At 44.9% G+C, this 63,919-nt stretch overlaps 1 protein-coding gene across 1 annotated transcript; it reads left to right on the top strand.

Moving 5' to 3' along the window:
• The first annotated feature begins 12,969 nt into the window (after positions 1-12,969).
• Positions 12,970-60,179, top strand: LOC147897232 (NAD(P)-binding Rossmann-fold superfamily protein). Its single transcript, XM_087380018.1, has 7 exons — positions 12,970-13,068; positions 13,263-13,337; positions 34,890-34,988; positions 35,155-35,362; positions 43,122-43,338; positions 51,451-51,557; positions 59,659-60,179. The coding sequence occupies exons 3-7, from the start codon at positions 34,900-34,902 to the stop codon at positions 59,845-59,847; spliced, it is 810 nt and encodes a 269-aa protein (XP_087236144.1). The 5' UTR covers positions 12,970-13,068; positions 13,263-13,337; positions 34,890-34,899; the 3' UTR covers positions 59,848-60,179.
• The last annotated feature ends 3,740 nt before the right edge of the window (positions 60,180-63,919 follow it).

Below are 63,919 nucleotides of genomic sequence, written 5' to 3'. Positions count from 1 at the left end.
TATTATCTAGTGTAAGTAGTTTGTCTTGATGTTTTAGAATGAATGCTCTTTTTCCCTTATCATTCATGTTAATGAATTGGAAATCTCTAGTTGATCTGTACAAAGGTAGAGATAAAGTGATGAATGCTACAAGTTGTGCACACATTTGTAGGGCATGCAGAAATGCATTTCTCATTCTCCTTATTCTCTCTTGTGTGGGATTTTTCTCTTGTATACATGTTCTCATTGTATCACGCATTGATTGTGTAATTGTGTTATCCATTTTTGTGATTTATGAAGTACATTATGAGGTAGCAGCACATAGGTCCATTATAAACTGTATGTCCATGTTGGATTGCCATAGGAACCTCATCTTCTTGTTGAATGCATTTGTGAATACATCCTTGGGATGATGTTTGAGGAATAATTTTGATTTTGTTATTGATGCTGTTAATGACAGAATGTATGTTTCTAAGTCTAGTTGCATGAATTGAAACCATTAGAGAAAGGAAGAGCTTGTTGTTGTTTTGGGCTTCAGCATTTCTTGTTGAATTTCAATGAAAACTTCTTTGTATTTTCCCCATGTTTGGATTTAACAAATTCTTGTCGCATGTTATATGTTCATCTATGAATGCTATCACTTCATCGTCACTCTTGGAACTATATTTTGGTGCTCCTTCAACCCATAAGATTCCATGTTTGTGTTGACTTCCACGGCTTTGGAATTCTGTGACAAAGACATAAACAACAACACCATCGAATAAGGAGCTGTCTTTGAGTAGTAGCAAAAGCATGTTTTGTACTTTATGAGTGTCATATTAGGCACATAATGTAGGGTTCTTTCGAACCAATTCAATGATATCTAGTTCTTCTCATGCAAGCAAAGTGGGAACACTCTTTTGGTTGTATGTTCTCTTGAGGGCACTAACCAGAGGATCGTACATTCGTTCCACACACGAGAAAGTAATAAAGAAGGTAGGGGGCCTCAATTGCCACATCATTGCAAATGCCTCTTTACGTAGTCTCTCCTTGTAGTTGGGTGAAGTATATAGGTTCTCAAAGTCCCTATAACTTGATCTAAGTATCTGCTCAATGTTGGTGTGGTTTTTAACATCCTTCGCACACAACAATATGTTTGTAAGCATGCCTTTCCTTAGGCGCACCCAAACAGATTGCATCACTATGGCTTCTATAGCTTTCAAAAAAGGATTTGTAATATTATGAGCGAGTTTTAGTGATTTGTGCATTATTTCCCACTTCATTATATCCATATACGTTGGTCTAGTATTCCCAATTGCTCATGGAGAGCCAAAATATAGTGTTGGAAATTAGAGTTCCTCACTGTGCATCGTCTTTTAAAATACCTAGCAATCTTTGATACTTTGGAGGAGCCACATACATAGCTTGTGTTTCAAAATCTATGACTTGCTCGATGCTCACCAAATTATGTATCAGTATGTCACTCTCGATTTCATCTCATCTATGAGATTGTCATTGTTTTTGTATTCTTATTGATGGGAATTCATTCATTGTGCGCTTGTTTTGAGTATATGTTTGTGCCCGTTTGTGTTTATAGTAACATTGCTAGCTTTGTAGAACGGTGTATCCACTAGTATCTTGAACACTTTCATGAGAGTGTACGACCGAACCTTCCCAATTGCAAAAGTTGATTTGTATTGTGTTTGCCTTTTGATTCCAACAATTATGGTGTGATCATCATCAATGAAGCGTGGTAACACACATTGTATCTTGTTCATGTCGGCCAATATGTTAACAATGCTCCTAGTGATGCCTAGTTGCCCATTGAAAGTCATTTCTCTGATTTGTGTGAAAGTGAGCCTAGGTGCCACCAAGCACTCCTCCATGTCAGTTAGCATGCATATATGAAATAATAGAGCATTTAATTATATGTTTATTGGTACAAAGTATTTAGGGACAACATTCCCTTTGATTGCTTTGTTGCATTTGTGGTGGCAAATTCTATGGCATTTTTTGATGAATTCAACGTTTGAATCTTCTCTTTTGCTTTGCACCCATTCAAATGTTCTCTTGCTGACATAGGCAATTTGTTTCTTGAAAATCATTCTTTCGCATGAAAAGCAATCATATGACGGTGTGTCTCTAATGTCTTTTATATATTTTTCACCTCGTGCGCGCAACTTCCAAACATTTGCAAAAATTTGGTGGAGGTAATGTCGCTATTAATGGAAATCATCTCTTTTTGCATCTTTTGAATGATAGTTGTTGAAGAGGAACATTGTAGATGTAAACTCTCTAAATCTTCATTGCTTTTGCCATTCATGACATTTGTGGTTTGCTTTATTTTTAGCACCTTCCTTTTGATGTTGGAAACAAAAAAATGTTGCATGAAGGGTAGGTTCACAGCATAGATTCTATAGTAGTGGTAGCTTTTGTTTCTCCTCATTCCAGCACAACCTTTTGCAAGCACTCCTCCATGTTTATTGACTACCTTCTCCTTTTGTTCGTGTGTTCCATAAAATTAAATGAATAAACAATCATATTCAAACATTAGATAAAAATCACCATGGTTAAATTCCTTCTGTTAAAATTTCCACACTCATATACTATATACCTTCGGTCATTGTTCTCAATAAGTAATTCAAGTCTAAATGCATATGTTATGACTAATGCGGATAGCATGAATGAGTTGAAAGGACTCGACACAAAATTTGCATCTTCTATGCAGTGAAGGTAGCTTTCAAAATTTAGGATTCGCGCGTAGATGCTCTCGAGCATTGGATTGCTAAAACTATTCTTCCATTCGATGAAGCTCACACTTTTTGATGCTATTACATCCTTTACTTTCTTCGAAGTGCAAGCTTTGAAAGAGTGAGTAGATATATAAAAGTAGAGAGAATATGATATACACAATCAAATACACTTGTTCCGTAAAAATGTTTCTAGGAACTTAGTATCCATGCAAGCATCATATTTTGCTATTATATCTTACATGGCCTTGTGGAAGGACCATCAAAGTGGGAAGAATTAACACAAGGTGCACTCAAAGGAAGTTAATGAGAGATTACACTGTTTTGGAACATAGTTGACTTTGTAGCCAGCTTCAAATCACAAAAGTAAGCACTCAAGGGAGGTATTTATTTAGCAAGTGAGCGGTTTACAAAGTAGTTTTTTGTAAGCACATTTGTCATTGCATTGGAGAAGTAGACTTCTGATTACATAAAGTGAGCGGTTCACTTTGCATCCTCATTCGTAGTAATAAAGCCAAACGTGTTTGTCAAGAACTAACCTTCGACCTTCTTGTCGAACATATAAGATTTCATCAAGGATGTGTTGCCATGAAGCAAATCTATGAATGGTTGAGGTAGCTTAAGAACTTTGTCAACAATTGCATCCTTCAAAATCATATCAATCATTCCCTCCTCAGCTGTTATTATGAGGGCCTTCACTTTTGGAATCTTGATAAGAGAAGATGTTTTGTCGCAAGCCAAGCAAAAGGCATTGTCTACATCTCTTGATATTTTGTTACCCTTACATATGGCACATGCATTTATTATACAATGCTGAGTTGACACTAGTCACTATTAGAGTACCAATCACCTACAAAGTATTTCAATGGTATTAGCGACGTTCCTTCGTTTGCTCGATTGTAAAACTATCAAGCTTACATGTTTTACATCAACCGAAAAACTTGATTGCCATAGCTGATGTGCTGGATGTGGGCATTAAACACATGCAAGCGATAGGCTCCGAGCGATGAGTCTTTGATGGGCACAATTGTGGTGGTGTCGATCATGTTTAACACAATAGGTTGTGTGTTCTTCTTACAACCAATGTTGTGCAGTTTGAATTGAGCTTCTCAAATACCTTAACTTTATCGGCGGCTATCTTAACAAATCGGAGCATCAATTGCTCTAGAACATGGGCTGCACGTGCAAGTTTGAAAAGGTGACAACATGATCTACATGGGGCTCAGGAATGAAGAAGTAATAGGACTCGGATCCAAATGAAATATAGATGTCTTACTATTATGAGATCTTTAGGAAGGTCCCCATCTTCGATGATGACTTGTCACCCTGCTTATAGGAAGCCCCCAACTTTATGATGGTTATGGCTAGTGTGACTAAAATTGATTTTCCTCACCTTTGTTTATTAGGTTCTTGCACCTCTCCTTGTATTAGCAGATGGTTCCTTGGGGGTAAAGCTCACATACTACATTAAATGGCTCTATTCCCTCCACCTTAGTTGAAGTGGTCCTTGGGTTTTTTGAGCAAACAAAGAAGTTACTTATCCTAATACAATCACCCATGTTCAAAAACTTCACAAAATCTCCGTAATAGAGCTCATCAATATGCAAAGTTATGAAACCGAGGTCAACTTTGAGACATTTTTTATAGTTCACATTGGACAACCATGTAGGTTCCATATTTGTTTAAAACTCTCCCATCAAAGACACAATTCTTCATTGCGAGATCGATTTCGGAAACTTGCAGGACTTTGAGCACTAGCTCTATTTCTGAGCCACACCAATTGTACGCTTCATGCAAGGCAAGCACATTGATATTCTCTAAACATGGGGGGTACTCTTTTACTTCAACTGCTTTAGCATTTCTCTCATTGGAAGGATCTGTTTCACAAAGCTTCCTCATAGGGAATTCTTTCATAGTCATGGGTGCTTTCACAATGAGGGGTGGTGAACAATACAAAAGGGATGCAACCCCACCTATAAGAGAAGGACTAGCGATATGAACACTCAAGGGAGAGATGTCAGTGATGGTGAGGATGTTATCTGTCTTTGCTCAAGGAGTAACAACATCTCTTACATCAAAATTTAGTGTGTTAGAGTTTGGTGTCACTATGTGCAAACCATTACAAATCAAACATCTTGCAACTCAATGAAATATTCAAAGCAAACTAATCGAATCTAGTAAGAAATATGTTCCTGCTTATGATCCTTTCTTCTTTGCCTGTAGGGGGCTCAAAAGGAAATTTCAAAAACCATGGTTCTACATTCTTGTCTTTTTTTAATTGCAACACCATTTCTTGGTTTTTTTGGGGGGTTGTTTCAACTCCTATTTCAAGCATTTTTCACAAATTTTTAATCGTGGCAAAAAAGTCATATATCAGAGGTTCATGTAAAGAAAAACTATGGGGGCTTATACTATATGCAAATGCATTCATTCCAAAACCAAAACATATCATGGAGCCATGTTGTTTTTCTGCTCATGGAATTCTTATAAATTCATTTCATTTACAAGAAGTATAACAGTCCATGATATAATTCTTTCACATCCGATTTGTCTTTGCTCATCAAATTCCATTTTCATTTGTCGTTCATTTTTTCACACTCGGTATAACTTTCAAAAATCGCAACAATTCATGGCACATTTCGTTTGTGTTTTCTTTAAAATAATTAAAATGTGGGGGATATATAACCTATATGCCAGTCCAATCACCACAATCTCACACATACAATGACATAGCAAATCATTAAACTTCTGATAGCGTGAAATAAATTTAAGGTCACAATAGATTCTTCTTTCCAAGACCTTTCAAACAAGTACCCATGCTATATAGTTCCAATTAATCTTAACCATGAAATTTTCTTAACAAGAATCTTGCTTTAAGTATCATTCTCACTGCTCTCCCTTAAGTTAAACCATTAAAATTACACATTCCAACTTCTTTCTCTTCTTAAAAGTCCTTAAAGTACCTATTTTAAATTTACAAACATTTTTAACTGGCCAGTTAGGAGATTTAACTTAACCACATTCTAACAAGGTGAATTTCTTCATTCGAACATATAAGAGGGAAATACATCGATTCAAACTGATGTCTCTGTATGGAGTAGCATGTGGTCAGACCAATACGTGGATGTCCATCCTGTGTGTGTGTCGATAGTATTGTTGTTGCACCAAATGTGGTCTATTCCGGAGCTGTAGATTGTCATAGGTCCTTTATTGAGTAGGCACATGTTGGAGGAGCAGGTCATGTCAACGTCACCGAGTGCAAATGTAGTTGCAAAGTGTGGGAGGAGTTGCATGAGGCTGTGCATGATTTGCATCAGCGTCTATAATTTTATTTTAGGTGACTTGTACGTGTTTAGTATTTTGATTGTTTCTTTTTCATGGCTTTTGAGCATCACAAGCAGGATTTGGCACTTGTCAACCTAGACGTGAGTCTCTCCGTGGATAAGTTGTAGATTTGGTTTATAGTAAGTTGCAATGCCCACCCCTTCATGTCTATGTATACCTAAAAGTGGCAGCAATGATGCTGTCTCTGAAGTCGTTGTTCGGGTCTCTTGTAGGCATAGGATTGCCGTGCGCTCTATGATGCCCAAGCTCGAAATGTCTTGTGCATGATGAACGAGGGACCTTGTGTCGAGTGTTAGAAGCAGCCCACTCGTACTCTTCGCATTGGATAGGTTGTTCTCATCAAATGGCCACCAGCAGGTCTCTCTCATTCTTGAAAGTTCTTCTTTTACCAATGGGTTGCTTGTGCTCTAGCCTCGATAGAAGGAATAGGTTGGAGGGCTCATGGGTATGCGCGATAGTGCAGTATAAACTAGACCGTGGCGTGTATGTTTTTTGGGTCGAAGGTGACTAACTACATTGTAAACCCTTGTGATCGATGCATTGTTCTTGCTGCCGTAGACTATATGGGGAATTGTTTCCATGTTATCATGTTGAAGTGTTCTTCCCTACCTAGAACTCGTGGATGACTTGCAGGATGGGTGTTCAATGTTTTAGAGTGTCGTCCTTGTAAAGATGTCAATTCTCTAAATGTGCTCTTAATCCATAGCATGGGTCATTGAAGCACATCCAAACGATGTATGGCTTGACCTTAGTGTTGCTGTCCATGAAGACTCCATCCACACCATTGACAATCGCATCTGCGACATCTAAGTTTCTCGAGCAAATTCTATAATCATCCCCCGTTTTAGCCGTAGCTCTGCAAGCAGCATGCAAGGGTCTATCTACAAGGTGTTGAAAATGAAATGTGGCTGTCCTTTATAGCATTTGTGTAGAAAAGGTGAGGAATTTTGTGCTTAGCCAGTGGGTTTTTGAGGTGTTCATTGTTTAAGAGCTTGAGGTCGGCATCTGTTTGGCATCCTATCTTGATCTTGTTGAGCAATGCAAGGAAACAGAGGTCTTTCTGGCACATGGGTGTTCGTAGCTCGGAGTAAAAGTTTGCATGTCCAAAAGGATCCTAGCATGGTCGAATGAGCATGTTTTGTGATTAGAAATCTAGAAGTCCTTGGTTGGGCTTGCTTGGTATAGGTCTCCACATAGCAGAACATCGACTCCATCGAAAAGCTATCGTGGTTGTGCTTGATTTCTCTCGTGTAGGAGTTTGTGGCAATGAAGGTATTGATGCCAACCAAGGATATCTCATCAATGACCAGTAGTTGCACTTGTTTGAATGCATCTGATAGTTGCTGTAATTTTTCTACTGAAAGGGGTGTATAGGTCGATGAAAGTAGTGGAGGGTGGAGCGTTCCATGTATAGTCATCCAACCAATAGCGTGAGCAGCTCTTCTAGTGTAAGTGAGAAAGATTTCCTTGGCCAAGTCTACATTTGATGTGCCTTTGTGCGAGTAGAAGCGGAGGAGTGCTTGCACTAACAACATGAGTGCGAAGGTTTTTCTTGTACTTGCCTCTCTAGAGAGCAGGTAATGGAATTGTTGGCCAAGATTGCTGATCTTCTTGAGCATGATGCCAGTGATGATTGATCGCTGGTCATTGCTAAGCTTTCTCAAAAGTGCATAGTATTGCTTATTTGGCATTGAAGCTTGTGAGGGTTGTCACCTTTGTCTCTTGCAGTTTCATTTCCAATCCCACGTCAAAATTTTCCTTGCTCATGCAGTTGTGGCTTGAACTATTGGTGCTTGTTGTAGACATTGATAGCTCATGCCTATTGTCCAATGCTCCGTATGTTGAGGTTTTGTCATATTGAGAGTGGTTGTTGTCGATGACCTCTACATTCTAGTGGTACATGTCGTGCCATGTTGGAAATTCATATGATATTGCATGCTCGCTATGAAGGAAAGGAAGGTATAGCAGAGGCATAGTTCTCTGTAGTGATTCTCTGGATCTTTGGTCCTACTATAGTTGTAGAAGCGCATTATTTTCCCTCTCTTCCTTGGTTGATTTTGGGTCGCTGGTATCGTGTGCTTGCTGGCAAACACATCGAGGAAAATGTCCATGTATCTCATGGCACAGTGCGTGTACTTTTTTATAACATCATTGAAGAAAATGTCCGTGCTAGAAGGGTCAATTGCTTGTAGCTAGGCACGCCTCTTAAGAAAGAGTGTCCTCTCCTCAGGAGGGCTCGTGTTAATGTAGTAGAAATCCCTAGTTGCACTTGTTAGAGGGAGTGACAAGAAAAGGTACGTAGCTTGTTGCAAGCTTATGTGTTGAGTATTGCGTTCCCAACATTTCTTATGCACTCGTTTGCGAGTGAGTCATCGGTCATGCTTGCCGTGAGAGCGCTCTTTACTACCTCCGTGGTAACCCTATTCATTTTCGTCATGTATGACATGCAATAAGATGCCGCTGCATGGGGGTTTAAGACAAATTGTATATCAGTGTTTGCACACGAAAGTTGTTTGTGAAGAAGTCCTTTGGCTCTCGCTTGACAAAAATTGTTGGTTGGTAGAGTTTGCTCCTCACCGCATTGATGTACTCATCATATGAGAATCCAAGTTTCTTGAAACTGAGTTGCAGGGAGCCTTCCTCTAGCATTAGGTTGGTAATCTTCTTCATGTTTGCTTTGGCTTACTGCATTTCATTGTCCTCTGGAAGAGGATACAAAATCATTGTTTCAATCATGGGTGGCCTTGGGAAACCAAACTTGCAAGCTTTACCCCATTGCCTGCATGTCTTTGTATGCTTGTGTGTTTGTATTTCTTTCTCTAGAAGTTCAAATAGCGAGAGATCTGTTGTGATGTATTTGTCAATGTATGCTGCGACCTCCTCATTTTAAGCACGGCTGAAAGCCGGGGCGCTTTCACACCATAGAAGTCTGTGGTCTAGCTACCTCTGTTTTGGAACTCTGTTATGAAGAAGAAGTCAATGACTACTCCTAAGATGGAGTGTCTTTCTTGAGTAAATTCTTGAGGGCCCTGAATTTGTGAATGTAGTACCTAGTCGTAGTGACAGGGTCATTGCGTATCATGTTGGGTATGCCATTCTTAGTTAGTTGTTGAAGCTCAAGCTATTGCAAGTTAGCAAGGCATTGCAGGAGGGGGCTCCACAATCATTCTGCAACCGATAAAGTGATGAAGAAAGTGGGTGGTCCAAGCTGGCACAACATGCCAAACAAGTTTTTCTTTAAGCGATGCTTGTAATCTGCCGAAGTGCAAAGGCATGTAAAGTCACGATACCCAATGTTGGAATGGAGCAATTTTTCTATGTTTGTATCAGTAAGCGAGTCTCTAGCTTGTAAAGTTCTACCTCTAAGTTGCCCTTTTTGCATTTGAACCAATGTGGACGAAAGAACCTGACATACAAGAACCTTCATTGTCTTGAAGAAAATATTATCTATGCAAGTTGCAAAGTGTCTATCTTGGTTTGTTAACTCCCACTTCACGATCCTTTGCTAACTCATACACTCAGGGAGTTTGTAAGAACGCGCATGGCCATAAAACAACCTAGGGAATGCCATCTCTTCGCAATGATTATCTTTGAAAATGCTAAGTGGAGAGAACCCTTCTAATGGGGCGATGGCTATTGGTTTGTCTTGGAAGTCCACTACATGTTGTGTTGTATGTATGCCATGTACGAGTGTGTCTCTCTTGATGTCATTCTCTTGGTAGGGTTGTTCTCCCATGGTTGTTGTGCTTTCAGAAGCTTGTGCGTCGCTTTGGATGCTCTCTATATGCTCCATCCAAGCAGGATTTATATTTACTCTGCTTTCTTTGTACAGTGGTGTCTATATGAGTTCCTGCATTGCCTGCATGGTCTTTGCTAGCCATACAAGGCTACTCATGTAGTTGTGTGTGTATTCCAACTTCCATTTAATTGCAACCAGCACTATTGCATTGTTTGTTAGGAACCTTGGTAGTACTTGTTGTGCCCTGACAGTGTCTACGAATACGTTCATGACACTCCCATGCAACCCATATTGGCCCTCATAGGACAGCAGCTCAGGAATCTGCACAAATGGCAGCCTTATAGCCACGAGAAGATTACCAAAAAAGCGAGCGAGGAAGAGTGAGGGAACCAAAAAAAGCGAGCAAGAAAAAGTGAGCGAGCCAAAAAAAACAATTAAAACAAAACAATAATAGATTGACAAATCCTTATTTTAGCAATTGTCTAAGTTCTTCAAAAGTCCATGAGAGAGTATTATAAGATGCACCCTATCTTTGTTCACTTTTACTCATTCAATTTTTTGTAATCCTCCATAATCAAGCTCTCTCTCTCCACCAACATAAGTGAGATCACCAATGAGATCTTCGACACAAGTCAAAAGTTTCATAGGACTTCTTGAATGGAATAGTCCACATTACATGCATGTGCAAATGCTTGGTTTTTGAAACTCTATTCACTCTTGGAACAAAACCCATGTTTTTCTGTTTGGAAAAAAACCCTCCCTAATGAATCACTCTTACATCCCACCAATCCAACAAAATCTAAAGAGTAAGTGCATTCCTTTATTTAAAATGAATTAAATTCCAAAGCAAATCAATCTTTGCTTATAGACTGGTGGACTTGCTAGACGTGAAGCCTAGTTCTAAGAAGGGTGCTTCATTCAATAAGTTGGTTGGCATGAAGAAGAAGAAAAAGTCATCATTGAGGAGACAGAGGCTTTGAAGCTTTCACTGTGAGAAGGCATACGTTGAGGGTAAGGTCGAGCGTTCTCATTACTTTCATGTTAGTAATCAATTCGAAAGATCCCTGCGAGCATGATTTTTGCAGTTCGAAGTTGCTTATAAAAGGCACGATGGAGTGTGCCATGAATATCTATGTTAGGCGTCTGAAGAAGAAACCACCCCAATGATTTCTGGCTCAAGTGTCATTGTGTAGTGTAGAGATCGAACGAGGGCTACAATTGTGGAGGGATAAAGGCTTCAATTTTCAAACGTGCATATGACTTTGTTGTTCCTACATTTTAATAAACACTCCCTCCATTCGCTGGATCAAGGATACCATCCCTTGTATCGTCACTCGCTGTGCATATTTTCAACACAGAACAAACCAAATTTGTATTATGGAAAGAAAAGGAAATGTACAAAGAAAAGAAAACAGCTGCAATTAATTGCTAACATGCTTTGTTCACGTCCATACAGTTGTCATTCATCAATGATCAGAGACCAACATTAATGCGTATCATCTAAGAATTCACAAGGAAACAATCTGGTGCAAGAAATTGGCAAATTTTTTATTAAACTCACATTTTGATGCGTGAAGTTTTACTAAATGGTGCAAAAGGTCATGATAATCATCTAAATCATGCCTTGCCATTTGTTTTGATATGTAACATGACCCCATTTGGATTTGTAAATCAAAAGATATAGGACGTCGAAATTCTCATCTTTTGGCCCAAAAGAGGGAGCGCATTCAAGGCATGATTTAGATGATTATCGTGATGTTTTGATGCATGAAATTTTGATGCGTGGGCCAAAAGATGAGAATTTCAACATCCTGTATCTTTTGATTTACAAATCCAAATGGGGTCATGTTACATATCAAAATGAATGGCAAGGCATGATTTAGATGATTATCGACCTTCTGCACCATTTAGTAAAACTTTAGGCATTAAAATGTGAATTTAATAAACAATTAGCCCATTTTTTACATCGAATCCAGAGGAAAGTTTACCTAATAGAGGAACCATGTCAATATGTTGTCTATTTTGGCTTCTACCATTGATTTCTATAAGTCTATTGTAGTGTGTGGTAGAGAAGAAGTGATCATGCATGTGGCGGAGCAGTTGACCAGCACTCTTGCTTCGTAGCGATCAAGCTTAGGAAGAGAGACTTCAACAAACATCACTGCTGTTCCGATGGAGGAGAGATGTGTGAGTACATGTATCTACTTTGGTGCCCACACAACCCTCCTGAACCTCGGATGAATCAACATCATCAGTGCAGCAGGACTCTCTGTTTGTGTCGTATTTCTTGAGTTCTAAAGATGCAAAGGAAAAACTGAGCGACTCAATCAAATTTGAATTCAGAATTCGAAATCACTGATGTAGTTCTGGAACAGGGCGGAAATACAAATGGGACTGAGGGAGATCGTGTGCGCATCGAAAAAATAAGAGCTAAGGAAGGGGGATCACAAAGGATGGAGGAGAACTAGAGGTTGAAAAGGGAGGTGAGGTGCACAATGTGCAAGTAGCGAATCGATGAAGAGTAGGAGGTCGAGTGCAAGATAGAGTAGGATCGACGAGTGTTTTCCATTGTCAAGTACCTCTTCCAAACGTTTCGCTCCTTGTATCCATAGACTCCATAGCTCCCTCCGTTCCAACCATTCGTAAGCTCAAAGATGCGCGCCAAAAAATGGAAAGCTCAATGCAACGAAGAACTATAAATCGCCAGGATGGTGGATGGCTATATACCGCAATGTGCCTCCACGTACGTAGGGTCCAAGTGATCGTTAGTAAAAGTAGACCCAAAGTCAACTGCGCCACACTGGACGTTCTCCAAAAGCAATACTCACTTGTCATGCACACTTGGGTTGATGTTTTGCCCCCTGCCAATAACAACACGCCACCAAAAAAAGGCTAATTAAAATAATGCCAAATGTGATTTCAATTGTTCTATGTTACTATGACCTACCCCCTACGAGGGCAGGCCAAAAATGCTAATGGGAATGCACACTAATGTGGACACTCCGTTAAGAGCCTTAACTAGTGCTCCCTAACTGCTGATGGGAATAGGCCCTAACTTAACTTTTCATAAAGAGCTTGACACCTAAGCATATTTTTACTTTTTCTGGCACTTCGACGAAATTCATGTAAAAAAGCGTGCAAAATGCGCCTTTTGCACTTGTCCCGAATATACAAGGATCTACGACTTCTTGTGCAGCTCGCTGTTCACGTATATGTACCATTTGTACTTCTTGTGCAGCTCGCTGCTCACGACTCCCTTCACCATCTCGCTCCAAGGTGCAATGAGCTCCCGCTTAACCCGTGATCTAGTTGGATGTAATCTAGCAACTAGACGGTTCCAAATTTTCCGCATCAGCTGCGTTTTCTATGCGAAGCCGATCGTAGCGTTCATTCCTATACCATCGCTTTGTACTTTAACAGCGCATGGGCTGGCGGTACCCCTCTACTTACTGTTTTTGTGTATCCTGTAGAAATTTCTTCTGAAGAGGGGCAACAAGCTTTTGCTGCGCAATCAACGGGAAAAATCGACTAATTGGTGTTCCAAGGTAACCATTTCTCTAGCATCGAAATTGATGCTATTCGCAACGAAAGAGGGGCCCGTCGGGGAGAGCGGGGACATATTTGCTTGATCTTTAGCTAAGGCACGATGCAAAGCTTCCTGCCCATTCCTTTTGTTCGGATCGCGTTTTCTTTCTTTTAACATCTTTCTCTTGTATCACAGCTCAACGCCTCAAAACCTTTGGGCCTCTCAACCTTTGAAGCTCATGTATCATCTTTCTTCTTACAATCTCAAGCCAGTCGGACTGACGGTATAGAGCTAATGGAGAAAATTCATTCTAGTGATTGCATCCATTCCGATTGTATGCAATATAAACTTCTTGAGACATTTTACGCTTAAATGTGAAACTGCATATGGAGGATATGCATAATGCTAGTATAGAAGGGAGTAAAGTTACATGAGCAGCTTAGTTTATGTGTATTTTGTGTTGGAGAATAGATGGTCACCTCCCCATTTGTAAGCACCCAAATGAGGAGTGCAAGGGGGACGTAGACCAGGGTAGATTGGTTGACATGTGGGTAGTGTTGAAGCCTGCCACATGGACATGACTAACAGTAAAAGCTAGACTGCCACATGGACAGCACATGGGCTGCCATGTGGGCAGCCAGCAAGCAAAGAAAACAAAGCAAACAGGGCTGCCACATGGGCAACACAGGGACGGCCATGTGGGCAGCCAGCAAGCAAAGAAAACAAAGCAAACAGGGCTGCCATATGGGCAACATAGGGGCTGCCATGTGGGCAGCACAAGCACAGATATACCTGGCAGTTTGGGAGCTGTCCTGGAGGTCTGTCTTTATATGTAATAGCTACGTGGCATGCAGCAGTATCACAAGGCAGTAGTACAAAGTCTGATAAAAGTCAGGGGGAAGTCTTGGTGCTGCCCCGAAGCTTGAAAGCAGAGTGCTAGAAGGCAAAGATGGTGGATTTATTGAAACCTCAGTATTGAAGACGGGCATTTATAAGATGACAGAGTGTGCTGAAGCCAGAGGAGTATTTGCTGGAGAGCTTTGTGGGAGCTCATGGTCAAGGTATTCTGGAGTTCTATTTGGATTGGACCTGTGTACCAGGATGGTTCTATTGTGGAGGATTGGACCTGGAGGAGGGGGAGCTGTTGGTTGAAGGACCAAGGAATGACAACTACCTCGTATTGTTCCATAGGGCTTCTTCATGGGAGCTGATGGAGTATTTACATAGACGACTTGGGAGGTGGCCATCTATTCTCCAACACCCCCTCGCCCTACCACATCATGGGCCAATCCCCATGTATGAGCCCCCAAATAAGGACTGCAAGGGGGAGGTGGACCAAGATAGGTTGGTTGACTTGTGGGCAGTGTTGAAGTCTGCTACATTGTAGCGGAATACTATCTAAACTGAGAGAATGATGCACTCAAAATACAAGTGATAGTGTGGTGTGAGTGTGAGAATCACAGGGAGAGAATATAGTGGGCCTTTGAAGTGGAAAAATAATAACTGAACAACGTCTAGCCCAGAGGGCTTAATACAACTGTAGAGAACAACTGTATGGAGGGAGGACCTTTGCTACAAAAGATAACTAAAGACTGCTGCACTGGACTGAACCGGGCTGAGGACTAACTGAAGAAGGGATGGAAGGGGCTGCTGGGTTGCTGCAGACTTCTCCTGTCCTGATCCTGGTCCCAAGGGTTGCTGCTTGGTGAGGCTAGAAGCTCTGAGAGGGGGATGAAGAATGACGCCAAATGGTTGGCCTTATATAGGCTTTTAGGGCAGATTGACCGACTTGTCGGCTGTGGTTGACGCTAACCGTTGACCAGGTCGATCAAAAGTCAAGTCAACGTATTGACTTTTTGACCAAAAAATCAACTCTGCATTTTTTGACTTGTGCTGTCTTTTGGGGCATGTTTGATGGTGATGCAGATTGTAGGTAGCATGCCATGGGCTGTGGATGCTTGTGACATCCCCACGGGCTGTGTATGGAGAGAGCCACCTGGGATACTGAAGGGCGAATGAACATTTACATGTTTTTGCCCATGTGTCCTCTCTTTAGGTTCCAAAAAATGCACGCGTGGTCTTTTAATCATGATAACCTGTGAATAGGACCTTTGCAACATCCGTATACCTGGCTCATGGATTTGATCTAATGGAACTGAATATCTGGTTCATGAATCCTGATCCGACTGAACTATTACAGGGTCTTCTGCTGACCTGTGGTAATACTTGTTGTGGTGTAAGATCCAGGAAGATGCTCAATTTGATTCTCCTTTGTGCATATTGGTGATAGGGATGGAGGAAGATTTGTCACGAGGGAGACATCTTGGTCTTGCTGTAGTACTATATCTTGCTGAGTCCTGACTCGAGCCCTCTGAATTACAAAGGTCGAGGCGGAACACCTCTAAGCCAACAAATGAACTTGGCCCCCTGGCTTGGGATCTTGACATCCAAGCCTTGGTTCCGATAATCTGCTCGGACTTGAACTGGTGCCATGACCGTGTCTCCAAGATGATGTCCTCTGCCTTCGTAGGTGCAACCCTGAGTGGCCGACAGTCTCCCACCCTGAGATCTTCAGAGTGGCTGAAGCTACCTGTTTGTCGCTCTCTATCTGTTGCTCTGAAAGTGCAACATTCAAGGCCATTGGTTCTGTTGGCGTAAGAGGCAATTGAGCCACTACTTTGGTGGAAATGATGTCCTTTGTGTTGAAGATGGAGCAAGAGGAGATGCAAGGGAGCAGAGATAAAAAACGTAGTGTGCAATAGATAAGATAGCAAACATACAAGTGTGGAGGTGGTTTTGTCTAAGTGACAAAACCACACTAACCCATTGGGAAAAACCTCTAGTGAGGGAAAAGTGCCCCTAACTCACTTATGGATTACATTGGTCACTGCCTAGAATATGCCAATAATTCTAACACCCCCTTGCTGTGCCAATGTGATGATGTACAAGGAAGTGATCAATCACCAAAAGGAGATAAGTTCAGGGCATTGCGAAATGGCTCAAACTTCTCACGTGGAATTGCTTTGGTGAAGATGTCTGCAACATTGTCATGTGTTGACACATAGATCATACTGATCTCCCCTACATGCAACTTCTCTCTGACATAATGATAATGAACCTCAATGTGCTTCGTGTGAGCATGAAACACATGATTCTTTGCCACTGCTATAGCACTCTGACTATCAGTGAGAATTGGAGAAGAACTACTCCAATAAGAGATGAAGATCAGCAAACAAACGACGCAGCCAAACACATTTAATTGTTGGTGTGAAAGCTGCCCTGTACTCAGCTTCACATGAGGAAGTAGCCACAGTAGATTGTTTCCTGCTTAGCCAAGAAATGCAAGCTTTGCCCAAAAAGAAAAAATTACCACTTGTGGACTGCCTAGTATCATAGTCTCCAGCCCAATCTGAGTCACTATAAGCATGCATTTGCAAGTCACCCCCCCTGGGAAACATCAAGCCATAAGACTTTTTGCAAGTAAGGGAAGACGCACTTTACAGTCTGCCAATGTGTTGTCTTTGGGCTGTGCATATACCTACTTGCTCACCTGAGATACTGCATACCAAATATCGGGCCGTGTATTGCACAAATAAATGAGGCATCCAACAACCTGAGTGTAAAGTGTGGCATCCACTGATTCACCTGCATCATACATAGTAAGCTTCAGCCCTGGCTCCATGGGAGCTGAAAGAGCCCCCCCTGCATTCCTTGCTGCACTTCCTGCTAGGCAAAGGTGCCTCAAGTCTACTCTCCCTGAGAGTCTGTAGCAACCAGTTCGGAACTGTTTTTGCTGCATGTATCTCTTGAATCTCTTGCCTGACAACATCATCCACTGCCTGTGGAGGAACAAAATCAGCATGTGGCTAAATCGGGGCATGTGGAGCAGGTGGAGGCTGCTGTAAATGCTGATTTTCAGCATGAGCATCAGCTGGGGAACTAAAAGAATAGGAAGCAACCTCTCAAAAACATCATATGAAGAAGCTGGAATGGTGATTCTTTGAAAAAATTACATCTCTACTCTCAAAAATCTTTTGTGTGGCAAGATTATAGAGACGATAGGCTTTGCTTTCTGCACTATACCCAACAAAGATACATTTGAGTGCCTTATTTGACAACTTATGTCGAAACTCCACAGCCACGTGGGCATATGCAACACATCCAAAAACACGAAAATGATCCACTGAAGGCTTTCTCCCATGCCAAGCCTCGTAGGGAGTGATTGTCTTCAAAGCCTTTGTGGGAGCCCGATTCAAAACATAATTGGCACACATGAGGCCTTCGAGCCAAAATTTGTGAGCCAAAAAAAAAAAAAAAAAACCATCTCCATGAGAGTTCTATTTTTCCTCTCAGCTTTGCCATTTTGCTGAGGGGTAAGCCTCACTGTAAGCTGATGTGTGATGCCTTTCTTCTTCAAAAATGCCTCAAATTCATGAGACATATACTCCCCCCCTTTGCGAGTGCGAAGTGTCTGCACCTTGAGTTCTGTCTCATTTTCAACCTTGGCGACAAAGTGTTTGAAATGCATAAACACATCTTCAAGCCATAGACCCAAGTGTAATTTGTGTAGTCATCTATAAATGTGACATAATACAGATAACCACCAAAAGCAGGTGTCCTCATAGGACCACAGACATCACTATGTATGAGCTATAATTTCCGGACAGCTTGTACTGCACCATCCTTTTTAAAGAGAAATCTATGCATCTTACCGAGGATGCATTATTCAGCAACTGAGCAATCCCCAATTTACGGGCCAATCAAATAGCTCACAGGCCAGCCAAAAGGCCAGCTCTCTCAGCCAAACAAATGGCCAGAAAGTCTAGCTGGTCTGGCCGACCAGATGGCAGGCCCACCGACCAGCTGGCAGGCCCAACTGACCAGCTGGCCGACCAGCTGGCAGGCCCACCGACCAGCTGGCCGACCAGCTAGGTCTGGCCTATAAAAGGCCTCTGCCCTCACACTTCCTGTGACAGGACAGGACCTGCAGCTGCTCCTCATCTCCTCCATCTTTTGCTGCAGGCGCGCCTGCTCCATCTACCTCTCCTCTCCACTTCTGCCTCCTCTGCTGCCTCCTCTTTTGCCTCTCCTTCCTGCCTCCTGGCTGCTCCATCCTCTCCTCCAGATCTGTCCCAACTTCTGCTCCTCTGCTCAGATCTGCTCCTATACTGCAGCTCAGCTCCTTCTGCTCCAGATCTGTCCCATCCTACTCCAGATCTGTCTCCTTCTGCTCCTCTACTTCAGCTCAGCTCCTTCTGCTCCAGATCTGTCCCATCCTACTCCAGATCTGTCTCCTTCTGCTCCTCTTCTCCAGATCAGCTCCTTCTGCTCCAGATCTGTCCCATCCTACTCCAGATCTGTCCCCTTCTGCTCCTCTGCTACAGATCAGCTCCTTTTGCCCCAGATCAGCTCCTTTTCTTCAACATATTGCTATTCCAGATAGCCTGAAGGTTCCTTCCTCAGAGCATGCTGGTTTCAGCCATTTCCTAGGGCAGCTCCAGCTCCCATCATCCTCGTCATCATTGAGCTACATGGAGGACTGCGTTACGCTCCCTCTGCTGCTATCTTTCCTACTGTCTCTCTACATGGAATCATCTTTCTGATTCACCTCAGCCACGGTCCTTCAGACACGACGGCTTGAGGTTCTTGTATTCAGTTTTTCATATTACCAACAGGCACTATGTTTTTTGAGTTCCGTTCTTCAGTTGTATCTGAGTATTGTCTATTTTCTGATCGCTCTACTGCAAACCGTATGGTTTCTCTATCGTTTCTCTATATGGTATCAGAGCCATGGTGATCTAAAGACCCCAGATCTCAGGTGATCTAAAGATCCTACTTCTTCCTGGAGGCCATAGGTACAGGGAGCATCACTCCTATGAACATATCAGTTTCCTCTTCATTCCGCTGCGCACTAAGGGAGAGAACTCCATCTTCTACTCCCATCCCTCCCTACCTTTCAGAACTCCATCTTCTACTGCCATCCCTCCCTCCCTTTCTTACCTCCATCTTCTACTCCCATCCCTCCCTCCCTTTCAGAACTCCATCTTCTACTGCCATCCCTCCCTCCCTTTCTTACCTCCATCTTCTACTACCATCCCTCCCTCCTTTTCTAGGTTTCTGGCTTGACACTCCCCATTCCTTCGAAAGAGGGGGCCATGACACTTCACCTCTACCTCCATCAGCATCGACTTCCAGGATCTCCAAGTTCTCCCTAGGCGGGACCCTTTCTGTTCACATGTGTCTTCGAATCTTCTACCTGCATGGAGGCGAGGATAGACTCCTCTCTCCCGAGGTCCAAGATTGGACACACACTGGCTCACTGTTCAGCTCCGACCTCTTTGGATTATCAGTACTGCTACGACAAATTTGTTCTTTCCCTTTGCACTTTCCTCCACCTTTTCGGCGGTGAGAGGGGGTGGCTTATTCTCTCTAGCTTCACAGTGTTCTTATTTCTATCTGGTATCATACGTGTAACTACGGCACTTGAGGAAGTGAACAATTCCCTTGCAAGGGCACTCCTCTTGTGATCTTCTATTGGGCATTTCACAAGGATAGCCAGCACCACCATCGACATCCCTACACGAAGCTCCAAGCATACAATGTTTGCCCCTCAAAATTGGCAATTGAGAGGGGGTATTCAGCAACTGAGCAATCCCCAATTTACGGGCCAATCAAATAGCTCACAGGCCAGCCAAAAGGCCAGCTCTCTCAGCCAAACAAATGGCCAGAAAGTCTAGCTGGTCTGGCCGACCAGATCTGGCCGACCAGCTGGCAGGCCCACCGACCAGCTGGCAGGCCCAACCGACCAGCTGGCAGGCCCACCGACCAGCTGGCCGACCAGCTAGGTCTGGCCTATAAAAGGCCTCTGCCCTCACACTTCCTGTGACAGGACAGGACCTGCAGCTGCTCCTCATCTCCTCCATCTTTTGCTGCAGGGGCGCCTGCTCCATCTACCTCTCCTCTCCACTTCTGCCTCCTCTGCTGCCTCCTCTTTTGCCTCTCCTTCCTGCCTCCTGGCTGCTCCATCCTCTCCTCCAGATCTGTCCCAACTTCTGCTCCTCTGCTCATATCTGCTCCTCTACTGCAGCTCAGCTCCTTCTGCTCCAGATCTGTCCCATCCTACTCCAGATCTGTCTCCTTCTGCTCCTCTACTTCAGCTCAGCTCCTTCTGCTCCAGATCTGTCACATCCTACTCCAGATCTGTCTCCTTCTGCTCCTCTTCTCCAGATCAGCTCCTTCTGCTCCAGATCTGTCCCATCCTACTCCAGATCTGTCCCCTTCTGCTCCTCTGCTACAGATCAGCTCCTTCTGCCCCAGATCAGCTCCTTTTCTTCAACATATTGCTATTCCAGATAGCCTGAAGGTTCCTTCCTCAGAGCATGCTGGTTTCAGCCATTTCCTAGGGCAGCTCCAGCTCCCATCATCCTCGTCATCATTGAGCTACATGGAGGACTGCGTTACGCTCCCTCTGCTGCTATCTTTCCTACTGTCTCTCTACATGGAATCATCTTTCTGATTCACCTCAGCCACGGTCCTTCAGACACGACGGCTTGAGGTTCTTGTATTCAGTTTTTCATATTACCAACAAGCACTATGTTTTCTGAGTTCCGTTCTTCAGTTGTATCTGAGTATTGTCTATTTTCTGATCGCTCTACTGCAAACCGTATGGTTTCTCTATCGTTTCTCTATATCCTTCACATGCATGAGGAGGAGGTAACTCCAAAGGAGGCAATGCATCAACCATAGCATCCTTTTGAAGTGTCATCAAGCTGCCATAGCTCATGTGCCCATATCTGGCATGCTATAACTTTGCATTCTGCATGGCAGCAGTGGGAGTGTCTACTGCAAGTGCAAGATCAGATCTTTTCTCATAAACATCAAGCTGAAAAAGACGCCGATACAATGTGCCAGACAACATCAAAGCATAATCATTTTCTGTCTCGGACTGCACACTTAGCATCATCAAATATAACTTGAAATTCTCGTCGATTGAGGGAGGACAATGAAAGTAAATTCTTCTTTATACCAAGTACATAAAGAACATCATAAATTTTGAAATCTGTGCCATCCGTGGAGGTAAGTATAATATCACCTACTCCACACACTGAATAAGAAGAATTGTTTGCATAAGTCACCCTCTTCCTAGCGGGTGGTGCATGGAGAGATGCAAAAAGACTCATCTTGGAAGTGATGTGCTTGGATGCACCACTATCAAAATACCACGTGTTCAATGTCTCATTGACACTGAAAGCGCATGCATCCTTCGAAGAGTCATGGCTGCAAGTTAGTAAAGCATAAGAGTCATCGTCAAGAGTGGCTGTAGTATTTGGACCAGCCACTTGAAAATCTGAAATGCAAGACAAAAAGGCATAATCCTCTTCCACAAAGTTGGCTGTAACATCTGCTCCTTGATGTGCATTAGGGGCTGATGCCTCTGAGACAGCCATACCCGAATCCTTTTTCTTCTCCTTTGCTATTCTCTTCTTGCATTCATCAATGTAGTGACCTGGCTTCTTGCAGTAGTGGCAAATACCCTTCCTCTTTGGCTTCTCTACATCACCTTTAGCCTTGTGAGAGGGCTGTCCGGAATCAGCTTTATGCTGATGTGTAGGCTAATTTGCATGTTGCTTTTGCTGCCCTTATCCTTTGGGCCTGAATTTTGAAAGCATGGCATGCTCACCAGCCCATGTGGCCATGTTCTTCCTGGTTCGCTCTTCCTGTAACAAGAGTCCTACCAACTCGTGAAAAGAGAGAGGATTGGCACCCCCCATTCAATGACAAATTCAGCGAGGTATGATAAACGAGATATGACTCAGGAAGAGAATTCAGAGTGGTGGTATTCATCTCTGAATTAGGAATGATCTCATCTATATTCAGCATTTGTTCTCTCAAATTCTGAAGCTTGATGAGGTGAGCATTCATGGAATCACTCTCATTCATCTCTGTGTGAGATAGCTCTCTTCAGAAAAGAGACCCGGGCATCATTTCTGGCTGCAAACATGCTCTCTAAAATATCCCAAGTTGCCTTCGAGGTCTTGCATGACTGAATGTGAGGAATGATACACCTTTTGACAGAAAGAGAAATGACTGAAAGAGCTTGTGCATCACGTGAATCTCACCTTTTCTGTTCTTGTGTGGGAGCCACCAAGGCAGCAGCTGCTGCACCTATCACTTGTCTTGCACCTTGACCTCTACCCCTGCCTCCACCTTGCTGAGGAGGAGTGACAGGTGCAACCACAGTCTCTTGCCTTGTCTTATCTCCGTTGACATAATCCCATAGATGTTTGCCAACTAAGATGTTGCGAACCATAAAACTCCATAAGGAGTAGTTGGTGCCATCCAACTTATCCTCCTGTGTGAGGACACCAAAAACCTCATTGGGATTGTTCTGAGCCATATCTGCCAGACAAAACAAAAATTGCAGCAAACCTGACAAGTGAAATCCCTTCTTCGGATCAAAGATGCTCAACCAAAGTTTGCAAAAATTTGCCCAAATTGACAGCTTGCTGTCACAGCCTATCAAAGGCGTGAATGCACCAGAATGCTCCGCAAATGCCCCAAAAATTGCTCAAATAACACTGCAAAAATTGCCAATGTCTGAAATGTCACTCAAAATGAGTCCAAAACTGCCTGCAACAGTCCCAAATTGTTTGTCCACTACCAAATTGCATCCAAAAGGCAAAAGCCCATTTTGCAAGAAATTGCACCTGAAAGAGGGCAAATTGACCGAAACCCCCAAATTTTGCAATTGTTTGCAGAAGCCCCAATTTCCACAGGGAAAGTGCAATCAAAAGAGGGCAAATTTCCCAATAGCCTCAAATTTTGACCAAAATTGCAATTCCCCTGCAAAAACCCCAAATCTGCAAATGATGTGCAAATGAACACATCCAATGTCCCAACTGCAAGCTGAAAATGCACTTTGAGTGCAAATGTGTGCTTGTGAGCACACTGAAGGTCCTCAGAGTACAGAAAGGGCTAAACTGTACGGAATGTACAGGACCTGCAGATGAGTGTACGGAATAGTACGACTGCGGAAGGGTGCTCTATGAAAAGTGCAAAGTATCCTAGCAACACCCTTCCAAACCATCCTCGCCTGAGTGCACTCCCAAAGGCAGTGCTGCACTGACTCAACTGCTAAGTGGCATCGAGGACAAGTAGGGTCAGCCCCGAACCTGGATCTCCACAGGTTCACTGCAATCCCTCCATGAATAGTAAGCCATATGAATAACGTAATGAGGAGCTCTAGAGGGCCTCCAGCCTCTACAACTGAGCTGGAATCTCCTAGCATTTCTGATTGTGTAACGAAAGAAGGGGATGCTCTTCTCTCGGTGCCGTGCAACTATCCACTCCCATTCCCCTGGATCCCACTGCAAGGATCTAATAGGGGAACCTCCATACAGCCAAAGCCTCCAAGATCCAATAGCCAGGAGAACGGGGTCTGGATCAAGATACCACTGTGAGTCTCTACCCATCTCCATGTATCCTGCAATCCTGACAGGCTGAAAAGGAGCCTCCAAAGGAATGTCCTCTGAAGATCTGTGGAGTCTGCCTTCTGCATGAACCTGAAAGACAAGGGTATCCTCATGTGCATCCTGCAAGGCTATAACCTGCAGAGGGATACCTGTCCTCGAAAAAGCCCCCAACCAAGTGGACTCAGAAATAGGCAAATGATATGTATCCATCCACTCCACTGGTATGGCTGCATCTATCTGCTGCGTCCTAGCTGCACTTCCTCTGAGGTGACTAACTGAACGAGCTCTCTGATCCTCTGGAAGCATCCTGAAAGCTTTCCAAGCACCCACCGTGGATGCAAGTCCCAACTCCCATCCAGACCGCTGCATATAATGTGACATGCCCAGTGATCTACCATGCTCATCTATATGCAATCATTCCACATGACGGGCTGCCTGTCAATTTCTTCACGAGAGGAGGGTGGAACTCTCCGAAGAGTACTTCTGATGCTGTCCCAAGCTTTCAAAATGGTAGCCATGAGAAAGAAAGAAAGAAAGAAATTTTATTAGAGTCTTTGGAAGACCGATGGGTCTATGAGACTGAAAGAAAACCTGATACAAATCACAGTAAGGGTGGAGATTTGAGACGGGTTGACATAAAGATCCATCTAGGGCTGTCCATCCAATCTCCTCCCTGAGAAGGTGTGCATGTCTGTATAGTGCGTAAGAAAAAATCCTTCCAAGACTCCTGACCAGGCATCAAACCTTTGACCACCATCTTGCAGAGCAAGGCTCTACACTGCAAGTCTGGATCAATAATATTGAGGCCCCCTTCCTTAGTGGGTAGAATAAGAGTCTCCCAAGCCATTCTGGCTATCACATCTGAAGTGCCTTCTAATGCACTCCACAAAAAATTCCTGATAGGTCTCTTGAGTTGAGTGATAGTGCTTGTAGATCGGCACCAACAAGAGCAAACAAACCAGGCTGTAGCCAACAGTACCTGGTTTACAACCACCACCTGGATGCAAGGTCAAGTTTGGCCGAACTCCAAAATAGGAGTTTCATCCTGATGCTCTCCAACATGGGAGCGAACTGCTGTGCTGGAGAAATGCCCACCCCAACCTGGCATCCAAGATACCTGATTGAGACACCCCTTTGAATCCAAGTAAATACAATATCAGCACCCCAATCTGGAGTGTCCTCATCACTAATCTAGAAACCATTGGATTTGTTCGAGTTAATGTGAGCCCCTGCTGCAATGCAAAATAAATCCAAGGCTGTCTTGAAAGAGGTGAGTGTTTGTGGAGTGGCATCCAAAAAAATAGCCGTGTCATCTGCCAGCTCACTGTCCAGCAACTTCTCTTCCTGTCTCAATGGAAGTCTGAGCCCAAAAATATCAGCTTGAGCTCTAATATAGAGGCTCATAGCTTCAGCCACAAATAAGACCTGGCTATGGGCAGAGCAGAAACCCCTCTAATCCACAAATCTGAAAATCCAAAATGAAGAAGGGTTCCCTCTAGAAAACCCCAATCTACCCTGTCATATGCTTTTTCGAAATGCAGCAGTAGAATTGCCAGTCTATGGCCCTCATGCATAGCCCACTCAGAAGCCTCCCAAAATGAGAATATGTTATCAAAAATGCTTTTGCCATGGACAAAGCATGTCTGTGTATCATGTATAAGATTTGGCAGGATGGGCTGCAATCGCAGGCTGATGGCTTTTGCCAAGATCTTATACAAAGTGCCTAGTAAGGTGATCGGTCTTCACTGAGACACTAAATTTCTGCAACCTCCTTTTGGGATAAGATGAATGAGACCCTCCGAGAGTGAGTCTGGCATCTCACCTGAGTCCCAAACGCCCTGTAGGGCTGAGGTGATGTAATCCCCAATCTGATCCCAAAAAATAATAATAGGCAGTAAGAGCAGTCGTGAACTCTATGTTGGTGAATCATGCATCAAGTGAGGCTCTCATACCTCTATCCACCAACATAGGAATATGCTGCCAAATAACCTGTCTAGCATCATCTCTGGCATGTGAATCAGGATCTGCTGTCAGAACGGAGGCATAGTAATATGAAGCAATCTGCATGACGGCATCTGGATGTGTTTGAAGTATCCCGTCTGAGTCAACAAGTTGTGAAACACTCTCTCTACTATGTCTAGGGCCGAGAGTAGAGAAGAACTGTTTGTTGACTCTACTTCTGATCTGCGTCTAGAAGGACTCTTTGGCGTGAAAGGCATACTCTACTCTCTGATCTAAAAGTGTCTGCTGATGAGCTCTTGCTACAGCAAGGCGCTCCTAAATCCAAGCATCTGTAGGCCGTTTCTGCTCCTCTCTCTGAAGAGCTGCCAGCTGCTGTCGAATGGCAATCTCTCTCCTGCGAATCTCATCTCTCCTAATACTAGCAACAGATTGATAAAAGATGCTAATATTAGTGAGGGCTGCAGCCACATCTGACGGGGATGGCTGTCCACCCTGCAGGTGAGAATCCCAAATCCATATCACTGCCTCTGTGAGGCTTTCCTCTGTGTAGAAGGCAACTGGAATCCTGACACTGGCAGAGCGGCCTCTCGCCCGAGGCTCTGAAACCACCAGAACAACCGGAAAATGATTTGAAGTGGACACCCTTGCGCTGATGCATACTGTCTCACCTCTGTCCAGTGCCCAATCATCCACATAAAATTTGTCAATCTGTGCGTGGACAGGCATCCTTACTCTCTTGTTCGACCAAGAAAACAGAAGAGACTGTGGCTGAGTGTGAAAAGAATCATCATACCAAATATCTCTGCCACTGAACTGAAAAAGAAAGGCATCCCATGCTGCTCTCTCCAAGGAGTGAATGCCACCTTCCCTACCCCCTCTTTTGTCTGAAGGCATTTCAACCATGTTGAAATTGCCCCCAATAATCCAAGAATCTGCAATACGTGACCAAGAGAGCAGCTCCTTCCAAAGGAGGACACGATCCCCTCTCAAGTTGGGTGCATAAAGGTTAAGGAAGCCAACCTTACGTCCACCAATCATCAAAATAAGCCACTGTGCTCTGGAGGGGACTATGACTCCGTGTCCAATGACCAAGGGGAGCATCGAAGAAGAGATAGAAATGCAAATACCTCCCTTGGTGCCCAAGGCAGGTGACCAAAAAGTATGGCCAGAAAGAAGCTTACATGACTTGGCATAGTCTCTACCATCCAGCTTATGCTCTTGGAGCATAAGGATATCAATGGGGCCACCTGAAACACCTGGATGGAGTTAGTTACGAATCAACTGCCTACGGCGGCGATGAGGTATACCGCCTTGAACGTTCCAACTAACAATCCTCATCGACGGGAGGGGGAGGCCGGGTGAAAGGTCATACCCGACCTGGTGGTGGAGAAAATCCTCTCCTGTGAAAGAGTCCTCCTGTCAAGCGAAGGGAAATCAACTGGTGAAAGAAAACCCACTCCAGTAGAGGGGGAAACCCTGTCCAACGGAATCCCAATAATTGGCTCCCCTAGGCTAGAGGGTATAAATTCCTCCTCTGTCTCAAACTCTACCAAATCAGCCAGTACCGCAAAAGAGTTCCTCTAGGCAGGAACTGGCATAGGAGTGTGAAGAATCCCTGCACCTGAGGGAGCAGGAGAAAAACCCCCCTTACCTCTATCAAGAGGTGAAGTGTGACTAACAGAGGGAGAGGGCTGATTAGGAACATCAGTGATAGGACCTGAAGAAATGGGTTGCCCCTCTTGATGAGTAGGTGGGGGGACTGGGGCAACCACATCTACGCCTGCAAGAATATCACCTGCTTGTAACTGAGAATGGTCCGAGGTGCCTCGTATAGGTGGCGGAGTGTCAGCAACCCTCTTAGGCATCCAACGGGTACTGATCGTACTGTGCGCACTGAAGAAGAGGGTCCAGGTCTAGGGGCTGGTCCTGAAGGTCTTGGGCGAGAAGGGGGGGCTCCTGTAGCGCATGTAGAAGTAGGACGAGAAGGTGGAATAAACCGTTTGGGCCTTTTCTTCTTCCTTGGGCAATCTCTGGCGAAGTGCCCAAGGGTTCTGCAAACCATGCACTGATTCTGTCTCCAAGCAACCTCAACTCTCTGTCGAAAAAAGGAACCATCTGGTCGCTGAAAAGATGATGACCCTGACTCGTGGCACCCTATCCGATCTGACAGCCTCTGCAGCTGAAGAGGGCATGCCAGGGAGGGCGGGGATCTCTGTGACCAACCCAAAAGTAGCTCCTATGGACGGTAAGAGTCGATGGTAGACCTGAGGAAGGCCGGGGAACCTGATGAAAAGTGAGGTAACCCTGCTATCTTCCTCTACTGGATCGAAACCCAAAGTGAAGGATGTCAAAAAGATCCTCTTGGAGCTCAATGCCAAAGGACTAGCCCTGAGTACTGAACCTGCTGACTCTGGAGAATCAAATACCACCTGGAAGAACCCTTGTCCGAGTAGACGACCATCGGTGAGGTGCCCTGTGAGGTCTCCAGGTAAAGCGGAAAGCATCCAATCCCTAGCCTATAACCTGGAGGGGTGGGAATTGTGGATGCGAGCAAAGAGTGAGGTGGCATACTCCTGCTCTGAGTCTATCTTGAGCTACTGAAGCGCGTCTTTTGAAAAGGTAACTGTTTTTGTGGCCGGTAGAAGTGGTCGAGGATTGGTTGAATGGGAACCCATTCGTCAATCAAGGTGGAAGGGCCGACACGAACACAAGGATGCTCTGTCCGTCCGACAACCTGTTGCCAGAGAGAGAAAATCTCTCTCTTGTTCCGTCAGGGGATGAAGAGGGGGGGGAGGGAGGAGGTGATGTAGAGGCTGAGAAAGGGGCAGAGGGAGGGGCAGAAGGTAGGGTGGGGGAGGGGAAGGGAGGCGGGGTAGGGGGAGCAGGGTAGAAGGAGCAGGGGAAGGAGGGGCAGCGGGGGGGTAGGGAGAGGAGGGGAGAGGGCAGCGGGGTAGGGAAGGAGGGGCGGGTAGGGGGAGCAGGGGGTAAGGAGGGAGGTGCAGCGAGGGGGTAGGGAGAGGCAGAGAGAGCAGCAAGTAGAGGGGAAGGGAGCGGGGTAGGGAGGGAGAGGTAGCGGGGTAGGGAGAGAAGAAGCGGGGTAGGGAGGGAGAGGTAGCGGGGTAGGGAGGGGGAGGTAGTGGGGTAGGGAGAGGTAGTGGGGGTAGGGAGGGAGAGGTAGCGGGGTAGGGAAAGGTAGCGGGGGTAGGGAGGGAGGGTAGCGGGGGTAGGGAGGGAGAGGAAGGCAGCAAGGGAGGGAGGGAGGGGAGCGGGAGGGTGGACAGCAGAGGGAGAGGGAGGAAAGGGAGCGGGAGAGGGGGCAGCAGCCCGGGAAGAGGGGCTGGCAGGGAGAGGAGGAGGGAGGGGAAGGGAAGGGAAGGGCTGGGAGGGAGGGGAGAGGCATGCAGGACGGAGGGCAGCAGGGAGCAGCAGGACGGGGAGCTCAGCAGCTGAATTTTAAAGCCTCTGCCCTCCATGCATTTTTCTTTGCTCAGCTTTTGAATATCCTCCAGCTGCAACTGTATAACACCTACATGAATTGTTGGCATAATGATTCACTGACTCGGTATCTCCCTGGCGTAGCTCATAGAACTGACTCTGGACCCTGTCCAAGTACTGGGGTGGCAGGAACTGTGTTAAGAGATCTTTAACGAATTCAGTCCAGATGTAAAGAGGTGCCTCCTCGTATGCATCATAGTGGTCCTTCTGCTACTTGAGCCACCAAGGTACCGCCTCGCCTATTAGGTGCATGGATGCTAGAATGCACCGCTCGTTGTCGTTCATAGGCATCACTGAAAAATAACTTTCAAACTGAATGAGCCACGAAGTCAACACTAAGAGTTCCTGCTTACCATCATACCATGTGAAGTTGAGCTTTCCCCCTGTTGGTCGGAGTAGAGAAATGAGGAGTTGGCGGTCCTGTTCTTCCTTCTCTTCTCGAGCGGTACGTTCTCGGAACTCCTTGGCCTCTTGAGCCTCGCGGTACCGGAGTTCCTTGGCTTCTCGAGCCTCCCGATCATGTTCTTCTTTTGCTTCCCGACCTTCTTGCTCGGCTTCTGGAGCCTCTCGATCACGTTCTTCTTTTGCCTCTCAAGCTAGCGCTCTCTGGCAGCCTGCTCATGATCTTCCCATATTTCCTGAAGCTGGGTGATGTGCTTGAAGAGAGCCTCGGACTGTTGTTACTACATCTGCATCATAGCCTACAACATGGCTGTCATGGCAGACATGGAAATGTCTGCAGGATTACGTGGTGGTTAGGGGTTGGAACTTGATCCCTTCTCCCCTCCTGTTTTGGACTGTTCACTAGCGCTCATGGTGTCCTTACCGGATCTTGTCTGAACCATAAACAATGGGGGATGTACCTAAACTGACCTTCCCTATCTAAGGAACAAAAACTAAAGCTCTGATACCAATGTAGCGGGAGACAGATTGACTCACTCTTTCTTCTGCTCAATATTACCTGAACTGAAAGAATGATGCACTCAAAACACAAGTGATACTGTGGAAGTGAATGTGAGAATCAGAGGGAGAGAATATAGTGGGCCTCCCAAGGGGGAAAATAATAAGTGAGCAATGATTGGCCTAGAGGGCTGAATACAACTGTAGAGAACAAGTACTGTATGGAGGGAGAACGCTCACTACAAAAGAGAACTAAAGGCTGCTGTCCCAGACTGAACCGGGCCGAGGACTAACTGAAGAAGGGTTGGAAGGGGCTGCTGGGCTGCTGTAGACTTCTCCTGTCCTGATCCTGGTCCCAAAGGCTGTTGCTTGCTGAGGCTAGAAGCTCTGAGAGGTGGATGAAGAATGAGGCCAAATGGTTGGCCTTATATAGGCTTTTAGGTCAGATTGACCGACCTGGTCGGCTGGTCAACACCGAACGGTGACCAGGTCAGTCAAAAAGCAACGTCATCCAAAAAGTCAGCTCATTGACCTTTGACAAAAAAAGTCAACTCTACATTTTTTGACCTGTTCTGTCTTCTAGGGCTTCCTGGCGATGTTTGATGGCACTACAACTTGTAGGTAGCATGCCATGGGCTGCGGCTGTGGATGCCCATGATACACATGGACAGGACTAACAGTAAAAGCTAGGCTGCCACATGGACAGCACATGGGCTGCCATGTGGGCAGCAAGCAAACAAAGCAAACAGGGCTGCCACGTGGGCATCACAGGGGCTGCCATGTGGGCAACACAATCAAAGAAGTACCTGGCAGTTTGGAGTTGTCTTGGAGGTCTGTCTTTGTATGGAATAGCCACATGGCATGCATCGGCATCTCGGGGCAGTACTCCACAGTCTGCTGGCCTGGAACAGGTGGCCTGGAAAGATCATGGTGGGTGGAAGCTGTACAGAATATCCACGTGGCATCAACCTAGGTTGTTGCAGATCTGGTGCCCTGGAGCAGGTTGTCAACAGCCTGGGATCAAGCAGAAGTTGTATGAAAGCTTGGTGCCTGTGTTTGGAGCAGTACGGAGGAGGCTGTATGGAGCTGTACAATGTGCAGCAAGGCTGGAACAGGTCCAGAAACCAGGCAGAATAGAAGGAGCTCTAGGGCGACTGATTTGCGTGGAGAGCTGGATAACACCCGGGGCAGAGCAGTAAAATGCCTAGGCTAGTGGCAGGCTGCCATGCGGCCAGTCAGTTCTGTAAATGCAGCAGACCAGCTTGGGTCCGACAGACCAATGGGTAGGCTGTTCCAGTCTGTGGGTTTGGGGCTGGAAAGCCTATAGAAGGAAGCCTTCAAAGGTTCATTCTCTATCCATTGTGTGCAGTTTGTGGAGCAAGCAGCTTGCGTCAGGGGTCTTATCAAGGAGCACCTTGTGGAGCAAAGAGAGGCGGTTGACTGCAGGGATCAAGGAGCACATGCGTCTTCACCATCAGCTGCCTTCAGAGCAGCAAGGAAGATTGGATCAAACGGGGAAACTTGTGCCTCAATTCAGAGCAGCAAGGTCAAGGTTCCATAGCAAGCACTGCCTTACAAGGGGCTGTCTAGGAGGATCAGCTGGAAGGTGTGATTGCGGGGCACACTTACGAGGCCAACTCAAGCTCTAGGAGAGCACGCAAGCCAAGTGTTTGGGACGTGCCAAGGAAGGAGAAGAACAGCTTTGTGTATGTACAGGGGTCCACATCTAGTCAACACTCCGTTGATAGAGGGTTGCTTTTGCATTGTGTCCACATTGGACGGAAATATATTTTTCTGGTTCCACATCTTCTTTTGAGCATTGTCTAATTATTATTTGCACATCTATGCATAATACACATCAAGGAAAGAAGTTTTGGATTTGAATATACCACTGTGTGAGTTCCTTGACTCTATAACTCCACTTTGGCGTTAGTCTTCCACTGTGCATACCCTATGTTGTGTTCTCTAACATTTTGTGCGTCTGATATTGGGCCATTATGTTGTTATCAATTTCTGGTGGTTCCATGTGAAAAGAAAATATAGGTTATTATATTGTTACCAATTTCTAGTGGTTCCATGTGGAAAAAAAGCATCAATAGATAAAAGGGTGATTCAGCCTACGGATGTGTTTATGCAAGCTCGTATTACCATGTACCCATGCACTTGCCCATACCTTGTAAATCTCTCCTTTCTATGTAAAGCAATAAGTCTTTGTTTGCTGTTCCGATTCCATTAGTTGTGTGACTGCTCTTTTAGAATATGTGAGATGAGGTTTACTTCGGTATGATGGTAAGACCGAACCCCTAGTGTTGATTTCTTGGCTCAACCAGTTCGAGAGTTATTTCTCAGTTCTTTTGCTTTTTAGGTATGTCAACCTTTTGTTTCCCTTTTTTTTTTGTTTGCTCATTTCTCTTCTCTTTCGTTTTCTCTTTTATTTCATTGTAGAATTTTGGACTTTAGAGCAACAAAAATCTGAATTTGTACGATTAGATATATTCTAGTCTTACAAAGGTATATATATGGGGATGAGATCTTTGTGGGTACAATTATGAAACAAATCATGGAGAAGGGTACTTTATGAATATTTGTGAGCGACCTTTTGAGACTGAGTATTTGAGATAGGTTTATTGAGAGGTTCATACAAATAGAGAGCTGGAGTTTGCGTAAGATGTGCCATTCCTACTCATAGGATGGCTGTACCTAAAACACATTTGTTTTCAACAAAGAAATGGAGAAATGCTTATATTAAATAAGTGAAACGTTATTTGGGGTGACATGTGAAGCTACGGCCAGGATCGCTGCATAAGAAGGAAGTGTGAAGGAAATCTAAAAAGGAGTTTTTTTGGTCTTGCATGCTTGTGTGTAATGGAGCTCCTTGCTTAACTTTCTTATTTTCAAGAAAAGTTATCCCCAATTGTAAGGCTTCGATCTGATGAACATGGGATAGTACTTGCTGAGAATGTTGGGTGAATGATTTTATTCTAGTAGCCCATCTTGGGACTCGTTTGACAGGGCTGTGATATCCAACTGTACAAGGCCTGGAGTCTGCCCACAGATGCCGCAAAGGGCTAGGCGGGGAGCTGTAGGAGTAGTAGGGGGTGTGATGGGGTGAGTCCTTTTGCTTCATTCAATGATCAAGTATCGATTGCCATTGATCTCTAAGCTTCTGGGCACACATTTTTGGGGCTTGCATTGCCCCCCACTTTGGTACATGCTATCTGAAAAATGGGCCCTATCATGAAATCTACTGTTCTAAGTAACTCTACGTGGCCAGCCAACCAACACAAGTACCTGATTGCAGCCATGTGTTGAGAGTAGCAGCATGTACAAATCGCTATGAGCAACAACAGGCATCATGCATCTACGACAATAGGTGCAATACACATCAGCAAATTGGAGCGTTGATAACTTGACCTGACAATTGGTGTACTATGCTGCATTTAGCGCTGACATGATGACATCATCGACCAAATTCACCGAGCATGCATGTCACAACCACGCTTCTGCAAGTGCAAGATCACATAGATGGGCCTTTCTCAGGCTTAGATAGAAAACTCTGATACCAATGTGAGCTGCTCACTTGAATCGCTCAGGTACTCACTATGTAGGAGACTCGCATTGTCACCCAGCCTTAGCAGTCATCAATAGAGGCACACGAACTAGAAGCCCTGGTGCTACATTTATTGTATCGTTTCCTAATTTTTACTTCCGTGTCTACTTCACAACATACTTACACCATGGTCTAGAGCCCACATATCCTTATGTAGGGCCACTTCCACATATTAAGTTGGCATTGTGATAAGACCAATGGGCTTTTGGAACCCATTATCTTGCCACCCCCATGCCCTGTGGTCAATTTCTATTGGCTATTGATGTACTAGTCCACTTGGGACATCTAGTACAGTTAGGACATTGGGCTAGTGCTAACTCTGGTTTCCTAACTCAGACACCCAGCCAAGGGTAATGTCACCACATTCCTAGTTTTGTAACAGTCCACCCTATTTCTTTGATCTTATATCTTTACGTTGATGTTATTTGTCATCCCCACAGCCTCACTTGCAATACCCTCAGCAATATAAAGCATGTAGATTTATCACTTTTGCTTCATTAAGCGAGACCATTGTGAGGTTACAATGGTGACACTGGTTGTGTAGACTCCTACAACAAGGAAAGCTCCATATAAAGTCAATTACACGTGATCACACATTATGTAAAACATATAATATTTGAATAATACAATGATGGAATATGTGAGGGCGCCAACAATGTCTAGTCCTTGGGGTTCCATTGCTTGGTACCACAATTAAGCTGAACCTAGAAGCTATAAAGTAAGGAGATTCAGTTTCTTTCTTCTCTGTTAAGATGCAACTTTAATTAATATCAGTAATTCCAATATTAGAAAACCTTGAATGGTGTAGTTGGTTGCTAGCAGTGTTGTCATTTTAGAAGATGTTTTTTGTAGCGATAGGTGGGCCTATTTAGCTTCCCAAAAAAGGTGCTCTTGGTCTTGTGTTAACATGAGTGGTAGTGGGTACCAAAAGCCAAACAGTGTCCGAATGTCATTTGTAATCTTCTAAAGTTGAATCTGGGTTTCTGGATGTTGTGAATGGGGGAGTGAGTGAAAATAATACTTGTTAATGACTATTAAGGGGATCCATCAACTGTTTATAACAGAAATGATAAGCATTGGCTGAGTCTTTCTGGGGCTCCTTCTCATCCTCTGATCCAACTTCTTTTACTAGAAACCAAGAGATGAATACACAAAGTGGCTCTTCTTTCTCTGCCAGATGGTCCTTGAAAGGTCAAACTGCCCTCGTAACTGGTGGTACGCGTGGTATTGGGTATGTACACAAAACATGAAGTAGTGTTGTGGTTTGTGATTCTTTTTCGGGAATATTTTTCAGTCTCTAATGACTGAGCTAGTTTTTGAGTAAGGAGTTTAGTGGAACCTTTGGTGGAGAAGATAAAACAGCTCATGTTTCAATACTTAGTATTTTTTTGTTGCAGACGAGCCATCGTGGAAGAGCTGGCTGGACTTGGAGCAAGTGTTTACACATGTGCACGCTCTGAAGAAGATCTAAATAAGTGTTTGAAGCAGTGGTCAGAGGCAGCTCTCTATGTTAAAGGCTCTGTTTGTGATTGTTCTTCTCGTCAGCAAAGGGAGGCGTTGTTCAGTAGGGTGTCGTCATGTTTCAACGGAAAGCTAAATATTCTGGTATGGCTTATCACTATGTAGGCATATTTACACAAGGCCCTTATATATTTCTTTTAGCTTGCTTCTGACACCAGTTTGTTGTAGCAAATCCTGTGCAAGAATTTCATAAACAGTTTTTCAGATTGTCAAGTCCTTAGATCACATTGTTATTCTTTGGGATTCAGGTTCCTGGTAACTCCCAGTATGAAGCATACAGATTGTTAGTCTCTCCCATGCAGTCATCGTGTGACTTGGTTCTAGCCTAAAACTTCATTTAGTATACCTATACTACATTTACTGGATTGAACTTAAGCCTTGCACAATATATTGGAAAGAGCCAGATAGTAGCTTACTGTCAAAATTGATATAAAAATATAATGAATAATTTGAGGAAAAATAATCTAACTTGGCATGCAATGACTTGTCAGCTGATCTTTATGCATGTGGATTTTAATACCGAATTCTGTGGCTCAGCCTACTGTTAAAGTATCGCATCTCATAGTGAGAGAGGGCTTCTATGTGGGTGTGCCTGCCGGGAAAGGCTTGGATTAGGTAGGCGTGATAGGCTAAGTTAGGCAGGGGCCAATGGCCCTGGGTAATGGTTGGGTTGGGACCCAGTTTGGGCTCCCAACCATAAACCGACCTGACTGGTTGCGTTAATCTGACCCAGCCTGACCCTACTTGGGTCGGGTCAGCTGACCTATGGGTCGGGCCAGGACCGACAACCTGGTCAGTTTATCTGGCCAGCCCAACAGGCTGGCTGGGGGCTATAAAAGCCTCCCCTCCATGTCTCACTTGTGGGCCAGATTCCCTTACACTTAACCAGCCCCTTGGCTGTGGTTTGTATCTCTGGATCTGGATATACATTTGCTATTGCCTATCTTCTCTGTGTGTTTCACTCTTTCCGGATGTCACTCAGGCAATCCCTTTATGACTTTATGATTGCCTCTTAGTTTGTCAGATAGATTACTCTGTCTATTTGTCTTGCAATGAAATCTTTTGATATTGTAATAGCGGGTCCTCTCTTTGAGGACTTCTCTTCATCTCTTTCTCTCTGCTTTGTGGACTGTTTGTGCCAGGACCAACAGTAGGAGTACAAGGTTTTGGAATAGCTTCATGGGACCCCCCTGTACGAGAAAGGAGTATAAGCTCGATGGCACGAACTATTCCCACTGGAAGCTCAACATGAAGAGAAGGTTTCTTCATAAGGGTTTGTAGGAGCTTGTTCACGGAAGTCTGAATGCCCCAAGAGCTTTGTCCACTGGAATGCTGCCCGGGAGGACCAGTTTTAGGAGGAGCTCAAGGATTGGGCGGATCGGGACTCAAAAGGCGCATTCAGCCTTGGTTAGGACAGTCACAAAGGAGGTTTCTCCGCCTGAGAGAGCCTGAGGTATGGTCTAAGCTAGAGGACCTCTATGCTAGGGATTCAGCCATGCATGCTGTCACCTTGTAGGGACAGATGTACAACCTTGAGTCCCCCAACGGGAGTTCCAACTTCCATGCAACCATTCTCGATGCAGGCAAAAGTTCTCCATGATCAGTTACAGGCCATGGGTGCTGCCCTCACCACAAGTCAGCTGGCAGCACTCATTCTTACCAAGCTTCCTCCAGAATATGACATGGTTGCCTGAGTGTTGAGGTGCCAGGTCACCACGAGTCAATTGGACTTTGATGATCTAAGCTCGCTCTTCTTGAGAAGGAACGAGTTCTTGTCTTCTAGGGGAAGCTCAAGATCACTCCAAGTGTTAGGTGAAGCACTTTCGACAGTGCACAAGATAAAGCAGATCAACTGTTACAAATGCAATAAGAGAGGGCATCTGGCTACAGATTGTCGGTCTAGAGGTAAAACTAAGGACCAGGACTCAAGAGTTGGACTCTTCCTCCCAATCTAGTGGTTCCAAGGCAGTTGTTGCTAAGAATCTCCAGACTACCCCAGCCTTCTAGCACTAGTTTTGGGTTCCCCAACGGGCCACAACCAGAGAAGGCACATGTGGGAGGGAGTGGGGGCTGGTAATGGCCCCGATCATTTGAAAGTTTGGCAGGCAATGCATGTCTGTGGAGCTATGGACCGGATGAGTTCATAGCTCATTGCATGACCTCGCAGACACTATGTACATGGTGTGTACTGGAGCTTGTTGTTCGAGGTTTTTGTTCGTGATGCGTTGACCGGAGGATACAGATTGTGGTATGTTCCACAAATCATTATACCCCACTAGGAACTCAGTGCACACAGATATGGGAAATCATAGTTGAGGTCATCTCATTTGTTGTTTGAGGTGGCTTTAAGGTTCGAGGTTCCAAGCTATTTGGTGCTCTCTCTGAGGTGAATCTAGTAGGCGCGCTGTTGGAGGGTCCTTGGTTGCATCTTGATCGGCTTGCTTCTTCAAATTATTGTGCTTACCATGAGCTGCAAAGAGGTTGTTAAAGTATGGCATCTCATAGCGAGCGAGGGCTTCTATGTAGGTGTGTCCGCTCGGGAAAGGATAGGATTAGGTAGGCCTGATAGGCTAGGTTAGGCAAGAGCCAATGGTCCCTAGGTAATGGCTGGGTTGGGGCTCAGTTTGGGCCCCCAACAAGGTCGGGTTACCTGACCTGACTGGTCGCATTAATTTGACCTCACCTGACCTTGCTTGGGTCGGGTCTGCTGTAACCAAACCTTAAGATACTTGAAAATACTTTAGCAATAAAATCACTGCTATTATGACACTTTTGAGTAGTTTGCAACACACAAAACAGCTTCTGGAACAAATCGCAATATGGCACTACTCCCTGGAATAGCTTGTAGAGGATCTTGGGCACCTTAGACCAAATTACAGCAGTGCTAGGCTCCTTGAAATCAATTCACAGCAGGTCTGGGTGCTTTGGAGTCAATTCGCAGCATCTCTGGGCACCAGGTAGGGCTGGAAACCCTAATTGCAGCATGTAGATGATCTTCTAGAAGGGCTGGGAACTGGATTGCTGCAGCTGCACTCTTTCTGGGCACTTGTACGCGTCAAAGAGTCAAAGATATGATGCTGGAATGAATCGCAACTCAGCCTGGAAGTGAGTCACAACAATAGAAAGAGGGGTCTGGGAGAGAGAAAGAATACAAGACACTACACTAGGTCTTAGAAATAAGGGTTGGACCCAAACGAAGGTCTTTATTGCAACATAAATTCTTTGTACAGCTCGATCATGAAAGAGCATAGGTCTGAGTACAATCTTGAATGAATCTGGGGGGCCAGGGGCCTTTCTTCTATAGACTAGGCCCAGCAAAAAGCTAGGGCTTGCTTTCTAAAAGCTACTTTTACAAAAAGCCAGGCTAAGTCATTTTCCTTCTAAATTTGGTGCTCTGGAGCTTTTAGGCGCCTTTTAATCTTGTGGGCCCTCCTTTTAATGAGGCACCCCCTTGTCTTTATTTTTTGAGCCTTGTGGGACCTGCTTTTTATACTTTTCTCCCCACTCTTGGGTTCTTTTTGCACTCTCTTAGGTCCTACACATGGCACAAACAAATTCCAACACATTAACCCATTAAAGGTTAGCGAAATGCATGCATTCCTAGTTCTTGGACTAATCCTAGTCCCTTGTGGGCGTCCCCACAGTTCTCTTTTACCAATGCAAAGCAAAAGTAGTAAAACTTATTCTAGTGAACCAAAGTCTGTTTTCTTTGACCATAGTCAATCTGATAAAGACTCTTCTTTATTTCTTGGGAGAAATACCAATTGGTGACATCCCCTCGGCTTGTAATGAGTTGTCCTCAAGTAAAAAGCTTCTTGATATAGTTGTAAAGCTTGGGGATACCTCCTCTCTTGGCATCAATTGCCTAAAAGTTTTGGTACTTGGCAAGATACCTACAGATAAACTTGCCTCTGGGTGCTTTTCTTCTTTGTGTGGTACACAGTCTGTTCTTGTTGGAGGGTCTCCTCCATCTCTTCCACCTAAAGTGGATCTTGGAATCTAGTAACTTATGATCATTGACTTAGATCAGTCTTGTGGCATTCTCTGCTTCTTTTGGCCAACTGGCCTTCTAGGGCACTAGGCAGCCACACGCCCCTCTTTCTGCATCTAAAACACTTGCTTTCCGGGTGGAGATTCTTGCTTTTCTTTGGCATTTCCTGCTCTTTAAGAGCATTGGGCAGCCATATTCCCTTCTTTTTCTTGGCATTTCCTGCTCTTTAAGAGCACTGGGCAGCCATAGGCCCTTTTTTTTTCTTGGCGTTTCTTGCTCTTTGAGAGCACTGGGCAGCCATAGGCCCTTCTTTCTGATTCTGGATTGATTATTCCATCCAGGCATTTTCCATGCCACTACTATGCAATAATCCTCTTGCTATGATCAACCCACGTGAGTCCTTTCAATTTGGTGCCATTTTCAATCATATTGGTCCAAATTCCTTGGAATGACAAAGCTCTCGACATCTCCGTTTCTAAGAATCAACATAATGTATGTAGATACAATCAGAGAAGTTTCCCATACAGTACTTATAATGTCCTTCATTCTTGGCAAATCCATGCCCCTTTCACTTGGAGTTGACTGCTTCTTGTAGAGATAGTTATGAAATGATTGCTTCTTCCAAGGGCTCTGTATTCCCCTCGGCTTCTTTGGCTGCAACTCCGTCTTTAAATCTGAATAAAAAGGAAGCAATAAATCACATGGCCAATATTTGGGCATATCACACTCATTGACTTCTCATTCATGAGAGGTGTCTTTTTGAGACAAGTTCAAGAAAACAGTTCACTTTTCTCCTTGTATTGCCATACAAGGGTTAGATCTTCATAAGGCAAACTTTATCAACATAAAGGACATACTTAGCCTTAATAAAACTGTTTCTTAGAATCTTTCCATATCCTCTTTCTTTGAGAATCCTCTCAAATCTTTCTGAATGAAGTGATAATCTCCATACCGATACTCATGCTGGTCAGACTTAATCTTGGAGGTTCTCAAACTTTCCAAAAGGACTTATAACTGACAGATGAACTGTAAAATTCTTCGCTTTGGCCATAATAATCCATGAGAAACCATAAGAGTACTTGTATAAAATAACTCCCAATGGAAACTATTGAATAATAGAATCCTGAAGAAAATACTGTGTCAATAATGACCATAAAATACTGCCTTATTGAGGGCTGGTACTTGAGCATGTCATGTTCCATAGCAAGAAAAAAACAAAACTGAATATCATAACTGAAACTCCTCTGGAACTGAGATAATATAACTTGAAACTGAAATTCTTTGTCAATAATGACCACATGGAATTCCGTCGGATACTTGATCATCTCATTATCCATAAGAACATAATTGATGATCATGACTAGTTATAATAACTCAATTCCCTAATTGAAGATCATAAAATCAGGCGCATGACTATCAACTTGCCAACTCTGAACATACTACCCAGTCCAGTCCAAACGTACAAACAATTAACCAGCATTGCCATTTTTCAATTCGCACCCTAGATGCTGGCCCAAACTGTCAGCACTTGTAGTAAAACTGCAAGCAATCTTGAAAACACAGATATTTTTGCAGCCTAAAAAGCGAACTGGCAGCTGGAGAGACTCAAAAAGCTCTATGAGAAAACCACGAAGAAATCCAATAGCAAAAGGCGGCAATCGATAAAGGAAATCCTGCTAACAAGCCTCTCTATGCTCTATGACCGCATAGTTTATGCAGAGCAGGTGGGAAATGACTTAGGAGCAATTATGTGTTTTTGTGTCCATCCCTGCACAAATGCACAGTGGGGAGCGGGTAGCAGCACATCACACTCATTAGGGACCTCCGCTTGGTCTTGGAGTTGGATACCACCGCCAGCTTCCCAGTGCCTCAAATATCTTGCCCGCATTGGGGTTAAAAGCTTCCATGCCTCAGGCTTGGTGTAGTACTGGTAGATCTCTTCCAAAATCTGAGAACGTTTTGGATGGTGAAAATAATTGCTGTGGGTCGAAACAAAGTTTCTTGTGGTGTTGCACGAACTATTTCCAATTACTTCCACAAACTACTGCTAGCTGTTTGAATATCACAAACAGCTTGGAATTGACTATGAATAGTGAACGACCTCAAGACTAGGTGCATGAGAAGAGGAGACAGTCCCACAAGGAGCACATCATCCTCCGCTGAATTGACCTCCACAAAATCACCCTCCACGTGTAGGCTATTGCACACCAGGTCCTCTAATAATCTGAAGGAGGAGGAAGTTCAAGTGAGGCACAATGGCTCTGAGGGAGATCCACAAGCACCAACGCTCTATGAATCTCCTCATCCCAAAGGCCAGTTTTGCTAGGTTGGTATGTGAGATCCTATAAGAGTTTAATTTGAGCCAGATGACTTGCTTTTTTCGATAGGGAGGAGTGGAATCCCCTTGGAGAACACCAGTTGAGGCATTGCTAGCATTACAGACAGTTCCTAGATCTCTTTAATGACACTCAGCTTGTGGCCATCCGTAGAAAGTGAGCAAACACCGATGGAAAAGGCATCTAAATGGTGCTTAGGTTTAGAATAGGCAAGGATAATGCTTTAGGTAAATAGATTTAGATATCTAGGTTTTCTGTTTGGGCATGTACATGTCCCAGTTTGAAACTTCATCTTCTGGAATCTCTATGGTATTTGTATTTTCTTCATGAAATACAAATATGCTTTCTTGCACTTTCTTTCTCTATGAGAATCTCTATTTTTCCTTCCAAAGTTGTTTATTGAGTTTTTGTGTATTTAATTTAGTTTATTTTAAACTTGCTACAAAGGCATCCAACTCATCTCTTTTTTTTTTCCCCAAAGAAAACTCATATCAAATTAATCTCAACATCAGGAAGCTGGTTGGAGTTAAGCCAATGCTGAATGATGAGCTGAATGAACCAAACCACTGATTGAATCTTAAATAGAAGTGGAAGCAACTCAGGGATCTCAAGCTTGTGACACTAGGGCCAAGCTCTGATACTACGTAGAAAACCATCATGGAGAGAGGGAGAAAGATAGAGTACTCAAGAGCAATCGACATGGTGCAAGACAAAGACAATGGCTATGGTGGGTTGTAGATGAACATGGGCTTTGAGTAAATGCAAGAGATGACAGCTCAATAGATTGGCTTATCATTTCATAGACCAAGTACATCATCTTATACCCACTTCAGGGTACCTCCAACCACATCATTTCTTAGCTCAGTCTCGATACCTCATCACCTACATTACTCAGTCTTGACTCCTAAGGGTCGCGTGACCTCCTTCACACACTCCACAAACAGTCTTTTCACGACTCTCTCAAACACACACAAATTGCACACATACTGGGTGCCCATATGAACACATGAGCAAGACCTTCATCGCAATATGTAAATACCAAAATATGTGCAGCATTCCCATGTCTTCGAGCATGGACCCGGTTGCCTCATTAAGGTGGCTATTTTCCTCTTTGCCACTTCACTTTGTTAAGGAGTATAGGAATTAGTGAACTGTTGTGTTATGCCTTGTTTGCTGCAAATATTTTGTACTCATTACCTCTGCACTTACCCATTTTGTCACAAAAGGAGATATGTGGCTGTACTGGATCCAAGGCATACATCATATTAAGCCTTTTCAATGTGCAAAGGCTATTGGTGTGAGTGATTCTTCTATGCTAAAGATTTGTTTGGATGTGTAATACTATTGTTTACTCACCAAATCTCCTCATTCTGCAAGTCCCAACAACATTTCATCTTTTTATTGTTGGACATGTAATACTATTGTTTGCTCACCATATCTCCTCATTCTGCAAGTCCCAACAATGTTTCATCTCTTTATTGTTATACTTTTCGTGTGTTTGTGGCATCTGCTTCAGGTCAACAATGTTGGCACAAATATCAGAAAACCAACTGTTGAGTACACAGCTGAAGACTTCCTACACATGATGTCAACAAATTTTGAGTCAGCTTACCACAATGCACAGCTTGCCCATCCGCTTCTCAAAGCATCTGGCAATGGAAGTGTCATTTTTGTCTCTTCAGTAGCGGGTGTAGTTGCCATTCGTTCTGGCACATTATATGCTGCAAGCAAAGGTACATTCACCCTCTCTTTCATACAAAAGCATTAGTGTCTTGTAATGACTTTTTGTTTTATTCTGAGTGGAAAATAGTGTGTTACATTTTAAAGTAAGTCACATGATTACACAAGCTGAGCGCCAACGAATTAACCCAAAGAGGTGGCTTGCTCTGCAAGAGCTGGCTCAGGTACAATTGATGCAGAAGACTTCATAAGCTCCCTCCCTTGGCATTTAGTGTGTGGTGTAGCAGGGTCACACCTCTGTTTATAGCCCCACAATAAGGCTGATAAGTAGGTCAATAGGCTTCCTAAAGGCTGACCAGCATTTGGGCGTTTCGCCCAGCTTGTGTAAGTGTATGGTCTGTTTAACCCTGATTGGTGTGATTCAACCCAGGTCAATTTGAACCAGTTGATCAACAGTTGTTTGGTTGATTGTTTAGTTCGGTTGACCCAGTTGCCTGAAATTTTCCGTGGGAGCTATAATAGTTTCTAAATTGGATCCCATGTGGCCCTTTGATGGGCCCCAAGAATGATTCGTGGATGGGATCCTCGCAGGAACCCATGGGTAAGATCAATGCGAGAATATGCCTGGCACCTGCCATGGTCAAGTGTGGGTCATCATCTCTTCCAAAACTACATCCCTGTGTGCACCTCTTCCAAAAATGATATCTGACCTATGTTTTCGTTCTTGTCATGTATTGGTCTGCATGTGGACACCTACAAACTAACCTTATCTCAAAAACCCTGCATTGTGTTTATATACCTTCGATGTATGCCTAGTCAGTGGACCGATGCTGATGTAAGACTCAAGCTGGCCTCACTTGAACACCCTCATATTAGCCCAATTGCCCACTGTTTGGTCTACCACTGTTGAATAGGATAATGCACACACTCTCTCTCTCTGCCCCACAGGGGAGGTGGAAAACGAGCAGCATATCTCCTAAGATGCAGGGCCTATGCTCACATCAGAGGAAGATATGATGACAACAGAGGCAACCTGAAAATTCTGTTAGAGCAGCCAGCTACAGAGCTGGGGAGTTATCTAAAAGAAGTTTTGGAACATCGCAACAAGATACTTGGGCTAGCACACAAGCTAGATCCTGAAGGGTCTCAAGAGTTTAATACAACTGTTGAGGATAGTGTAAATTGCACTATCTAGATAGGGCATTAGGGGGAAGTCCTAACCCTAAGGGGTTCATCAATACAACATAGTGTACAGGTAGCTATATCGTGTGCACCTCTCTCTCTCTCTCTCTCTCACTTCCGCTATGATGGTACTTGTGAGAGAGTGTTTTCTATGAGAGAGAAAGCAAGCCCTTGCTCTGTCGAGGCAACAAGCCCTCCTTCATGAGGCATCTTCATTTCTGCTCTAGCTCTTCTTGTAGAGCTCCAGAAAGCTCAGGAATCTGCTTCCTGGAGCTGGAGCTCTAGTCTTTTGAGTGATTATGGTTCTTGTGACGTCGTCTTCTTCATATTAGAGATTTCCGTTCTGTGACAGATTTTTGATTGAGAGAAAGAGATTGAGTTCGAGATTCGGAGAGGAAATCCATTTGGGCTTTAGAGTTTCTGAAAGCCACAGAAAGAAGGAGAGTTCTTGTTTTGAGAGCTCTATTGTGACAAGATTCATCTCTTGTCACAAAGAGGTTCTGTTCCATCGAAGGCCCGACTCCAAAAGCTTCTCCAACAAGCAAGCAGCTGGCCTCCAACGAGCATACAAGCAAAGCAACAGCTTCAACACAAGGCACCACAGCATCAATGAGGAGCGCCAAACACGGCTCCATGCTCCAAACTCAAGCTTCCACGCCTTCAACGGCTCAAAGGTTCTCTTAGATCCGAGGATGTTGCAACTCAACAACCAATGCTTCCACAACCGCCTACTGCAACACCAACAGAAGGGATGGGCATCCAGCTCCTCCATAGCTCCATTCAACAATGTCTTCCAGACTTGACTACAACGACAGCGGCTCTTCTACCAACGTCCTTCTAGCAACAGTCCAAGCAATAGCACCGAAGCTCCTTGACCAGCGAGGAGGCTCCATTGACGGAATTCCACGACAAACGCCTTCAACTTCCATCAAGCTGCATCAACAACTTAGAGCATGCAACGACCAACTACATCGACGACCAACTTCTCCAACAAAGGTGACTCAAAAGCAAAGCCTCCAACCCTTCAGCCAACCACGAGTAGCAACCAAACGTCGTGTAGCATCGACTCATCCAATGCAGTCGACCATCAGTCTAACTCCTACACGGCCAGAGCGCATGTAGCTCCAAGCACTACTCCGCCAAATGCCTCCCATCACCCCCCTTCACACTACGAGGCCTGACTCCAACACAATGCTTCATCAACAGCAGCACATCAAGACTTCATCTTTTGCAGTGCATCCAATGTAACGTGACTCCAATAGAAGAGCGCAACACACCGGTGCGACTCCTTCAGCACAGACTCCTTAGCTCCAAGACCACGAGCAAACGACCTGCAACAGACGTTGAACGTCCTCAATGACTCCCACCCAACACAGCGACCCGATTGAAGACATAGTTGCAACAAGCAACACTCATGAACGACCCGGCCGGCTCGAAGCAGCTCTAAACTGTTCTCTTGGCATTTGGCAGTTCAACATGTCAATTTAACACTTGGAAGTGATCTTCCTCGGATTCAGGATTGGCATTCTTCATGCACATACACATGCCACCCATGTAAAGTCACACATTGTTGACTATTTTCTTGCATTGGTTCCTGCACATATCCATCAGCCTTGTATAGCCTCTTGGCTACGCTCGACACATTGTTGTCATCATTTCATTATAGGCTTGATCCTTGGCATACACACTTTAGTGCAAGCCCCCAACGGCACCCGAGCATAAGTCCCATAGAATCAGCTCTCATACAGTGTTCTCATGGGTAGACACTCTCGCCGGTACACCAGTAAAGCCTCTTGCATAGAGCACTAGACCGCCTCCAGCATGGAGTTATTCCGATCACATAGTAGATGATACACTAGTCATGACTCCGGACGAGATCCATGAGTGGAAAGAGAATTTTCTTCGACCATTCATTGCCATAGGGTATGTACCAGTTTACGACGATGACTTGAGCCTCATTGGTCGTGAGATTGACGCAGATGTTCCACATGTTAGCATGGATCAGCCCACACATTCTGATCATGCACATTTGTCGGTAGGCCCTTAGCATGAGGCACATTTGACGGTAAGCCCTCAGCATGAGGCACTTCCATTGACATCAGCACAGTCTGATTATGGTGACGCACAACCATCACATTTATGCATGGATCTGGCTCTATTTACAGTCACCCCAGAGGATGCAGATACATAGCTGGAGTTCAGTTACGATCATGGAGTTATTCAGCAGGTAAGTCCTCAATATGAGGCACTCACATCTCTGGCAGTGTGCAGAGAGACATACCACGGCGCATTTAGCTCTTCAGGTGATTCCATTCTAGCATCCATCACTGATGTTTTCACCACTGACACGGATTATATCTTGGACACAGTTTCCTTTAGCAATACAGATCAACAGATCAGTCTTCAGGACATTCTAGCATCGGCTTAGTCATGCCGCATTGCACCACCCTTGGATATAGTGATCACCACCTCTTTCGATCAGTAGATCATTCCTCAGCATGAGGATATTTATGCATCAGTGGAGTCCTGCCCTAGTGCAGTGGACACCATCAGGTTCAGCCATTGCGCAATCTGGGGCACCTTAGTGTTTCAGCATGCACTTATGGTTGTAGTGTATAGTCCTTACTTGATGCATATTAGTGGTTGGATCCAGGACTACAGATCGATCCCTACATCAGCATTCGGCACTGCATATGCCATAGGGATATCTTATGTTTTATCATTTGTATTTCAGGCTTCTAGGCCTTCTTACTATCAGCTCCTTCTTGATGAGCCTATGACAGATGCTACATCCCATGCCGACGGATGTTTAGCCATACACACAATAGACGACCTTCAACTCATGATAGTTGAGCATACAGGTTCGACCGGTTGCCATACCTTGTCATTTTTCAAAGCCTCTTCTTCAGTGGAGTAGTGTATCACACTTGCACCTTCGGCCCCAGTTTTGCAGCCCCTGGATCACTCTGTCCACTCTGAGAATGCAGCCTTCTTTGACCCCGCATCATTCGACAGAGATTATAGCTCTATTGCAACATATCTCACATATTGCTATCAATTCTTTTGGGGTCGTGACACTCTTATATGTCGCAACCTCCCGGATTCTTTCTTCACAGCTAAATCGACTAGCTTCACATGCAGATGCTTCTTCTACTACAAAGCAGCTACACGGTCCATGACGACTTATGACATGTTCAACTTTGACATGTTCGGCATGCAGCCATACACACTGTTCTTCACGCAGTCATCTTTCGATCGACCAATCTTTGATTTAGCTAGACTTTACTTTTTGCATATTTCCTTTTTCTTCCCTTCAGCCTATTTTCTGGGTTTTATTCCCAAAGGCGAAGGATGACCCACAACTTAAGAGGGAAAAATGCACAGTTATGTACATGATCATAAGTTGTACTCATTGTACATGCTTTCGCTACGTAGTCACTATGCTCACACATGCACATACTACCTTGATTCTTTTCAGTTTTGGATGCTATCATATGCACCAAACAAAATCCACAAAAAGGTCTTATACATGCACCCTCTACTTAACCAGTACAATTTAAAAGAGGGTGTTAATAGTGTAAATTGCACTATCTAGATAGGGCATTAGGGGCAAAACCTAACCCTAACCCTAACCCTAACCCTAAGGGATTCACATGTATATATTCATGTTTATGTTCAATACAACATAGTGTACAGGTAGCTATATCGTGTGCACTCCTCTCTCTCTCTCTCACTCCCCACTTCAACAACAACCATATCACATCATCATCTCTCTCTCTCTCTCTCTCTCCCCACTCCAACAACAACCATATCACATCATTATCATCTTTCTCTCTCTCTCTCTCTCTCTTTCTTTCTTTCTCTGAAGCATGGAGGGAAAGTACAGGAGGAATGGAAGAAAGAAAAGGCAAAGCGTGAAGAATGGGTAAAAGAAAAAGCGGGATGGGAAATTGAGAGAACCAACCTCCAAGACAAGGTACATGCAATAGGGACTGATATACATCAAATGAGAGAGACACAAATGACCTCAAAGGGGGGCTGCAAAGCCATGGAGGAACTTGGAGCAGAAAATGCAACTCTCGAGAAGGAGATGGCTACTAAAGGAAAGGAAGAGATAGGGATCAGCAGCCCCGAAGAAAGATTTCATTTCTGAGGTCCTAGAGGAAGAGAAAAGTAGGACCAGCAAGGCTTTGAATGCAGAGACGCAGGAAAATGGGCTGCATACAGAGATGGCAACGAAGATCTGGGATATCTTTGCAGCCCACCGGAGAGCCACCATAGTGCCCGGTTTTGGATACTGAACCCCAGCTTTACCAGCTCCAGTCTTTTGAGATTTTGAGCCATGTAGCTTAGTTTTTTAGGATAGCATTCAGCAAGGGCCCTAGTGGCGCCCTTTGCTTCAGCCCTTTGTGGCTTGTATGAATTTCATTTTATTTTTATACTTTGTCCCATATGCTCGTGAGGCCTCCTGCGGACATTAATACATATTTCTTTCTTTCTTTCTCTCTGTTTATGTATTGGTGCCATTATGATCATGATTATGGACTTTTTTTGTACTCATCATGGGTGTTGATGCCCGCTTAGTGCCTCCAACCTCTCTTACCGTTGTATCAGGTTTCTGTTAGTCTCATAGACCCTTTGGTCTTCTGAAGACTTTTAATACACTTTGTTTCTTTCTCTCTCTCTTTCAATCATGGTTTGAGTGTCTGCTTCCTTCCAAGGCTGTCATATCGCCCTCAACAACATCGTTCATGGAACTAATATTATCCCTATTAAAGGCTAGCAACACCAACTTGTAATTTTTATGATGATTTTAAGACTACATTAATCCAATTTCAAATTAAATAACAAAATATGCAGAAGCTGTAAAAATAGGAATTAAATAAGTAATTATGCTGCTGAAAATGCAGAGAAATTGAGCTGGTCGACACTTTCCTGCACGTGCGGCTATACGTGTGAACACCTGAGGCCATATTGAAGCTTTTCATCACCGAGTGAGGTTGTTCAATAGTAATTATGCTGCTGAAAATGCAGAGAAATTGAGCTTCTGTTGAGCACCTGAGTGTGAGCTACATCACGAGCTTGAACATTGAAAGTTGATTGATAATGTAGTACGCATAGACATACCTATCTCATGTTGTATTGGTTCATGTCACTACTAAGGGATTTTTCTTATGAGACATTTATTAAAAGAACATATATCATGGACATGTTTTTTCGTGATGTAAAGTCTTTAGTGCACACTATGGCTCATCTATCATGCCATGATATGTGAGGATGTGGGGTTCACATTCCCACGTTCCCAGTAGTTGTTGTTTACCGTCCTGTTCCTAAAACTGCTGCACTTTTTTGCTCAAACATAGGTGTTTTTTGTTCTTATTAGCAATATGAAAGAGTATTGGTTCTTGTTTTAACTGATTATTTGGAGTCAGGTGCTAAGATAGACTAAAGGATGGAGACAAGGCTATGTAGAATATTCACATTTGCGTAAACCATGTATTAGTTAATGAAGGATAAACAATCACTGTTTACATGAAATTTTTTGAGCAAGAAGTATACGAATCCCAAGCTTGGTGGAGTATATGTTCCAAACTTAATAAAAATTAGGCGATTAATTGAATTCCTTTGCTTTCAATTGAACTTAGAGCATCTGGTCATAATCTTGTTTTGCTTTTACGACTAGAAGCAATAAGAATGATTCCACAATTGTCTAGGGTGCCAAATTCCTCTCCCCCTCCCTCCCTCCCTCCCTCCTCACCTCCCAAATCCCACACACAGACACACATGCATGCACACATGCGGTCAAAGAGAAGGATTTTTCATTAAGCTCGAAAAAAACAAGATAGACTAACAAAGGCATTGTGGTGCTGTGAGTGCTAGCCTCTTGTGGGCTTCTTCATATGGTTCCTGGCTTAGTGCCTATGATAACTTTGGTATAGCCATGAGGAGCCATGACAAAAATTCTTACAAGAGGTGTTGAAGGAAAGGAGAGAGTGGGAAAGAGCTGAGTGCACAAGAGAAGGAGAGGCTCACTCTCCATCCTCGACCTCAGCTTCTTGCTGCCCTAGGAGACAGCCAAGTACGAGCCCTAGTAGAGCTCAGTATGCAGCCTCTATTGCACTCCTCTGCCTCCTGGATGTAGGCATGGGGATGTGTGAACTGCTGCTCCTGCTGTTCCCAAGTTTGCTGGCTTGCTGGATAGGTAATGAGGGCTCAATGGGCCCCTTATATAGGCCTCAAGGGGCTGGAAAACCCACCGACCCAGAGCCTCAATCTGGCCGACCTGGTCGGTTCAGTCCCCCCCCCCCTCCTGGCTGACTTTGTTTTGCCCCTCCCGGGGCCTTAAAGCCTAGGGCAAATGCCCTTCTTTCATTGCAGGGTCCAGCCCCCCTGGTCAGCCCATCTCCAGGCCTGGTTGGCTGGCTCCAACCAGCCCCACCAGCCTCAGCCAATGGCTGACCCAGGTGCTGCTGCTCCCTTCCATGGTTGTGCCACCTGTAGGCTCTGTTGCAGGCTGTCCATCTGCTCACAGATGCCCTCCACATAGGCATCTCTATCTGTGGAATCCCCGGCCATGTCTGCTTCTCCTGACCGACCTCCTGCCAGGCCAGATCCCCCGCCATCTGCTCCTTCCACAGGTTCCATCCGTTGTAGCCATGCTGGTCTCTTCAAGTACCTCTTTCTTCTCTCTTTGATTCCTGCCCACATGGAAGACAATACCCTACCTATGTGTCAGTCTCTCAAGACCCAGGTCCACCCCCCCAATGCTCCCCTCATATGGGGGCTTACAGATGGGGGGATGACCTCTAATATTCCAACATAAGATCCGTTGTCACCAGCCGTGTCCGAGAATCATGATATCATTGAAGCTTGTTTTGAAGATTCACCCACTTCAAGGATCTTGTGGCAGAGTACAAATCTAACAATGTTTTTTCCTATGTTTTCCTGCTTGCTCTTAGAATTATGACTGGATATGGATGCAGGTGCAATGAATCAGATCACAAAAAATCTTGCATGTGAATGGGCAAAGGATGCTATTCGGGTGAATACAGTGGCTCCTTGGTACATCAAAACAGATCTTGCCAATGAGGTCTCTCTCTCTCTCTCTCTCTCTTTTGAAATCCATATATGTTTATATTACAAAGAGTAGTCCCCAAAGAGGAGACATGCAATTACAATATTAGAAGATTTCATTGTAAGACGAGTAAACAGAGTAATAACAGAAGGCAATCATAAAAGAGACTGCCTAAGTGACATCCAGAAATAGTGGAACATGGAAAAAGTAGAATCTCCAAGGATTTTTGTCTTTCTGCATTGTCGAAAGAGCCAAATATCGAACCTAGAAAAACAGGTTGAACTGAAACCGTCCTCTGGCAAGCTAAAGGGCAGTAATTTATAACTAACTTGACTTCCACATTAATCACAAACCACGAATGCATCACTTTCAGCCACTTCCTTTAGTTAGAACCACTGAGAAACAAACTTTAAAACATTGGAAGGGAGGCTAGAATGCCCCTACTCAGAAATCGTACACAAGAGACGCAGATTGGACCCAAATGCTTTGGCGCCCCTTTTTATTTCTTCTAGCAATGGAATAATATGAATTTTTTTCCTTTTTCCTTTTTCTTAAAAAAACAAAGAAAAGAACCTTCTATTAATGCTTGAAAAAACTTCATACAAAACAGCAGCCCCGAAGGTGCTGAGTATGGAAAAAATGGGGAAAAGGCTGAAAGAAAAACCGGCTTGTTCCAGAGAAACCCAGCTCACTGCCTAGGGGATCTCTGGTACTGGGGCTAACATCCAAGTGGGGGGACTTTATAGCCAGCGAATCCCTCGCGGAGTGAAAATATAAAAAATCCTTGCAGGCCAAGTCTTGCAGAAACGAGCATGCCTCGCGACCGTCGCCCTAGAGCTTGGGGTTCCACGCTCCTAGGTGAAGCGGAGGGTGTAGATGATATCCTGCCAGATGGCGACGAGGGTAGACGAGGGTGGAACCGCCATCACCAAACTGCAGCGAGCTACCCAAATGTTCCACGTAGTAATACTGGCTACTACCTCGCATACGTTGTCCTCCGGAGGAGGACGAACCAGGCTATCAGGACGGACCTCCTCATGGAGCTCAGTCCTCTAAATGCTATGACCCTATATCCAGTAAGCTAGGGAGATCTCATCAATCTGGAACGTGTCCTCCCTCAATCAACCAGGCCACCATCCCCCAAGTGTAGTCGCTCGGAAGACTCTGCATACAGGTCATGATCCTGAGGGCTCCCATCCAGATCCTCACTGCGCTACGGCAGCTCCAAAGGCAGTGTGTGATCGTCTCCAGATAAGTAGCAGAGCAACAATGACACTGCCCCTCCACCCTCATCTGCTCCAACCACGGGCCGATGGGCAAGCCTTCGTGGGCGGCCAGCCAGCAGAAGTAGGATATCTTCCTCGGCCGCAAACTGGACCATAACCGCGTCCAAACTTGGAACGGATGTCTGGGGCCACTCTTTGGTCCACCCAATGCCTCTCCCTCGAAGGGCTCCACATCGAAGAGTCCATCTGAAGCCTCCTGCCAATCCGTGTGGTGTAGGAAAAGAAGGGCACCTCGTCCACCTACTCAGCAAGGCTGCACCTAGAGGGCCAAAACCACTCTCTCGGATCCCACTGGACCTCCCGCAAGGGCCTACCCTCCCAAAGCCAAAGGTGCCATCTAGGGGCATCCTGCTCTGAGATACTGGGAGGGTCAATGTGCCACTCCTTCCCCAAACGTCCCACCACTGTGATCATCATCTACCAGTGAATCCCATTAAGACTCTCATCCATCTCTGGGTCTCTCTCAGTGAGCTCCTGGAGTAGGCCTCCAGGTCCTACCCGGGAAAAAACAGGCTGCGTGCTACCTCGCTGCATCATCATCCTCAAGGGGACACCAGTCCGAGAACACTGACCCAACCATCTGCTGTCCATCCACACGCTAAGTCCCTCCCACCAGGACTTAGGGATGGCTAGGTCAATCTCTCTCATCCGCTGGCCTGCCCCTCGCAGATGCGCTATGGCGCTAAGCCTCGCCTCTGCCTCCATGGGTAATCTGCTCCATCTGCCAAAGGACCCGGACAGTCCATTGTCCCGTTGTGCCCAACCAATGTGATTCCGTTGTCCGAGCATACGTCCCTCCTGATCCCGGATCTCAGGGTGCCAAACAAGGGGTTGACGCTCGAACTCCTCTCTGCATCTGGGCTGAGCACGAATGAGGCCCCCTGCTAATCTCTGCCAGACCCTATGGAGGCTCCTCATCAAGGGGGAACCCTTCCCTGTAAGGGGGGCCTCTGAGAAGATCCATCTGTGTGAAAGCTGCCACTACCCCCCAGTGCATGGGGTGTTCCTGAGAAGCCCTCGCTGTAAGAGGAGCTTCCAAGGCTCTGCACCTGGGGTGAGGCTGCGAACAACCAACTTGCCCAAGAGGGCTCTGCTCTGCATCTCCGGATCAATGATACCCAAGCCTCCCAGTGCCTACGGCATGATCACCGTCTGCCAATCAACCCGGGCTCTAGTATTCCTCACAGGAAGCTCTGAACTAACCGTCGGAGCTGCCCAATGCACCCTGTATGAAAACACTAGCAAGAGGCGATATACCAGGCCGTGGCAAGGACCTGGTTTGCCACTAAGGCACGGCCTAGTAGGGAGAGTTAGAGAAGCTTGCGCCGGATACTCTGAAGGACTGGGGCAATCTGCTGCTTTGCTGTAATGCCAATACCGACTTAGCATCCGAGGTATCGCGCTGTCTGGCCCCACGGTATCCATCTGAAGCCAAAGTCGCTCCCCCACTCACGGATCTCCTGTGTCTCCTCAGAGCCTGTGAAGAAACCTATGAACTTTGTCCAGTTGATCTGCGCACCCGAGGGATAGCCAGGGTTCCCCTAACTCTCTCCAAACTCGCTGTGGTGTCCTCTACATACAAGGCCGTGCCATTTGCAAACTCAGAGTCGAGCAGCTCCTCCTCCTGCCTAATTGGGAGCCTCAACCTTGGGAGGCCCGCCACCTGTGATCTCAAGTAGTAGCCCAGAGCCTCCGCAAAAAACAAGAAGAGGAAGGGAGCGAGGGGGCAGCCCTAGCGGACCGAGCGAGAAAGAGGAAAGGCCTCGCTCGTGTGTCCTCCAATAAGCATCTGGCTAGGGCTCCCGGCATAAAGCACAGAAATTCCTCTGACCCATCTGTCTGAGAAACCCAATCTCTGCATAGTACCCTCCAAGGACCACTCCACCCTGTCGTAGGCCTTCTCGAAATCCAAGAGGAGGACGTCCAACGGCTACGACTCCTCCCTAGACCAAACCACTGCCTCCCAGAACATGAAAATGTTGTCCAGGATGCTACGCTCCAGGACAAACCTAGTCTGTGTGTCGTGAATGATGTTAGTAAGATGAGGCCGTAAATGCAAACTCAACACCTTGGCGAGGATCTTGTATGCGGTATCAAGCAAAGTGATCGGTCTCCACTGCCGAATATTTGACCTATCTCCCCCTTTCGGGATCAAATAAATCCACCCCCTGTTTAGGGACTGAGGGAGGGAGACCTTTAGCAAGCTAGTCGAAAAGGGGTGGAGATGAATTCCTAGAAGTTCCGGAAGAAGGCCGGAGTCAAGCCAACCTCGCTAGGACACTTCTGGGTCAGGAGAGCCTTGAGGGCTTCCCATAGCTCCTCATCTGTGAAAAGCTCCTCCAGACAGTTGCACAAATCCTGCGAGACTACCGTCGGAACATGATCCCAAACTACCTCCCGGGCCACAAGACCAGCTGAAGTCATCCTCTCTGTCTGAAAGAGCTAGCTGTAAAAACCTGTGGTTTGGTCTAAAATCTCCTGCGAGTCAATGTGCATAATGCCATGCAGATCTCAGAGACACTGCAGCTGCGTGCCTGCACCACACATTGGCTCCTCTCGCGTGAAGCCCAACTGAAAATTCACCTCCACACCATGGGCGTGCCAAAGGTCTAGTCCCTGTGGCTCCATCCACTCGTCCATCATGCGTGAAATCTGATCTCCCATAATAGCATCAAACACCACTGGGGACCACTTCTCCAACCCTGGGATGTGAACTGGAATCTCCAAACTGAGTGTGTCTGGGAGCCCACTATGCTGATCGAACAGGGGTGCAAGACCACAAGCGTTACCTCTAGGGGTAGCGGGTAAGAGTCAGGAATCTCCAGATAATTCCAGGGTCCCAATCTCCAGAAGTCTAGCGATAAGGGACGCCCAGGCTGAAGATTGGGAGCTGCTGACCGTGAGGCTGAGCCCCTTCCCTCTCGCTCCTTCTCGGACTGGACCGGATGCTGCAGTGAGGAATCGGAAGGGGACGTCGTCTTACCCTTGCCTGCTGGTAGGGGTGTCGAGGCTGGGGAGGGGTGGGAGGCTGAAGAACCCTGCTGAGGAGGTGGAGGGGGAAGGGGGAGGGGGGCGGGTGGTGAGGGTGATCACAGTAGGAGGGACGAGGGCGGAGGAGGGGGTGGGGGCAAACCAAGAGGGAGGGGGGGTAGTGAAGACGGAGCGGGATTTGGAGGGGGAGGGAGGTGGGGGGAGTAGGGGCAGCCACAGGCCCCCCTTGCTGATCAGGCTCTCCGGAGCTCTGGACTCGCTACTTCTCTGTCGTTGACAGGCTAACATCCACAGCTTTCGCCATCGCAGCATCAGGAGCTCATGGGGCTTGCTGCTAATGCAAGCGTGGGTGCGGGCGCTGAACCTCCATAACGGGAGGGTCCTCTGGCTGGGCAGTGGCCCCTTCTGCTAGGGGAGGTGGATCTCCACCTAATGGCTCGTGCTGTTGCTGCTCCTTAGGTGCCTCTCGAAAAGCCCTGTCTCTCTCTCTATGTCTAGCTCTCTACCTGAAACGCTTGTGGGCCTGTTTGCTTGGTTTCTTTTTCTTTGTAACTTGGGTCCAGTCCCCTTTTGAGGGGGTCTGAGACTCCTATTGCTTCTGTTTGGGGGGGTGCTGGGCTCTGGCTTGCTGACTCTGTCTGTTCTGCGGGGGTGGGAGAGGAGGGGCTCGGCCTTGGCCACGGCGGCAATCTCTGGCTAGGTGACCCATTGTCTGCAACGAAGACACTGGCCTGGTAACCCAAAAATCTTCACTCGCTGGTGAAGTGTGCCCTCTTTGAGGGTCTCTAGGAGGATCAACTCTAGGAGGGACTTTGGGCTCTCAACCACCGTCTGATCCTGGGGACCCCGTCATCTGCTACCACTGAAGCGGCCAACTCTGGCGGAGACTCGATCACGGTGCCAAATGCCCGACCAATGGAGGGGAGGATGGCTCGATACTCCTTTGGGAGCCCTGGGAAGCAGAGCGTAATCGAAAAACGGGGAACATGGTGTGTCGTGTCCATGTCCTCCACTGTAAAGCCATGGTACCAAGGAAAGGGAGGCGAACAGACGAGGGGAGAGAGGTGGAGAGGGTGGGCGGGGTGGGGGGGGGGAAGGCGGGGAAGGCGCAGGGGGACGATGGAAGACGGAAGAGGGGATGGAGACGAGAAGGCGAGGAGGTGGAAGAAGTGGCCGGGGGGTCGGAAGAGCAAGCAAGGAAGGAGAGCGAGCGGAGAAGAGGAGGAGGGAGGCGGAGGAGATGGCGGGCCGAGGAGCATGCGGCAGAGAAGGCAGAGGGGCAGAGATGACAGGGGGGAGGCAAGATGGCGGGGGGGGGGCAGATGAGGAGTGCGGAGGGGAGGCGATGGGGGTTGCGGAAGGGGCGGGGCAGCAAGACAGCCAGGGGGCAGCTTCCGCCCCTTCCTTGCCTCCCGCGCGCCCTCTTCACCTCTCTCCCCCCGCGCCTTCCTTGCCTCCCCCTTGCCCTCTCCACCTCTCTTCCCTCGTCTCTTCGCCTCCTCTTCCCCGGCCTCTGGCATTGACCCTCTGGCACCAATCTAGGCACACCCTCTGTGTCTGGGTGTCTGTCCATAGCTTGAAAGGCCAAGAGAGAACTTCGAACAACAAAAGAGCAACAGCAAGCTTCAAAAATGACAAATGGAATCCAAATGAAGGTCACAATGACTATACCCGCTGTCCATGGAAGAGTAGCGAGCGATGGCCTCGCACCTATCCTTTGTCCAAGCCCCCAAGTACTAGCAAATGAAAAAACAGCCGCAAATGGGATCAAATCAGCTTCCACGGGCGTCAAACTAGCTCCCGGGCACTTTGTTCCAGGCTGGAACACCTCTAGGAGGCAGCAGATCCACAAAGCAGGAGAAATTGGCAGCTTGGAGAGAGAGAGAGAGAGAGAATCCAGCGTGGAGAATGATCACGGGCAGGGGTGTTATGCCGTACAGCCAGCAAGGAGCATCGATATATGTGCAAGATCATCCGCACAGTCCAAAAAAGTGCCTTGGATTGCATGCAAGGAAACTGCACAACCGGCAAATTGCCTCGGCAAGCATGCCAAGAGATCTGCACAATCCGTACAGCACTAAATGTGCCTTGGAATGCATGCCAACAGTGTGGAGAAGATCACGGCTAGCAAAAACGAGCTGTACAATGGCCAAGGAATGTGTGATGAAGGCTGGCAGAGGGAGACAAGCCTTCCACCAAACAAAAGTTATCAAGATGTCATAAATGATTCCATTGCTCCTGAATCCATAGATGTGGAAGTAAAATATGATAAGCTTTCGTGGCAGAAAGATTTGCAAATGAGAAAGGAGAATAATTCGGAATTCGGCGATCAAACTTACAGTCCATAAGATAAAGAGTAGTAAAATGGTGGGGGACAGGCTTAAAAGGTTGCATCATGTGGTGAGAATGCACCAAATAGACCTGTGATGCAAACCCAAACAAAACTGTCCCTTGGCATGAGATAAAGAGAGTGTGAAACCCCAGTCATCCACTACATCATCCACTGTAGAAATACCCAAACAATGCAAGAAATAAGCCTTTCTAGGCTGAAGATGGGAGCAAAGACACATGCTCTACAGGCGGAGGGTATTCCCAGGATCCGTTGGACGGCCTGACTAATGTAGGTGAGCCAGGAGCTGCTGCCAATCATGAATCAATCGAGTGGAAAAGGGACACCCAAGAATACGACCATGTAAATGCCCAAAAAGAACATCTAATATAGCAAGCATCTATACGAAGAGAGCCAATCAGATAGGAAATCATAACTGCCCATAGCTGGCATTGGTCCAAAAAGGTGAGCAGAAGTGTGGCCTTGCAAGTGAACACATGGGTATGAACGTTTAAAATATTCACACCCCCATGTATCTTGGGCGAACAAACATAATTTGTATTTGAGGAACCGGACAGCATGATAGTGCTGGACTATCTCATCAAGCTGTTGCTTATTCATTGCCCGGCACCCGATGCAAGGAATGCATCCACCTGGAGGTATGTAAGCTTTTGAAAAAAGCCTTGGAAGAGCAGTGTGTATCCTGCATGGCTTTCTGATGAGAACATATCTGCCATTTTCTTAAGTTCATTTGATCATTCTCAGCCAAACAATGGAGGGCAGCTTGGAAGTCAGATTGCTCATCCCGGGACAATTGATGTTGCTGCGCAGCAGTTATAAATGCTAAATTTGACCCTTTGCATCAGCCACTTTTTGGCGTTGGTCACCCAGGTAGCATTTGCCATAATCTTTGATTAATTCCTGCATACCCCAAGAGAAACATTCACTTGTTTTTTCGGGGGGGGGGGATCCATGTATGTTCATATGACAAGAAGCAGTCCCAAAAGAGGCAACATGCAATTACAGCATCAAAAGATGTTGACATAAAACAGAGAACAGAGAGGATAGTCAAGATCCCGAGCCTGTAGACAATCATAAAAGGATTGTGTTAGAGATGCTTGTAAGAATTGATATTTAGCAAGAAGGGATCACCAAAGACCCGATGATTGCGGTCCTTCCATAGGGATAGCGCCCAGTAACGAACCCAATAAAACAGAAGATCATATCCCTACCACATAGGATGGAAATCAAACAGCCAGCATGTGCACAGACACACATGCACAGGTACACACACATGCATGGTCGCACAAAAGCATCTGTGTCTGCATTCACACCCATGCACATTCTCTCTCTCTCTCTCTCTCTCGTATGTGGATCTAGACATTGTAACTTTAGATGATAATAAAAGGTATATTTTCAGAGTATGAGCCACCTAACATGTTCTTTGGCACTCTTGGTGTGGCTGCTATTATGTCTAAACCTCTCTTTTTGTAACACTGTTTGTGGACAGGTATTGAAAGATGAAGATTTCATGGAGCAAGTGATAAGTCGCACACCTTTACGGCGTGTTGGAGAGCCATTTGAAGTTGCTTCGGTTGCAGCCTTTCTGTGCCTTCCCACAACAGGGTTTGTCACTGGTCAAATTATAACCATTGATGGTGGCATGTCAGTGAATGGTTTCTTCCCCACTCATGATTGAGTTGCATAATCAAATGGAGTCCTATAAACTCACAAGAACAAGACAACATTTTTTTAAAACAAAAAACCATTTATCACAATATAAATGCTTTGATGTAATTTCCTAATGCTTGTAAGCTTCATGATGATGTCTAAGAACCAGAAGCAATGGGTGCAGGACTTGTTCTTGTGTCACCCTGTTGCTGCTTATGGGGTAAGAAGAGACCATTAGATGCCAGGCAGATGATGAGTTCTCTATTGTGTTGTGAATTGGATCCATGCTTGCTCAAATAGTCAATAATACATGCTCTCTTTGCTCCCCAATCTACACTATCGTAGTCCAAAATGCATAAACCATGGAATCCAACAGTCTATGGTTTTGAAACCTCTAGCATTATGCACTTGCATCTGTATATGGGTAGCTATGAGTTAATCCGGTTGATGTTCTTTTTTTAAATTTGCGGTGCTATTTGGGAATATGGACTGTCTATGTTTTGAAGACTATTTTGCTTTAGTAAGTCCTTGGACTCATCTATAATTGCTTACCTAGTTATAAATGTAATTATCCGGCCTTCCATTTGATAATGGACCATGGGCAGGTGGGTTCCAGCCCTTGTGGTAGTAATTACTTTTAGTGGCCCTAATCTTTAGCTTGAATAAATTTCATCATAAGACAATCATGTTTTTAAAAAACCAAGGAGGATTGTCACTGGCATGCGTAATATGAATCGGATTCAAAATTGGGGTTTAGACCAGCTTTGGTGACTGCTTGATTGAAGTTTTCATGAGGTTGTAGCTTTCATTCATTATTGGTCAGGAAAGGGAGATGTGCCAGTTATGGACTCTTCAAATCTCCGTTGCTGTGTTGAGCCTCTGTGCCTTGTTCAAGCCCACCCCTACCATTAGCACATTACCTCGCATAGTTGTGAAAGCTTGTCTCTGGCTCATTTGACACTACGAATTTACATTAGGTAAAGAATATAATAACACCCTTCATCCTGTTGTTTATGCTCCCAGCAGGGAGGGTTGGCTTTATTTCTGCAGTCACAGGTGAGCATAGGTAGAGCGTTTTGACTAGGGTAGAGGGGTTGATACTAGTTCAAATACAATCACTTGATTTTTACCTATCCAAACCTTATGTACGATTCCTTGCTATATTTGGTAAGCTGGCTAAATGAGGTGTACAGAAGTGTTACAATCCTATTTAGCCAAGGAGATTGGTGTGACCTTATAGACCAAATAGAAGTTCTTAATGATATTAGTAGTAATGTGCTCAAAGTCATCAAGTGCTTGGCTGTGTTCCTCCATGTAGAGATCAAGTGCTTCAACAATCTATTTTAGCCTTGCTATTGTTGTTGCATTGGTTTGTAGAGTCTACACCAAGCATTGAATGAAAATTGCATAATCAACATCCAGTCGGAGTTTGATTGGTTTTGGATTTCCTTCAAGTCTATTTTTTGAACTCTGTCATATAATTAGGTTGAGAGCATTGCCATGATTAATTGGCAAGACATCATAGGGGTTTGTAAGGGGTTTGAGTTTTGTGCCTTGTGTTAACTTTTTTACATAAAGATCATGCAAATTCAATATTTGCTTGATTTGTGTGTGTGCATGTGCATGCACGCGTATGCTTACGCGTGTGTCCTCTAGAGATTCAAGGTACTTCTATATATATTTACTTTATAGTGCAAAAAAACAAACATTTTGCACCACTTGATAGAACGAAGATCATGTAGAAATGCAAGTTTTATAGCTCATACATAGGAGATTCTTTTTGCTATGTAGCACTCAAATCAAACATGTCCCACCATTGTCATGTTTTCAAGGGATAGTACACATGTAGCAATGCAGGTTTTATAGCATACATTTTTAAGCTACGTAGCACATGAAGCAAACAAAAATTCAACTCACACAATACAAATGAAAAGATCATGTTTTCAAGAGGTGATACAATAACACAAAATGTGTTTCATTTATACTTGGGTGTATCTACATTCCTGGTGAGCGTAGTCAGCAGGGCCATTGTTGCATAGAAATTGCCCATAGGTTCCATATTATCTTTGGCGAATGATGAGCATGTGCAAGCCAAGATAGATGCTCTCTTTATCTCCTTAAGTGACAACCTTCATTAAAAGATATATTTTTGTGAGTTAAGCGTGATATAGAATTAAAATACACGATTGCACAAAGAAACTCACTGATGTTTCAAGATTATCTTATGAAAATTTCCCTAAATCCATTCTTGCTTCCTTCCCTAGGTGAGCTATGATTCCTTGACTCACCTTTGCCTTGCCTTCTTTTATTCAATGAATTTTTTATTTCTTACTTCTCTTCGTAAAATGGCTCTCAATGCCTTTGATATGGTCAAAGGTCTTGTGCACTTTGCTTATAAGTTAGAAGTACACATTTGCAAAAGCAAGCTTTGTCATACAAGTTAACTAGATTACTTTCTTTTATCATGTATTTTGACCTAGCTTTACTTCTTTTGTAAAAGTAGTCAAAATTTTCTTTTGTTCTTTTTAAAGGGGGAGGGGGGCGGTATGTGTGTGCTACACCCCCCCCTGTGTGTGTGTGTACACATATATGCATGTGTGCATGCATGCATTCATGTGTACATATATGTATGTATATGTACACGTGCGTATGTGGGTGGGTGGGAACTCTTTTCCAAAGTTTTAATAACCATGATACTTGATTATTGTGGGAGTAGTCCTAATGGCTCTATCGAGATCCTAAATAGCTGTTTGGGTATTATGTATGTGCTTGTCTGATTTATTGATCAAGAAGGAAAAATGTAACATAAGTTATGGACTTTAATCTAGGAGATAGATCATCCTCAAGCACTCCTCCACCAATGTGGATGGTTCCACCACGGGAGGATATCACCAGTTGTGACCCACATAATCATGCTAATCACCATGCTTGTTTGTATTAGATGATCAACGTGTATATGAGGATAGGAAGATATGTTGATGTGCAAGCTAAAAAGGTCTTTAAAAATGTAAAACATATATTTGCTATCACAAGCCTATAGAAGTCAATGCTTATGTGTTCCTAAAGGGAGCTTCCATGTACCTCCCATGATAGTGAGCTTTATTATATTGTAATGTTTTGTACATTAGAGAAACAAAGTATTTCTCAAAAGGCTTCTCGGTGTAGGATATCGACACCATTAATCAATACCTTTGAGTGATCATGGCTCTAGAGCCTCATCCACCAGTGAATGCACTCAAGGCCAAAACTAGAGGATGTGGGAAACATCGCGTATTGTTTGCATCCAATCATGGTCTCTCATGCAATCAATGTAATAATTTCAAAAGGGAGGTACCTCTTTATCCCAAAAAAATATGCATTCCTTTGCCTCCACTATCACTTCCCATACTTTCTGGTAGAGCTTATCTATGTGCGCCATCTCATCCATCAACTACACACATATACGAAGATGTATCTCGATCTTTTGCTCACTTACATCCTCCATCGCCTTGAGCACTCCATTCCTTTATGCTCTCCCCATTTTCAGCCCATTTCCACCACTTACTAGGACACATTTAAGAAAATCTCCACTTTACTAGCACATGTACACTAAAGCCTTCACTTCACCTGAGCATGACCTAGATGTATTTGCAAAGTATCTCAACCTTCCATCCACTTGCCACTCTTCCCTCATGTCCAATTTGGACCCTTATCACATCTTGTGTTAACCCTTATAGTCCTTCCACCATTCCATCCTACCTTTATCCAATCATGTAGTCTACATGCACAAATTATTCCACTAATCACTGCAACTCCCCTATTGTTCCTAGCACTTAGGAGCAATCGAGAAATACAAAAGTAAAATCGCAATTATAGTGCCCTAGATCATAGAATCGCCTAACTAAATTGTCTTGATACGTTTACCTCAAAGATAATTCTCCTCAATGATTACCTTGATGTAGCCCTAAGCCTCCTATCTTATTCTCTCCTCTTACCTAAAGAGTTGAGATCAAGCTTTCAAAATTTTATATCAATAAACTTAATAACCATTTGCACATAAGGATAAGGTGGTAGGTGGTAAAATATGGCATTGGCAGCTAGTTCAGCTAGCATTGTTATAA

The sequence above is a fragment of the Dipteris shenzhenensis genome, chromosome 10 (genome assembly GCF_047967505.1).
Source record: "Dipteris shenzhenensis isolate YYH24624 ecotype China chromosome 10, Dip_SZ_1.0, whole genome shotgun sequence".
Lineage (NCBI taxonomy): Eukaryota > Viridiplantae > Streptophyta > Polypodiopsida > Gleicheniales > Dipteridaceae > Dipteris > Dipteris shenzhenensis.
Note: the sequence above shows the minus strand (reverse complement) of the source record. Positions and strands in the feature narration are given on the sequence as shown.

Excerpts from the sequence above, each read along its gene's own strand:
- LOC147897232 (XM_087380018.1), top strand. The coding sequence starts at position 34,900 with ATGAATACACAAAGTGGCTCTTCTTTCTCTGCCAGATGGTCCTTGAAA. Across the intron at positions 34,989-35,154 it reads GGTGGTACGCGTGGTATTGG|ACGAGCCATCGTGGAAGAGC; the intron begins GTATGTACACAA and ends TTTTTGTTGCAG. Across the intron at positions 51,558-59,658 it reads AAACAGATCTTGCCAATGAG|GTATTGAAAGATGAAGATTT; the intron begins GTCTCTCTCTCT and ends GTTTGTGGACAG.